This window comes from Carex rostrata, chromosome 8, assembly GCF_964058835.1.
Source record: "Carex rostrata chromosome 8, lpCarRost1.2, whole genome shotgun sequence".
In the NCBI taxonomy this organism is placed as follows: domain Eukaryota; kingdom Viridiplantae; phylum Streptophyta; class Magnoliopsida; order Poales; family Cyperaceae; genus Carex; species Carex rostrata.
In genome coordinates, this window is record NC_135925.1 from 14,318,233 (window position 1) to 14,388,543 (window position 70,311).

Below are 70,311 nucleotides of genomic sequence, written 5' to 3' on the forward strand. Positions count from 1 at the left end.
CATATCAATTTTTTACCTTTGCTCTAATCCTCTTGGCTCTTTTCGCAACATGCCTCTGTGAAAGCTCTCTGCTTTGTTGATCCTGACAATTTTATAGACATAATTTTCAGAAATTCCTTCAACCACGACCTCACAAATATGTCAAACATCAAACTACTCACACTCACACAAATCATTGAATATCATGTAAAATTTACATTTAGACGTAGTAACAAATTACCCGAGCAACAGAGAAAAGACGGAAAGCACGATCTTGACCAGCAGATAATATGTGCCTCCCATTACCGTAGAACCTGGTTCAGAAACGTTAGAAATTTACAGTGAAATACAATTAGTTGAGTAATTCAGACCTGCCTGTATTGAGATCTCACCTTATGCATAGAGGTGGCGCACTATGGCCACTACGAAACCGCAATAGCCTCGCTTCCCCATCAGCATTATCAAATATCCACATCTTTTACAGAAGAAAAAAAATAGTCGTTTGAGACATAAATATCCAAAGTGATAGAATTGCAAGAGACCATGTTTGTATGACTGACTACACCACTAAAATGTAGGAACTTGTACTCATAGAATAAAATCTGAACAAAAAAATTCCAGGAGTCTTTTATAGCTCTCACTACCTATCTATCTAAACTGTTTGGTTTCATAATATTATGAAGGAAAAGAAAATAACACGAATCTAATGTGAATCAAGAATTCTCTTATTCCTTGGGAATATTTCCTGTAAAAGAGAGCGCTACCAAATAAACATTTAGGATATTCTCCTTCACATTTTTATTTTCACAAGGATTGTTTTATTCCATTGGATTTCCTATACTATTTGTGGTTGGCCAAAACAACCTTATGTTTTACTCCCTCAAACACAAATTCTTGTCATTTAATAAAATTCATAATGATCTACTAAGTACTTAAACTCTTTTAACTCCATTTGAGAACTGGGCAATAAGCAAATCCAGAAACCAAGAGGAAACAAGCGCAGATATTTTTCTTACTTTAATTGAGTTATCAGTAGCAGAGCTCAAGAGAACAGGTTCATTCATGAAAAAATGAAGAGAAACAATAGAAGCATCGTGAGCCTCTCTAATGACAGATTGAAGCCTGTTTTTCTCTAGGTTCCAAATACTGATCACACCTGATGAACCACCAGATGCGAGAAGGGGCTCCCCATCTAGCATAAGCACAAAAAAGGAAAAAAAAAAATTACATTATCAATCACTTTGTGTGCTTTTGCAGTTTGTTGGCGGGTTTAGTTTAGTCTCAAATACAAAGATTTGAACAACTACATGAGGAATCACAGAGAAAGGCCATCCTTGTCGTGCCATCAATTGAAAATTTAAGATACTTTACAGAACTTGCAATAGTGCATAGCACTATAGAACCTCACTTAAAGTGCTAGAAGGCTACCATTTGGCACCAGGTTTATGCTTTCCCTTTCTTTTTTTTTCTCTAAGGTATTAGTGATATATCGGTGTTCAAAAGAGCTATACTAAAATAAAAAGATTTAGAAAAGGTATTAAACAGAAGTGAAAAGTTACCAGCATCCAGTATCGTCATACCATTGGCACAGGACATAAACCCTAAACCCTAAACTTGCACTGACCTACTGTAATAAGGGTGAACAATACCTGTTCTAAAAGACAAGGAGCTTACGGCCCCGCGGATGGAATGGGAGAAGGACATCCGTTCCTCGTCAAAACGAAGGTTGTGCAAATGAATCGTGCCGTCAGCGCACCCTACTGCAATAATATCCAGTGCTGGAGAGGCCACACAACAAGTCACAGGTGAATTCCAGCCCTTGAATTCATACAACTTTTGCTTCGAGCTTATGTTCCATAATTGCAAGGGTCCCTCTCGACTACCAATTATTACCTGTTTTAAAAGCAAGACCATAGTTTGAAAAAGTAATTTTAAGTGTGTTGGACACTAGAGATTTTTTTTTAACTAAAAATAGGTTATAATCTGGTCAAGAATCTTGGACAATACATCTTGAATATCTCCAAATCATATTTCTTAGACATCACAGAAGCCAAGTTTACAGTACTAAGTTAACACGATATAGCAAAATGTCACAGCAGGCAAATAGAATGAAGCCTACTTAAACACAAATCATTCACCAATCACAAAGAACTACAAATAAGGAAGTTGAATGTTCCAGTCCAGTAATAGCATCATACATTATCCTAAGCCAGATAAATATTCCCCTCAGTACCCAAGACTAACTTCTACCATTGTTATGTCCAAGGAGAACTCCTTTTGGGGATTATTTGGCTGCCTTGATAACATATAACAATCAGCATTACACAATTGTAATCTGTTAGATTATCCTGGAAGCAATCAGTAACGAAAAAGGTAAAGCAGTTTAAGTACCTTGTTTAAGTAAGTATCAGGATGCACAATACATGTAGGCGCGAACTTATTTTCCAATTTAATGTGTGAAACAGGTTCAAGGTTTAAGCCATCTCCTTTAAATGACCACAAATATATATTTCCTTTGATATCTGAGCTCATAATATGGTCTCCTAGTAGACAGAGAGAACTAATTTTTTCATGGTGCTTGCTCCATGTGGCTACCTGCAATATCATTGCAAAAACAAAAACAAAATTTTTTTTTAAAAAAAAGGAAAAAAAAAATTTCTTATACACCTAAAAACTGATAAATTTTAAACTGTTGTGCTAAGTGTCAATTGTGTAAAAAGAGGAGGGTTCAAATGCCTCCATTTTTTGTGCCTCCATCATGCCTCAATTTTTAAAAACTTAAATAACTCAAAGTTTAAAACTTAAATGTCAAAATAAAACCGTTAGATGTAATCTATGTTATTTTCTCTATATGCCCATAAAAAATTATCACATTTTGATTTAGCTTTTATATGAATCAATAAGTTGAACAATCAACGTCTAGAACTTATCCACATTTGTATACATTTTTACAAGCTCAAGATGACAATCAAAACAAAGTTGAAATGCCATAATTTTTTACATGTGCATAGATAAAATGATATAGTTCATATCCAACGGTTTTATTTTGAATTTTAAGATTTAAATTTTGAGTTATTAAAGTTTTTAAAAATGGAGGCATGATGGAGGCACAAAAAATAGAGGCATTTGAACCTTCCTCGTGTAAAAAATAAGCCTTTCAAGCCTAGTTAATAGGCAAAGACCGTGAAGAGCATCTTCTTGCCTATAGGTTGATTAATTTGTTGCTATGCCCTCCTAAAATCCAGAGACAGTATGTCTAACCCTCCAAGACCCAAATTACCATATATATGCTTGGGATTTGGCATGGTAGTACATAATAAACTTCGGAGGTTACAGAGATTATAACAGAAACATGACCAATATATGACGCAAAAGAGCTTAGCAAAATAACCAAGGAAAATAATATAGCATTTGACCTGTTGGACACGCTTGAAGACTCCAATTTGGGTCCCATATGCAGCAAAGGTATAGTTTTTGAAAGATGCAAGGGCTCGAATCTTCTTAGGCAGTTGAGGTCCTGAAAAAACACACCCTTTTAACCCAAATGAAAACTACCAGTACGAAGGTACGGTATTAGCCTTTTGTGAATAGCAGAAGGATAGAAACAACTACACATTTGGGAACCATTGACAATGAATTAGCCTTATAGTTTGGTTGTGTATCAACTCTCATGAATCTTAGTGTGATTTGATGTTCCCTCATAGGTAATCAAATATGAACTGCTACAAATTTGAAATTAATTGATAAACAGCAAAACGTGCATTAAATTGCATCATATTTCATACAAATGTAGTATAAATGACATTCCAGGTGTCTATGGATCCCAACCCATAATAGAAATGGTAAACAAAGATAAACACTTACCAGCAAGAGCTAAGGTCAGTTTAGCACACTGCAGAAAAGAAAAGAAAAGAAAAGAAAAGAGAAAGAAGGAACCGGTTATATAATTGTCTGGTTGGGGCACCATAAAGTAAAATAAAATAACAAGAAAGAAGAAATTACATCATAGATTTGCCAGGCTTTGCCAATACTGACAGTAACGAAGGTCTCTGTACCGAGGCGCTGCACGGAGAAAGGCACCCCGGCTGTTATGTAGCCTATTGCTCTGTACGGCTCGAAAATCCCCATTAATTCGGGCTTATTACCTTTTTCCCTATTTTATTTTTATAATATTATACAGATAGATATGCTCTCTCTCTTCTCTTCTCTTCTCTTCTCTTCTCTTCTCTTCTCTTCTCTAAGCGATTGACACTTTCTCCGATCAAGAGGGTTTAGCAAGGGTTTTGGCTTTCTTCGTGGTACACGGCGGCGGGACTCCAACACAACTGCACTATTGTAGTGAGAGAAAGAGAGTCTTTGAGATTCGTGATTTGGGGCAGATTGAAATAAATTGATTCTCATCTCATTTTACCAGGTCAGACTCAGACTCAGACTTCAGAGAGCGCGTCAACGGGCCGCCAATCGGGCCGAGTTTGACCTAAAATCCGCTCATTAGCAGGCCTCGTTATCGGGTCGTCAATTAACAATCTTTTTATGGGCCTTTTTCAGATTCGGGAGCAACTGCATAGACAGTACGTCACATGGAGTGCATATGTGGTGTGCGTATTCAAAATCACATAAAAGAAATTTAGATATATACCCATCATAACTTCTTCAATTAGATATTTCTCCATCAAAACTTCAAAATTAGTTATTTTCCCATCTAAATATAACTATATTATAAATATACCCATTATTCAATTAAATCAATTAAAAACACTAATTAATAGTAATAGAGAAATAAAAGGACAATTATACCCTTACATTAAAAACACTGATCATGTATGTTTGATCTTATATGGTCTTTATGCTTGACCTGTATTGAATTTGCAATATAAAATGATTGGTTCTCTATCGAATTTGCAACAAATTTGTTATATTATTTTTGTTTTTAGTATCATTACTTTTTTCTTGTGTCCTTGATGTTGAGAAGCATTCGAGCACCTGCAAAGATATTGACAAATTACATGGTCCTCAAGGTTACTGGTGTTCCAAATATTTAAGAAAATGCAAAATGCTGAAATGAATCTAACTGAGAAATTACAATGTCAGAGACGGTTAGCATGCACCGGTAAAGGTTTTGTTTACTGTGCAATTGAAGGTGCTGGTTCTTTTCTCCCATACGTTCTGTTTTGTTAACTACACATATTCATGCACTTCAAGTGTTCGTAGAAATGTCTAGCTGAAGAAATTAGTCAATTTCCGTGCTTTCCTTCTAGGGAGATGATATGAGTACCCGCACTCTCATCCCCCCATTATCTCCCCAATTTTATTTGTTCAATCTCGTCCACATTTCTCATGATCTATAAGGAATTTTGCGAATCTAAAATCACGAACGTCTTCTACACAATTTTATCTTTCAAATGAGATCCATGATAACATACTTTCGAGCTCGTCATAACACAAGTATTTATACCTCGTCATTTAAGTATTTATACATAGTATTTTCACATATGACACTGCTGACATTTAAAAGTATTAATATCAAGTATTACAAGTATTTATATATATGCACTGAAGTATTTATACCTATGTGGTCAACTATTTTTGTTAGAGAAAGGTTGATGCAGGGACGATTAGGGAAATGTGATGCGGAGATGCGGGGTCCACAATTGGGGATAAATACTTACAAGTATAGGTATAAATACTTGTACGATACGGTATAAATACTTGCACAACGAGGTATAAATACTTGTGTGACGATGAATCCGAAAGTACGTCATCATGGATCTTATTTGAAAGATAAAATTGTGTAGAATACATTCGTGGTTTTAGATTCGCAAAATTTCTCATAGAACGTGAGAAATGTGGAAGATATTGAAAAAAAAAACCCACCTCTAAAAACGTGTATGATTCTTCTCCCCATGTAGTTTAAGTGGTCTCTCCATATAGTTATACATGCAAGTATTAATATCTTAATTTGCAAGCATTAATTTATTATCTTTCAAGTATTTATACTAGTGTTTTGAATAAATTTAATTAAATTAGTTAGTTTATGGGAAGTTAAAATCTGTTTAAGAGATGGGGGTATAATGCGGGTACTGGAGTGTGGGGATTGAAATAATTATTCTTCCTTCTATTGAATCTCTCCCAGATAAAGTTGTCCCCACAAGCCAAGGATAACATCCAGTGGCGGTGGAGCAAGACAGGCAGTTCAAGGTGAAATCGGCATACACTGCTATAAATGATGGACCAAAAATTAACATCTACTGTCAACAGAATATGTGCACTCAATACCCCGCCACGAATGAAGGTGTTTGGCTGGTTATTGTTATTAAATAGAATATTAGTAATCGATAACTTAGCAAAAGGGGTTCATACTTGCCCAATAGATGTATCATGTGCAAAATGGATTTTGAAGAGGTTACCTGTTTTACAAATCAAGTCCTTTCAGAGCAAAACATTTATGTGCAAGTGATTAAGTATACAAGCTACCACAAAGGCAATAGTGCATAATGTTTACGGTACAAAGGAAAGAGCGATATTGCTAACGTCCCAATTCTTCGTTTGGAGGGAGAGATATGGTGAATTTTCTGAGAAGAATCAAAGGTTATGAGGCAACTGGTAGACGAAGTTCTATGCTAGATACAAACTGAAGAAGCTACGTATACAGGCTACAGCAAGCGCAAGGATGGTCACTCCTTAGAATTTTGTTTCTGTTTTATCGTTTTTTTCATATTTTCTTTGTGTCTTTTCTTATTAACATTGTTTGGCTGAACTGTTTCTTCGTTACTGAACCTCTGTAACCCTTGATCCATCAATAAGATGTTTTTAATTAAGGGTATAATTGTCCTTTTATTTCTCTATTACTATTAATTAGTGTTTTTAATTGATTTAATTGAATAATGGGTATATTTATAATATAATCATATTTATATGGGGAAATAACTAATTTTGAAGTTTTGATGGGAAAATATCTAATTGAAGAAGTTATGATGGGTATATATATCTAAATTTCTCAAAAGAAAAAGGATTGCATGGAATTCTGGAGCGCATATGCAGTCTATACGGCTATATTTAAAAACACTGCTTGTTACAGTCTGAAGCAGCACCAACCTCAAAGATGACTGTAGTAGAACTGGTGTATTTTTCTCCCTTCTTTTTGGTCTATGTACTTAGAGAGGTTTAAGTGATGGGCTGGTTAATTCTATTCTAAGGTGTTCTTAAATAGGAGATGAAGCTTGTTTGTTTGACGTGTTTGATCGTGTTTGATCTTGTCTGGTGCTTCTTAGATATCTGCCTTTAAAACATCTAAATTTTGTTCGAAATATAAATATTAATACCACCACCAATGAATACTAAATGCGAACACATGCAGAAAGCAACTATCTTATCTAACTATTGTGCAGAAAACACAAGTAAAGCCATTTTCCGCTGTAAACCCATGGACATCAGAATCAGAATCAGAGTAACATATAGTGTCCAATTTTAAGTAGAACTGGGAAAAAGAGATGCAGACAAACACCAATTTGAAAAATCCTGTGATACTTGGACAATCTAAACCTACGTCAAAAACCAATAATATAACCCCACCTAATTTATAAATAATAAAACAAAAATCATACAGGCAGGGCCGACCTAGCATGGTGCCTTGCACCATTCCTCCCAAGCCCCAACCCCGACCCCAACCCAAGCGGGGCTCCATGGCCCGCTTCAGGTTTCCCCTTCCCTCCTGATTGACTGTGGCCCTTACAGCCATGTCCATTCGTATGACAATGGTGTTGATGCAACTGAGCCTGGTCATCACCGTTGGCGGTGTGGGTCATCTGGATCATGCCAGCAGTTGATTCCTCATCAGAGGCGGGTCCTGCAGTGCGGTGGTCGGGTCCTCGTTCAATGTCCTCATGATAGCCCTTGATGAAGAAATCAGAGCAGTTCTTGCGGATGCCATGGTCGTAGGGGTTCCAGAACTTTCCGCCGGCCCCACGTAGATAGCTATACCGCATTTGGTTTGCCATTTCATTTGTAGTTATATTTCTAGCAATCTGTTCATCAAATGAGCACAAGTTTTATTATTCTGCAGTAGGAAAATCAACAGCCAGGAGCACTCTGGCATAAAAGACCAAATTTTATTAATTTATTGACATATGTAAAGTCAAAGGAACATTAGATCAAGAGAAGTTGATTAGTGCTGTTTGGCTAACACATTTAGGCAGAAGTCACTGACATTATGCATTTATGTGTTCTTTCTATATTGATGATTCTTTTTTTTCCTTTATATTTATTTGTTTATTGGCATTAATAAATGGATTAGTATGTGCATGTTCAGGGGTGGAGACTAGATCTTGTCTTATGGAATCAACAAGGTACAAGAGAAATAAATAATCTTTTAAAAATAAGATTTTCGTGAATAACACAGTAAATGAATATGATATTAATCTGGGAAAATGCTCAAAAATCATTTGGGGGTCAAATTAGAGCTATTTATTAAAAATATCATAAGAAACATGAATCACTTTAAATAAAAATTAAATTTTGCAAAACATGAGGACTCAAATGACCCCCATTCCCATAACAACAGGATTCAATCACTAGTTCAATTGCTTTTTAATGGCAAAATAAAGGGAACAGTCGCATACTTCTCAATTCTCATAAACAATTTACTATATCATTACTGACAAGACCATTTATTGCAAAACCATTTATTACATAAACACACTAGTGACAGAGAAAAATCAAATTAAGAAGAATATGTCTTACCTGGGATGCTTGGACCATAGTTAGAACAGCAACACCAAAAAAGAGAAAAAGATCCATAATCAGGAAGGAAAATGCACCAGGATGGCTACTTGCAGAATAACTCAGCCATGTACCAAATGAACCAGGTGCAGCTGGGTCTTTCACAATCCCTTTGAAATACAGACAATAGCAACATTTGCAAATTAATACATGCTATGGTAAGTGTACAGAACATAATACTTTAAATTCAGATTATGACTTGTATATTACTACAAGGGGCAGTAACAAACCAGGCATTAACTTCTTTTTTTACAAAATTTATTTATGATCATTTTAATATATATATTTTTTTTAACTTCAGGCATTGGGTTATAATATATTTTTATTGTGATTGTTGTTATTATTTTGTTGCCAGTAGTTTTTCATAGACTACTTATTTTTAAAAGCAATGAAACAAATATAAACAAATAAAATAGAATATTTGAAACTCCAAATTAAAATCGAATAAAACAAAATTATAACATAATGTATAATGAATACAGTGGGATACCAAATTTGTGTTCTTTGGATCTCAATGTTTCATTTCATTTAGACCTTTGCTTGGTTTATACCAGTATCAGAACAGCATGAGGATCAGGTATGGCAATTCTAGTTCAAGAACTATTGCAAAGAAGTAAAGAAAAAAGGATCTCAAAAGGAGCTTACTTGTAAGAGCTACTGTGCCAGTAATGATCATGGCAGAAACTTCTAATATGAGAAACATAAAGAACTCCCACTTATTTTTCTGCAATTACAACCAACTAAGATCAGCAAATATATGGGTACAAAAAAGAATTAGACAACTACAACAGCCACAAGTGCCAAATTGAATCAGAGATCGAGGATACAATGAGATACCTTGCCTATACAATTAGAAACCCAAGGGCAGTGATGGTCAAACTGCTCTACACAACGATCACAAGTAGAACAATGCTTTGATCTCACTGGCCTGACAATCTGAGAAATTTATATCATCAGTAAATTCAGAAGAAAATTTACCTCTTCTCATAGAGAGAATGGACAGAGAGAGAGCGAGAGAGAGAGAGAGAGAGAGAGAGAGAACCTTGCATGTGATACATAGCTGGGACCAGTTCCCAGCCAGAAGAGCTGGATTCTCCAGCTCCGTCTTTAGCAAGGGTTCCTAAAGCATGTTTAATTATAATTGGTTAGTTTAAGTTATTGAGCCATATTTAACTCAATGAACTATGAAACTCACATCATCTCTTATGTTTTGTGAATCCCGTGTATTCATCTTAATAAATCCTGGATCTTTCCTGTACGAATGCAACATGAAAGTCAGTACCTACCACAAACACTTCTAGAAAAAAATTATTTAAAGGAGTCAACTGAATACCTACTCATAGCTTGTTGAAAAGCTATCGTTTGTTTGGTGCTGGTATGTAGGTTGACTAATAGTAATTAAAAGGATATTATTTGCTTGTGCAACTTTTACCCAACCAAAATTTCATGGTAACTTTAGTACTTAATAACCACACCATCTGGTTCAGTACTGATCTAAACACTGCTAGTATAATCATAGAATGAAGGTCATAAGCAAATACCTGCTACACTTGTAAAACATGACTAAACCAGCACTGGCCGAAAAAACCCCCAACCAAGCAAATAGCCCAAAGAAAGCCGCTAAATTCAAAGTGTAGAGGCCTTCGCAAACAGAAATCAAAAGGTGAGAACAATCTTATGACAATATATGCTTCATGAATGGATTTGTTCACAAAAAAAGAAAGGAAGTACCTGGGATAACAGAATGCATGTATGTAAATAGCATGCCAAGAATAATTGTCCACAAGAGAGGTGCCAACCCTAGTTTCCCTATCTTCCCTATAGGAGTAACCCCATCACATCTTCTTTCATATACCCTTCTAGCATTATCCTGGAAAGGCATAAAATGTTTTGAATCTTAGCAACTAAGCATAGTTAGCTATATCTTTTTGTTTCTTTTCTTAAAGTGTTAGGTTTCTTAACTCACACAGTTTTTACTTCCAACAGAAAAAAAAACTGTGGAGTTGACAGGAAATTAATTATGTTATGGCTATGGTTCATACTTCATAGTCAAATGTTGTACTAATACAGGTAAGTGTACCTACAAGGAAAAAGGCAACTTGACGGTGGCTCTTATCAGATGCAAGTTGTGCAGGGGTAAAACCAGTATTGTCCTGTATGATCAAATCTTCTTTCTTCCCAGCTTGAACTAGAACGGTACAAGCCTCCAGATTGCCTCTTATAGCAGCCCAATGCAAAGGGGTGCATCCTATTGAAGTGAAATTTGATTAATGATATTTTATCTCCATCTAGATATAATTTATATAAAAAAGAGTTACCCCTAAAACTATTATCAGATATTTGACACTTTGCCCAAGCAAGTCCTGGTTAAGCCTAATTAACTCTTTATTCTTCTATTAACCTCAGCTTTAGTTTCTCAAACAGCCTCGATACTGCTTACTTAGCTTAAACCCTTGATTTTGCAAATATGATAATAATAAAAAACCAGCAAAGCTAATTAAATTAAGGAACGTCACATAGTTAAAACTGGTACAGCCTGAACAAGGCACTTATCTCAATTTCTAACTTTTAAAGCAGATGGAGTTTATACATGGTGTATACCTTCTTTGTCTTGACGAGTCCTATGAGCATCCAGAAATAAAAGAAGACGTATACAATCTCCAAATCCCTTATACGCAGCCCTACAATTTGCAAATTACAAATTATAAATTTTGAAAGCAGAAATCAAACTGAAGCAAGCAATTGTAGCTTCAGGAATAAAGTGACTTCCTGTAGAACCCAGCAGAAGCACAAAAATGCCCCTTACATGTGGAAAAATTAGCATACCCCATTGATCTCTAAAGGCATAAGAAAAATCTTTTTTAACTTCAATCTCCTAAGAAGGAACTGAATCTGAAACAACCCCCCTTGGTTCATACTCATTAATGCATATCCATACACAAGGTTCAGTAGACTGATTAGGGTAATTAGAAAGATGGATATTTCATTTGGCACTCTCTACAGTACAAAGAAAGAAAAGGCGAGGTACCAGTGCAAAGGACTTCTTCCATCATTGTCAGGTACATCAGGGTCTGCATTCCATTTGGCAACTACATGGTACAGATATGCTGTCTGGCCATACTGTGCAGCTACGTGTGTAGTCTGCAAAAAGAAATAAACAAACAACCAAAATGGAGCATGATCAGAACCAAAAAAACATTGTGGTAACTTTCTAGAAGGGAAGAAAGCAATTATCCTACTCATTTAATCAAGAATAAAGAAAAGTGAGAAACGAGAGCAATTTGGGCATCGAATGACAAAGAAGAAAAAGTAGAGAACGAATGTATTTGGGAATCTTGTTATGGTTTCTAGGAATAAGTACTTCCATGAATTGTAGGGATAGTTGGTGGATGAATATTATGAAGTTCTATATAGCCGCCCCTAAAGAAGTTATAAGTTAATTAATTATTTAATGCATAAAGACAAGAGGATAACCTGGTAGCCATATAAATCAGCAGCATCAATTTTAGCCCCTTCTTTAAGAAGAAGCTCGGCAACCTGGATGTGGCCCCGCACTGCACTCCAGTGGAGGGCTGTTTGCCCGGTGTGGTCCACCGCATTCACGTCTCCCCCATGCTGTCCCAAAAAATATCAATGTGTTATTCCATGCTTCTCAAGAAAATGAGTTCCCAGAAAAAACTCATGAGTCTGGAACCAATGGAAGTGTGAAGATAAAGGCCTAGACAAGCATGTTAACAACATCGAGTAGAGTAACTTTTGACAGGAAATGGAATGATCCAACTCATGACCCTTATGAATTGAGCAACTAAGTCTAAGCCACTTGGGTTGCTGGGTTGCTGGGCTAGTGTAATATGAGGCAAAAAGGTTGGAAGTAATTAACAGGGGAGATAGAGATAGTAATTAGGTTGAAATCATAATTAATTGAATTGGTGGAGTGACAAATGTGATTATGCCCTGTGGTGTGTGGGTGTGCGAAACAACTAAGTTACCTCGATTATGTACTGAGCAGCGGCCGTACGATTGTTTAGCGCAGCCCATTGCAGCGCGTGGTAGCCTAACCCGTCTGGTTGGACCACCGATTGACCTTCTCCCTGTACGAGTCGTTGTAGCTTCTCCAAATCGCCATATGCTGCGGCTGTGTACACATCATTCTTCAACGCCTCTTCCTCCGTCGCTCCTCCTCCGACGCCGTCTGAGATGTCAGCGGGTTGAAGGTGAGGTGGTGGTGGTTTGGACTCGTCTACTTCCTCTATTTCCGACGACATAGATGGGTCGGTGCGAGCGAATTGGGAATTGGGAATTGGATGGAGAGAGAGAGATAAGGTGAGAGATCGGAGTAGAAAGGAGAGAGAGAGAGAGATAAGGTGAGAGATCGGAGTAGAAAGGAGAAAGGGCAGCCGATGACTCTCACAAATTCGAGGTTTGACTTGTCGGAGGAACCAATTTTGTTTTGTTTTGTTTTTCAGAAATATAATATAATATAATTGATTAATCTTTGCTCTTGCGTCTCTTGCCCCTTGGTGGCTTGGTCTTGGTCTTGGTAGAATGGTGGCTGCCTTGGTTTACAAACAAATAAATAGATAAATTGATACTATTACAGTATTACTGTTACCATTACGGCATTACCATTACATGATGGTTATGGTTTGATTTGACCAGTGGCAGTGATGTGGCTGCCGCTGCACGCGTTTGGCTTTTGGTCGTGCTATCATAATTATCATTTATTAACCATAATAATCATCCATTGTATTTATTGCTTTCCTCTCAGTTCAACTTATTTACACCGTTCGTTTTTTTATTTTTTATTTATAAAGGAAACTTGGTCAAATAAAATTCGGGGTTTTATTTGCTGAGTCTAAGTCTAACAATGGAATGGAATGGAATGGAATGGAATGGACTCAGTCTCGGCCCTCTCTTGCTTTGCTCTTCTGCCCTTTTTCTTTCCTAATTATGCTCATAACATTTTCACTATAGCTACTAAATAGCTCCCCCTAGATGACAAACTCATGATACTACCGTTTAGTGGACAGTTCCAAGAAGGCACGTGGCGAGAACCCATTCATTCTACATTATCCCGTATTAGCCGCAAAGGACCCAATCTGGTGTGGCCACTTATACTTACAAAAAAGTGGGATACATGCAAGGTGAGACTGCACAACCGGATACAAAAAATCAAAAAGGCTGGAAGGAATCGTTTCTCTCTGCTACTGTTCAATCTGTCGACTAGTGGCCCACTGACTGTAATTCAGGCTGCAAAACAGGCTGCTATTTCAGGCCTGGCATGCGCAGGGGAAAGAAGGACCCAAAACTTGTTTTTTCCTCCCCTCCCAGCTGTAATGGAAGGCTTTACCGAAAACAGGCCAATTACCCAAAGCCCATCTCATAAGAATCCAAAAGCACTCCAAAATAAAAACAAAAATTATCCACAACCCTCTATACTTGGGCCGCCGCCTATAAAAAACTACCACAAATTAACCCTTTCATACCGAACAACACTTTACTCCCCACACACAATCGCATCCCCTGTCAACGAAGTGCAAACCCAACCAAAAACCATGGAGCCAACGGATGAAGAGTTAATCAGGAAGTTTGCCGGGCTACACGCGGGGGAGATTGGTGGCGGCGTTCTGGTCACCATCCCGGCTCAGGCAGCAACATCCAGGAACTGGGAGCTATGTATCTTGGCAAAGGTTTTTACTGACAGAACTGTTTTTGATGCGCAATTCGATAGGCAAATGCGGAAAATATGGAATGCAAGCCCGGGTACCTCTTTTAAGCTGCTAGACCGTGGCCTCTACCTAATTGAGTGTATCAACAAGGAGGAACACAGCCGCATACTCACGGGTGGACCATGGGTCTACCGCCAAGACTTGGTCGTTCTTGGGGAATGCAAGTCGGCGGAGGAGATGAAGGCAACCTCTATCACACATGGAGAGGTGTGGGTGCAATACCACAACATTGCATTGGATTCGTTAACTGAAGAAGGGATTGCAAGGCTGACAGACCCGGTAGGAGTCGCGCTCACTGACCCGGTGGTCGTTACCACTAACTCAAGGCAATTCTTCCGAGTTAAAATCCTTATTCCTATGAATCGGCCCGTCATAGACAAGTTGGTCACTACGCACCCCTCTCTAGGTACGATTGTTGTTCACCTGGTATATGAACGCTTGGGCCGTATATGTTGCTTTTGCGGGCTTGTAGGCCACGAGATGTCAACCTGTGTTGAACGAGCAAGGCTTGCAAAAATTAAAAGCAAGATGACGGGCCCAAAAAGGCCTGAAATGGAAGGAATTTTGAAACCAACCCGTGGGCCGTGGATAATAAATGATGCTCTGGTTCCTTCCTCATCTCAAACTCCCCACAATGCTCCTTCACCAGAACCGACCGCGGGACTCAAGAGGAGGTTCTCCCCATACACTACAGAAACCCGAACAGAGACACCTCCTCTCTGTGTATCATCAAGTACCATCAACGTGGAAGATGCAGATCTCACAGTGGCAGAATTCGGTGATGAAGGTGCACCGATCACCTACAAAAAATCAAGGGCGGCGAGGGAATCGCTGCCCAAGCCAAGATGAGCGTTCTGTCCTGGAACTGTCGAGGGTCCGGAGGTAACTCGACAGTTCCCACGCTCCGGCGCTACCTACGTAGCACTGGAGCTGTTTTAGCTTTTATTTTTGAAACAAAATGTTCGCAAATAAGTGCTCAGAGGAGAATTGCTAATCTCCCTCTACCCAATCATGAGATCGTGCCGTCTCGCGGGAAAGGGGGGGGCCTGTGGTTACTCTGGGCTGACGGAATTTCTGTCTCTGTCATCCAATCTTCGTTTAATTTCATTGCTGCAAAAGTGCAGCTGGGGCAATCAGCTAAACCCTGGGTGTTGTTTGCAGTTTATGGTGACTGTACAGACCGCACCAACAACGTCATCTGGGATGTACTCTCGGATCTTGTCAACAATTCTGGCCTTCCGGTTTGTGCATTAGGTGATTTTAACTGCATAACCGGGGGAAATGAAAAAATGGGTGGTAGTGATACACTCAAAGCTAAAAATAAAAAGTTTCGTGCTTTCTTGCAACAAACGGGTCTGGTGGACCTGGGGTACAGTGGCCCGGCGTACACGTGGGCAAATAACCAGCCGGGCAGATCTTTAATTCTGGAAAGACTGGATAGAGGTGTAGCAATGGCGGATTGGATCAGCTTGTTCCCAAATGCTAAAGTCTTTCATCTGCCCAACTATTCTAGTGACCACCTACCTATTTTGCTCAGAACTGATCCTCAACCGAAAAAGAAGGTCAGAAGCTTTAAAGTTGAGCAGTGGTGGTCTTTGCACCATGACTTCGGGGAGGTCTGTGCTAGGGCAATACAAGTAGAGGGTCAGACATGGGAGGATACATGCAAAAAGTTCAGGAAGGAGGTATACTGTTGGAGTAAAGGGGGAAAAGACCCCAATTGGGAACTGCAGCTGATTGAATCGGAGATGAAGGACCTCATCCTCCTGCCTCAAACTCAAAGTGTCAGAGAAAGAATATCCCACCTACAGTCTCTCTACCAGCAGTACATTGCAGCACAAGAGTTATACTGGCTGCAACGGTCTCGGTTGAATTGGGATCTCATGGGAGATCAAAACACCAAGTTTTTTCAGACAACGGCAATGGTCAGGAGGCGCCGCAATCGTATTGAAGCTATACAAAATGGGAGTGGGGAATGGCTGGTGAAAGAAGGCGAAATCAGAAGGGAGTTTGTCAAGCATTTTAAGAGCATTTATGCGGCACACCCTACAACAATGGCAAACGAAATAGATGCTATTAAGGTGGAAATCGGGGACCAAATTGCAAAAATTCCAAACGAATCGGGTCTGGGTCTAGAGATCGCCCCAACTGTTGAGGAAATCACTTGGGCCGTACAGTCACTCGGCCCATCCAAGTCGCCGGGGCCTGATGGAATTACAGCAGGCCTTGTGCAGCAGCAATGGCCTACTTTCGGCCCAGTTATCATAAAGGAAGTCCAGTCCTTCTTTGATACCGGGGAAATGAAGCCGCATAATGCTCACTCAAATCTGGTCCTTATTCCTAAATCAGAAACCCCAACTAAGGTCACCGATTTTAGGCCTATAAGCGTTTGTAACATTGTTTATAAGGTCATTTCCAAAGTCATTGCCAAGCGGATGCAGCCATTTATGGATGCTATTATCTCTAATGCTCAAACAGCATTCATACCCGGTAGGGAAATTTCAGAAAATGTCCTACTCCTGAGAGAAATAATCCACAGCTTCAAGAAATTGCCCCTGCGAGGTCAGCAGCAATTTGTTCTAAAGGCAGACTTGGCAAAGGCATTTGATCGCCTAAGTTGGGACTTCCTGTTCTCTATTCTTCCTGAATATGGCTTCCCCACAAAGTTTTGCTCTTGGATTGAGGCTTGTGTTAAATCGGCACGATTCACAATCATGTTTAATGGCCATGGAGACGGTTTTTTCCTGCCGACAAGGGGGTTGCGACAAGGGTGTGCCATGTCACCGTATCTATTCATCCTTGCAATGGACCCCCTGGCAAAATTGCTGGAGCAACAAAGAAACTTGGGCATGATCAGAGGTCTCAAGGTATCAAGAACCGCTAACCCAATCACTTGTTCTTTATTTGCAGATGATCTCCTATTGATGGGCAGGTTATCAACTCAGGAAGTAGATGTTTTTATCACAACCATTGAAACCTTCTCGGCTGCATCAGGTCTTGCAATTAACAAATCAAAGTCCAAAGTGTGGTTCTGTCACAACTCCACTGTTGCTAACAAGGAAGAATTTATGAGAAAGATGGGTGTTAGTGAGGCGGCAGAAGATGAGTTGTACCTTGGTTGCCCAATTTCAGTTGCGGGACCCAATTCCTTTGACTACCTGGTTGCAAAATTTGAGAGAAGACTCAACCTCTGGAAGTCAAACATGCTGTCTCATGCAGGCCGATTGGTGTTAATCAAATCTGTCCTAGAAAGCCTCCCAATCTACGCGATGGGAACAATTCTTTTGCCAGGTAAAGTTATCAACAAGCTAACTGCAATTGCGCGGAACTTTTTCTGGGGAGGGAAACATGATAAGAAAAGTATGGCGTATGTGGCATGGGACAAGGTGACTACACCGAAGGGTATGGGGGGTTTGGGTCTGAGGAGTATCCGAGAAATGAACAAGGCCCTTGTCCTAAAATTGGTATGGGCAGGGGTGCTACGGGCAAAATATTACCAAAGGGGAGTTTTCTGGCAGTGTCAGAGGAGAACAAAGTGCTCAAAGACTTGGAAGCAAATAGTTGAACTCAAGCCTTTGCTAATGAACCACATCTGCTGGAAGATAGGCAGTGGTGAGACCATTCCCCTATATGCACAACCATGGCATCCAAACTGGTACAACCTGGTCCCTGCAACGAGACAACAAAGGGAAGCCCGGTTAGCGTCTGTTATCCGACAAACAGACAGGACTTGGGATTTCTCGGCTCTGCAACAGCTACTGGGGTTTAGCCAGGCACTTCTTATTGCTACCTTAGAAGTCATAAGTCCAATTCCAGCCCCAGCAAAGGATCAACTTATCTTTACTTTTGCGAAAGACGGCAAATTCTCAGTTAAAAAAGCCTACCAGCTTCTAAAAGATACTGTGACAACATCAAATGAAAAGCTTTTTTGGGACTGGTTATGGGGAAAGGTGCCGCTGTTACCAAAACTGAAAGTTTTCGTATGGAGAGCGGTTCATGGAGCACTACCGGTGAGGGCGATCCTGGCTGTGAAGATACAAAATGTCAATCCGATGTGTCCTTTGTGTAAAATTGCAGAGGAAACAGTCATGCATACTATGTTCCACTGTGATTTTGCAAGGGGAGCATGGTTGGCTTCTGATTTTGGCTTGCGGTCAAATAACCTACATGGTACTTTCTTACAAACAATGAAGGAAATGGCCGCCCAGTTATCCATGGTAGATATGTGCTCCTTTGTTAGCATGATTTGGGCAATATGGAGACTAAGGAATGAAGCATTGTATGGTGGCAAAACTCAACAACTGGGGACCTGTCAGGCATACCACAGGAAGACTTTTGATTCATGTCGGGTTATCTTGCAATCCAAACAGTTCAGAGGATCAGCACAACAAAATATGGATCAATCGGGTCAGCACGAAAATCAACCTCAGGGAATCTCCTGCTTTGTGGATGGGTCATGGGACACGGGTGGGTTAGCCGGTATTGGAATCTGCTTGATGGAAGAGGATAGGGTCATTGGATGGGTGTCAAAGGCAATTCGGGCTCTTGGGCCTACACAAGCGGAGGCGAGGGCAGTTCTTGAAGGGATAAGAGCTATCAGAGCACTAGAGAACACGAGGGGAACTATATACACTGATTCCCTTGATACTGTGCATGCTCTGTCACAGAAGCAACCTACCATTACAGACTGGAGGTCATATGGAGAAATATGGCAAGCATGGTCGCTAATGAACGGCCCTCAGGATAGCCTCACTATCCAATACTGCAATAGGGATAGTGCGAACATAGTAAGAGCGCATGATTTGGCGAATCAAGCTAGGATGTATCAGTGGGATAGGAAAGGGGACTCGGAACATGTTTTCTCTCTAGAGGAAATAGAGTAGGCCTACGGGTCGTGTAAGAACCAAAAAAAAAAAAAAAAAAATAGCTCCTTTTCATCTCTTCATCCTCGTTTACAAAATTTCTGTACAAATTTGAATCATGTCTCCTATTTTTTTTTTTTATTATTAATATCTACTTTAATACTCATAAATTTTAATGTGTACTGTATTTATAAATTTTTAACGCATCAAAATTTGTACTAATGTATTGTACTAAATACACGTCAAAATTCATTGGTCTGCTGAACAATTTTTCTATAACGACAAATCTCCTTTTCACAATAATAAAACAATTAATGTTTTCAAATTAAGTCATAATGTATAAGTTCAGCAAATTATCCAATAGTCAACTCAAGGAGAACCGATTTTTTTATTTATATCCAAAAAAAATTAAAATTTTAAAAAATAACCAAACGTCAGCTGTTTTTTCAAAACTACCCAAATTGAATTTTTTTTTTCCGGTTTTAGCACCTTTTAGCACCAATTACTGGAATTTTTTTTTCCAGAATTTCATATCTAAAACCGGAAAAAAAATTCCGGTATCCAATTTCGAAATTTCTTTTTCTGGTTTTTAGTCCCAAAACCGAAATTTGTTTTTCCGGAAATGAGATTTCTCTTTTTTTTTATATATATAGACTCATTTACATATATACATATACATATATTATATATGCATTTGGCTACGGTGCTATGGGTTGCATAGAGGGCTATGGTGCTACGGCTCAATATTTGAGTTTTCAAAATCCTAACGGTCGATCCGAACCGTTCATCTTGTTCTTCATATTAATATGTGTTTGGAGACCAAATTTTACATTTTTTGAAAAATTTTTACTATTTTTTTAGATTTATTGAATATTGCTGTTTTTTATGGTCCAGATTTGTCTGAAAAACAACGATTTTCAATCAATCTGAAAAAATAGTAAAAAAATTCCAAAAAATGTAAAATTTGGTCTCCAAACACATATTAATACGAAGAACAAGATGAACGGTTCGGATCAACCGTTAGAATTTTGAAAACTCAAATATTGAGCCGTAGCACCGTAGCCCTCTACACAACCCATCGCACCGTAGCCAAATCCATTATATATACATATACATATACATATACATATATTATATTATATATACATATATTATACAAAAATGAGTTTATAAAAAAAAATTCAAACGACGTTTATAAACAAAATACCAATCGTTGTATGCCTACCGTTGAACGAAAACTTAAACTGAATTTTTGAGGCACTAAACGACATTTTTTTGAAATTCCCAGAGAATTTTTCCTCGAGCGATATTTAGATTTGTCTCGTCCCCCCCTTTCCGAAAAGTGATCATACGCCCAAATCCGACTTTTCTAACCAAAGTTATGGATGTTTAAAGTTTTTTCCGAAAGCTGAACTTTGGAAATTCATAACTAACTATAGAAAAATCCAAATAAATTGAAATTTATATCAATTCTATGTATTTTTGAATGCTCTACATACTGGTATAATCACTTTTGTAGTTTGGTCCTTGTATCAATACAGATGTGATGATTTACCAGCAGAGGTCAAATTTGATATACATATAAATTTTTTATTTATATCTAAAGAATTTTTTTTTAAAAAAAATAACCAAACATGGACTGGAATTTCAAAAGTACCCAAACCGGCAAAAAAATTTCCGATCTTAACACCAATTATCGGAAAAATTTAGTGCCTCAAAAATTCAGTTTAAGTTTTCGTTCAACGGTAAGCATACAACGATCGGTATTTTGTTTATAAACGTCGTTTAGATTTTTTTTATAAACTCATTTTTTATAATATATGTATATGTATATATAATATAATATATGTATATGTATATATAATATAATACATGTATATATATGTATATATAATAGAGATGGGTTACGGTGAGTTGCAAAGTAAAACACGTTTATACTTCACGTAATATCTTCATTTTCAAAGTCCAAATGACCGATCTAAACTGTTCATCTTGTTCTCCATATTAATATGTGCTTGGAGACCAAATTTTATATTTTTTAGAATTTTTTTACTATTTATTAAGCCACTTTGAAAATCTGAAAATCCAGATGAACAGTAAAAAACAGTAAAAATTTTTGGACCACTGAATAAATAATAAAAAAAGTTCCAAAGAAATCTGGATCGGCGATTTTCAAAGTGGCTTAATAAATAGTAAAAAAATTCAAAAAAATATAAAATTTGGTCACCAAGCACATTTCAAATCGCAAAATATGAGTGTAAAGTAAAATAGTCACTTTACTTCGCAACTCACCATAGCCCATCTCATATATAATATATGTATATGTATATATGTAAATGAGTTTATTAAAAAAAAATCATTTTTGATTTTTGTTTTGTTTTTGGGACTAAAAACCGGAATTGGATACCGAAATTTTTTTTTTCCGATAATTGGTGCTAAAACCGGAATTTTTTTTTCCGGTTTGGGTAGTTTTGGAAAAACATCAACTGTTTGGTTATTTTTTGGATATAAATAAAAATATCGACAAGGAGAATGACTTACTCATGGGTGGATCTAAGAGTTAGTCAGAGACTGCTTAATTACCCTATAATTTTAATATTTTAATTATATATATAAAAATTTAATTAATTTTTTATATAGTCCAATCTTGTTCATAAAATATCAAATATTTAGTGATTAGATTACTATTTTTGTAATAGTGAAAATTCAAATTTGAATTTTGCTCACCACATATTGTGAACTTTAAACACACCCCCCCCCCCACCCCCCCCTCCTTGAAGATTTCTATTCTACCCCTGGACTTACTATATATTGAGTTATTTCAGCTATTATAATAATTAAGATATTTTTAATTGCTATTAAAAGTGAAAAAAAGATTAAGTCGACGTAAATTATTCTTGTTTGATTAAAATTTGTTATTTCAGCCATGTTTTAAATTATTTTTGTTTGAATTTACGTTTAGAATTTCACAATATGTTTTTCCAAAACAAAAAAAAAACTTGAGAATATGTAGAATTTCACATTAAATGCGAAACAAATTATGTTGACCCGCACTGCATCACTTCCCTATTCGGTTCATATACTATCTCAGAGTCATCGCCACACAAGATCCATAAAGGAAAGTTCGGATAAAGTACATAGAGTAATCGTGGATTAAGAAGAGTGAAGTAGATAGCAGCGGTAATTGGCTGGGTGATGGAGTGATGGGAATTTAGCAGCCAAGTCTTTATTTGATGGAATGGGTTTAATTTAAGGAGTATGATAATTGTACCTCTAACAAAATTTTCGAGCGCGTCCCTCCCAAGTAGTTTAACAGAAAAAACTTTCAATGTTATATAACTTTCATTTTCAGCGCTAATATTCAAACATTTAAAATTATGTTTATAACATTTTACAATGCTACTCGCAAGCATTTAAACCTCTATCTGCAAGCATTAAAATTCTAAATCTGTATAGTTTTAACTTGTAACTACTTTTGTTTTCAAGCTAAATACAGAAAGATTCCTTTCACCCACTTTTTTTTCTCTGATCATTCTCATCCATTTTCTCGACGATGCATGATTAATTTTGGAAATCTAAAAGTATGAATGATTTTTACTCGATTTTCTCTTTCAAATGAGATTCATGAAGAATAATTTTTGAGTTATATTTGTATCATAATTTTTTTCACCACTTTAAATCTCTGTGACTTTCAAAATTTTTTTTATTTTGCTTCAAAATAATTTAAACCTTTGTTTACAAGCATATAAACTTCACGCACAAGCATACAAACCTCATTAATAACACTTTAAATCTCTAGAATAAAACATATAAACCTCATGTACAAAAAATTTAAACCTCAACAATAACACTTCAAAGCATATAAACCTCAACAATAACACTGCATTTACAAAGTTCATTTACAAAGCATGTAAACCTCATGTACAAAGCCTTAAAAATTGTAATAGTTGTAGACGGAGATTTAAAAACCTGAAAATCAAAAGTGCTCATGAGTTTTACTTTAAAAAAAAACAAATAACTTTAAAATTACTCAAAAGTATTTCTTCAAGGATCTTATTTGAAAGATAAAATCGAATAGAAAATGTTCGTATTTTTAGATTTGTAAAATTCATCAAGGATCATTGGAAAAATAAATTATAATGATCAGAGAAAAATAAAAAGGAGTGAGTGAAAATAATATTTCCTTTTTTGGTTTGAAGACAAAAGTAGTTGAGAATTAAAATTATCTAGAAATGCTTTCTGATAGATTTTTATATGCTTTTGAGTAACATTTTAAAATGTTATAAATATAACTTTAAATGTTTGGATATTAGCGCTGTAAATTAAAGTTATACAATATTTGAAGGTTTTTATGTTAAACTACTTGAAAAACGTGCTCGGGTATGATGACTCTAGTATGAGAACATTTCTCTTAATTTAGTGCACTATTCAATTAAATGCAACAATATAATCAACTATATATAATATAATATAATATAATAAAGTATTAAAAGTACCGGATATTGAGCTTAAGCCAATCTTATCAAACCATACCTCGATCGCTTAATTTGTTGCATAAATCAATCAATGCTTGCTATATATAGATAGAAAACAGGTCGTATAATAACTGGGACGGCCCGTTTCATATTATAAGAGAAGAATTGAACCTAATCCGCTAACAAAACGGGCCGTCTAATAACTGGGCCCACAGTTTGATAACACTATCTTCTGACTCTCCCGTTGCCGACGCCGACCCCGACCAGAGTTCTTTTTCTTTCTGCTGCCTCCACATCGTGTTAGAGAGAGAGAGAGAGAGAGAGAGAGAGCGAGATGTTCTTCCACATCGTGTTAGAGAGAAAGATACAGCTCCACCCGCGTTACTTCGGGCCCCACCTCCGCGAGAAGCTCGTCTCCAAGCTCATGAAGGAGGTCGAAGGCACCTGCAGGTTTACCCCCCCTTAGGCCCTTACCCTACTTACGCTCTTATATAATCATCATTCCACATTTTTCTCTCCAATCCTCAACAATCGCCATTCTATTCACACTCCTAAACCCTAATTTTTCTCTGCTTCTAAATCATCACAGATAATAATAATAATAATAATAATAATAATAATAGCTACTTGCAATGGTTTTCCAACTGGTCCTATGCTACTAAACCTTCACCAAAGATACAGGAATAAATTTATTACCTCAATTAGATGCATTTTTTTCATTTCTTAATATTGTAGTTTCCTGTTTCCCTATGCAGTGGGAGGCATGGATTTGTCGTGGCTATTACTGGTGTAGAGGATATAGGTAAAGGGCTTATAAGGGAAGGTACCGGTTTTGTCACCTTCCCAGTTAAGTACCAATGTGTGGTGTTTCGTCCCTTCAAGGGAGAGATTCTAGAGGCTGTTGTCACCATGGTTAACAAGGTTCATCCTTTCTCACTCTCTCTCTCTATCTCTCCATTTTGTATACCCCACGCCCTCCTCTTAATTCTGTTAAAGGCAATTTGATACTTGCTGAATGTGTTTATATATATATATATTTTTTTTTGGATTGTCAGATGGGCTTCTTTGCGGAGGCTGGTCCCGTTCAAATTTTTGTTTCAAATCATGTAAGTGTGTTTCTACCAAGAGCTATGTTGTCTCTTTGTACCTTGTCTTCACTGGCACTATTACTTCTATGGTCATATCTGGTGCCAGAATGCACCGACGAAACCCTTTTTAGCTATTTTTTATGGAAATGTACTGATCACCTGAACCTGCTTCTTAGTAGAATCTCTTTAGTACATAAAACTGTGCCACTGCATGTGTTATTTCAGCATTATTTTCTTGTTTCAGTATAACTGGAGTTATATTAACAAAGGAATATGCTGTACAATTATATTATATTTTTAAGAGGCTCGAGGACAATATGGGACACTGATATATCAAGATAAATTTGTGCCTTCATGAAACATTCTTACCTAATTTATCAGCCCCCCATTGCTTTCTGCAGTTAATTCCAGATGATATGGAGTACCAAGCAGGGGACATGCCGAACTACACAACGTCTGATGGATCAGTAAGTTTACTTTTTATTACATTAGTTGCTTTTTTTTTTTTTAATGTGTGTGCATGTGTGTGTGTTTGTGTATTTATATTTTGGTCACTTAATTAATTTGCATTGACATGGTCCAGGTCAAAATTCAGAAGGACAGCGAGGTTCGCTTGAAAATCATGGGCACCCGTGTTGATGCCACTGAAATTGTGCGTTTTTATGTTACTTTCTGGCACCAAACTTGTACTCTACCAACAGTCTTGAGGGATACACCTCTTTTTGGTCAGATTTAAATCACGTGAACCATAGAAACAGAGCCAGCAACAAAAATAAATTAATATATATAATTATATATATATATTTTTTTGAGAATGAGCAATTCTGAGTTAACACAATTAGGATGTCTGGCCTGATGCATCCTCTATTTTTCAGAGATGGTATCCTGTTAATTTTTATTCTTTGGGTGCAGTTTTGCATTGGCACAATAAAGGATGACTTCTTGGGAGTAATTAGCGACCCTGGTGCTGCCTCATAGACCCTCTTTAAATGTCTCATTAATTTTGTAAATTTTATGTTTAAGGCCCAAGGACATTTTCTTAAATATGTTTTTAAACCACCTAGCATGAGCTGATGAACAATTAGATACTTGTTCTGTAATGAGCTGATAAACTATTAGATATCTGATCTCGAAAGTTAAAAGTTGTCAGTGAGAATAAATATTGCAAAGCTATGTTACTGCTTGCCTATGGTTAATTTAACTGTTGACTCTTTGCAAAGGAATGGAACTAATCTAGCTTTGTTTAGATAACAATGGTAACTTTCTGTTTACTTTTGTATGTGTGATTAAAAATATCTTTCTTTTCTTTTCTTTTTTTGAAAACTTGGAAGCGACTTCCAGGGATATGTATTAGCAAATTAAAAAAACGTGTGCCATACCTCTTGAATTGTCTCTGCAGGCGCCATGATTTTATATTGGATACCTTTCTCCAAACTGCTGTTACAAACAGGAGATGCAAAGTTGTTTCTCTCACATAATGCACATAATAAATACACATCTAGCAGATTGAAGGGTTTTGCAAGCCATGCACGCTGCCTAGTCTCAATGGATTACTACTCCACGGATCAAACCAAAACGAAATGGTTTCACCATTGCCTACCATCCACTTGATACACATGTTGAACAGGTGTTTGTTTGATTGTATACAATTGTCTCCAAAAAAACTTATCCAGAGAGCAACCATATGTCCAGTCCTTGATTCGAATTGATTGATTTCCCCTCCTAGGTTTATACACAGTTACTAATAGCAATGTGTTAATATATAAACTGTATCAGCTATCAGCTTTTATTAAATGAAGTCAGCCAAGAACAAGAATAGTTTTTGCTTTGATAATGAACAATGACACGTCAATTAGTGTTTAGGGTGTTAATTTGTCCACATCGTCACACAAACAACATATTACAATTTCCAAGATAACTGTACTTTTCATTCTCCTTCGCTTGGGGATAATGTTCTTCTTGCTAAAAGGTGCTGATATGTCTGATTTTTTTTTTACATTGCGTCGTGGATATTCATGAATTTCTTTATAAGCTGGTACCAGTTCATGTTGGTATTTTTGCAGTTGACTTTGAACACATCATGTACTATTATACAGAGACGTTCACCTCAAGACATTCATTTTGTTTCAGAAGCTTAAAAATTAAAACATTGACATTCAGATTTGAAAAAGGAACACTTACCACTTTGAGGCTGGCGCGTGGTGTACCTAGTATTATAATGCATAAACAGCTAGTGCTGACATATGAAAATGAAATGTTGCCCTCATTTACCCATGTGTAATTACTTATAACTAAGAATGCATTGGTTTGAGTTGTACTCATCTTCTACACTACATCTAAAACAAAATGTTTTTTTTTTTTTTCATTTTCATACATAGTCGCAAGCCTTTGATATGGATGACGGCACATCTCATGAGGAATCAACCAATGATTTCACTGCAACTATAACTATGGTGAAAACCCTACTATATTAGATGCAGAGATATGAAAGTCACTGATCAATTTGTTTATGGACAGTGCACAGCTCAGAAAACAACTTAATTCTGTCACCATTCATTTTCCTTTTTCTTTTTCTTTTTCTTTTTTCTAAGGAGAGAAACAGAACTGGAGATGCCATGGGTATATATACATGAGCAAAAAAGAAGAATGCAAGTAAAAGCAGCAATTGGAGTAATGAGTAATCATAAAAACAATAACACTTGAGCGATTTTCTATTTGACTGACACGCATCCCTTAGCATTACACATACTAGCTAGTTACATAACATAACTTAGATCATTCCTCACAAAAATTAAACATTAATGGTCCTCTACGCTAACTAAAACATAAAGATGAGAAATAAAAACAATAAGCCAATTAACTTCATTTTGGCACAGGAAGTAAACTCTCAACATAGGCAAAACAATTCTTGATTTGACAAGTCGAATCCAAATAACCATACTTCATGCCGATGTTGCCGCCATTTCTTGACATATCACAACAGATGAGAGTGCTCTTGGAAATGACAAAGAAGACTCTGTTCATTATAATTGAAAACGGCGCTAGAAGCCAGACACTGCCATTGGCTTGCAGATCAACCTCATACCTCATGTTCCACACACCCCCTGCATCACGTGTCCAAATTTTTATTCTTCCATATTGTATACCATTACCATCCTCCCTTTCAAAACTAACACCACAAAGTTCGCCATGCCATTTTGTAACACCGACTAGCTTTGCATATTCTATAGGTGGACGTAAGAAATTGACCTTCTCTTCCCTAAGATCGAAGGAGATGATAGCCTCCGAGAAGTAAGGCCAATAGATGGTATCCTCAACATTGACACCAGAATTAGAAGGGATGTCACTTATCTTCTCAACTTGTCTCCACGAGCTATTGGCGCCTAATGTGTACATATTAACAGAGCAGAGCATGCTAGGATGTTCCTGATGAAAGAGCATTACCTTATATTCGTTCGTAGCAGAGTGGAAGAAAAAGTCTGTGTACATCTTTTCATTTTCATTTTCATTCGATCCATATCCCGTGATATAAGTTGGCTTTGGCAGATATACCACTTCTCGGGTGATGGGGTTGAACACGGTTATCTCGCCTTTCGCTTCAGTACAGAGAAGGCCATTGCAGGATCCTGCGAAATGCCCATCGTTGCCCAAAACTCGAGGCATCCAAATTTTGCGCCGTTGCGACTCCACATCAACAGGAATGGAATTTTCACAGAAAATGGTAGTACGAAGCCTCCCCTTGACTACGAGGAGTCGCAACGGTCCATTTGTCGCGTTGTTTAGCTTAAAATGGTCTTTCTTGAACTGGGGTTCTTGCATGATGGCCCACCAGTTCTTGCACACCAATTGGTATCTGAGTAGGGAAGTTGCTGGAACACGCATCAGGATCTTTTTAATGGCATCATTTTTGAGTTGTTGGGCTGTATGTGTATGGAGGGGTTCCTCTTGATTTGCCATTAAGGTGGAATGAGAATGAGAATGAGAATGAGCTGAAGGGGGTTCCTCTTGATGTTCTCTGCTGCTAGAGAAGAGAAGAGAAGAATTAAAAAAGGTGTATTTCTCTCTGCTCTTTTGTTTTCTTGATTATCTTTCTTTGATTCTGTACTGGTACTGATGAAGGAGAAAGAGGAAGACACAATCGAGAAAATTTACCCAACTTATTGCAAGCGAGCGGTACTAATTAGTACTAATTAACTAACGGTTATTATGATAAGTGATAACAGTGTTAATAGAAATAATGGGCCCGTAGAGTTCTTTTAAAAGAGGTATTAGTAAGCTAAGCTAGTTGTGTTAGACATTGGTTGAGCAAATTCTTTTTTTTGAATTGTATTTGTTTGGTATCTGAGCTCATTCTGATTTTGATAACATTGCAAGTATCTAGATATATAGTAAACCATTTTAACAAAACACATCAGAAATCATAATTACTACAATAACTCGCTTAAAATTAAGGACCCTGATAACAATCCCCGCAGGTCTATCCCCGCAGGTCTATCCCCGCAAAAAACCCCGCACAAACTGCCAAAAATATCATGGGGAGACCGCTCAATAATTAATACTCCGCAGAAACTGTTAGTATTTAACTTGAAGCATCAAAATATTTATCCTCGATTTTCAAAGTATTAATCCCTATGCAATGATCTCTATTTATGAAAGAATAAATCAATTCATTAATTGTCCCCGCACAAAATTTCCTTTTTTTTTGAATCATCCCCGCACAACTGGGGACCATTAAACATGGGGGGACCACTCAATCATTAATGAACGTTTAAAAAACTGTTAGTATTTAACTTGAAGCATCAAAGTATTTATCCTCGATTTTCAAAGTATTAATCTCTATACAATGATCTCTATTTATGAAAGAATAAATCAATCCATTAATTGTCCCCGCACAAATTTTTTTTTTTTTTGAATCGTCCCCGCACAATTGGATACCATTAAATAAACAATCCCCTCATCCAATGATAAATACTCTGAGACATAATGATAAATATTTTATGTTACATGGGTAAATACTTTACATTATATGGATAAATACTTTATGTTACATGGATAAATATTTCTCATGCATACTTGCAACTTTCAGTAAAACATCAATGATAAATACTTTATGCTACATAGATAAATACTTTGTATTGCATAGATGAATACTTCTCAGATATAATTGCAACTTACAGTAAAACATCAATGATAAATACTCTCAGACATAATGATAAATACTCTATGTTACATGGATAAATACTCTATATTACAAGGATAAATACTTCTCAGAAATAATGATAAATATTTTTTTGAACATCAATTAACAGATAAGCATTATTAACGGAAATTGTTTTTAGATAACAGTATAATTAATGCAGAGATTGTTTTTAAAGGAATAATTAATGCAAGAATTGATATTAGAAGAAGGCATAATTAATGCGGGGATGAGAGTGGGGGGTTTCTTATAATTAGTGGGGGGATAAAAGGAAACTTTTAGGAAAATTAGTGGAGGGATATATGGCAGTTAAGAAAGAGAGAGTGCGGGGAAAATAGGGGGATGAGAGTGGGGGGTTTGTTATAATTATTCTAAAATTAAAACACATTAATTTTTTACCACTACAGTTTTCACAACAAAACCTGCTGCAATAAAAGTCTAGAGACCAAATTGTTTTACTTTTTTTGTATTTCAAGGACCAAGTCAATTGCATTTATAGTTTCCATTTACATATTTGATACAATATTTTGTTGAGTTTCTATCATAATTAAGATATTTAAAATAGGAGTAAATTAGATATGAAGAGAAAAATTTCTTTCTACGCTCAATAATCTAGCTATTGTTCTCAAAATAACGCCGCCCAATATATATATGATCTGTCTCTGAATAAACGATTAACACAATTTACTACAACTAAGCATTAAATAGCATGATGCCATATATAGCTCGCATCCTAAACATATATAGTAAAGAAATTAAATTGTTGCTTTTACAATGTTAACTTCTCTTTAAATTAAAGGATCCTGATAATAATCCCGTACCTTAATTTATCTTCGCAATTAACCACTCAATCAATAATAAAATGCTAGTGTTTCACTTGAAGCATCAAAGTATTTATGTTGAATTTGCAAGTATTAATCCCTATGCAATGATCTCTATTTATTTATCCTCGCACAACATTTCTTTTTTTCTTTGTAACGTATGAAATATTAAGTATTCATATCTAAATAATAAAAACTATACTTCTACTTACTGAAGTATTAATATCTAACAAATACATATGAGGTATTCATATCTAAGACAGTGTGAAGTATTCATATCTAATCAATGAAGTATTCGTATCTACATAATGTAAATATGAAGTATTCATAGTAACAAATACATATGAGGTATTCATATCTAACATGGGAAGTATTCATACCTAACAAATGTATATATAAAGTATTCATATCTAATAAATGTAAATATGAAGTATTCATATCTAAATAATGAAGTATTAATATCTACATAATGTATATGAAGTATTCATATCTAACATATGAAGTATTAATATCTAATTAATGTTAATATAAATTATTAATATCTAACTAATGAAATATTCATATGTAGGCAGTGTGAAGTATTCATATCTAACCAATGAAGTATTCATATCTACATATTGTAGAAAATTTCTAAGTCTTTCTAGTTGCTCCTATTCTTCACCGGTGGGTTCCAATGCCAGCCCTTGTTATATATAGGAGCCCTGCCAGTGGTGTTTGCAGAGTGAGGGGACCGGAGGCTAATCTTCCACTGGACCTCGACCGTAAACTCCCTCCACCTAATCAAGCTTGTTACGTACGTGCACCCATGTCCTACGTACTCCCTTGCAAATTAATTAAGGTATATATTGAAAAACAACACCCCAAGAAATTAGTACTTAATTATATATGTGTCACAGTCCCGATCGACAACCCCAACAAATTTCAATTTTTTTGTCTGACCCAACAGGCCTAGGGACGCTTATATGAAGCTTGGAGATGAGAGTTGGACTTAATTGGGAGGATAATTACGACACATATATGTTATAATTAAGGATATCGCTCTATGTACGTACATCAAGGGAAGAAAGGTTAAGTTTGGAAAATCACACACCGGAGCAAGTAGTATTGATTGAATTTAAACTTAGAGTCGGCGTCTTGAGTAGGCATATTAAAAGCTTAATTAGGTTCTGATGCTTTGTTTTTTGGTGCCAATTGTTTCTATGCAATGCTTTGATAGCTGTACATTGGGTTCTTATTCACTTGGGGATGCTTTAGATTGATCTCTTGAATAACTCAGATAATAGAATCAATGTTCTTCTTGCTGAGGTGCTATAATTAATGTTTTTAATTGCGTTGTGGATATTCATGGGTTTCTAGTTTCTACATAAGCTGGTACCAGTGCATATCCGTATTTTTGCAGCTGATTTTGAACACGTCGTCCATTATTAGAGACAAGTTCACCTCAAGACATTTATTTTGTTTCAGAAGCTTAAAAATTAAAGCATTGACGTTCAGATCTGAAAAAGGAACATTACCACTTTAGGCTGGCACGTTTGTGTACCTAGTATTATACTGTACAAAAAGCGCTGACATATGAAACTGAAATGTTTCTGTCATTTATCTGTGTAATTACTTAAAAAATAATGGACAGGTTGTGGGAATCATTATTTGAGTTGTACTTGTCTTTCTACACTATATCTTAAAAAAAATGCCTTTTGTCATTTTCACGCACAGTCGCAAGCATCTGATGTGGATGATGGTACTCCTGACGGTGAAAATACTAACAACACATCCAATAACAAATCAACCAATAATTTCACTGCAACTCTGCTAATTTAGATGCAGAGATATGAAAAACACTTATCAATTTGTTTATCAACAGTGCACAGATTAGAAAACATCTAAATTCTGTCACTGAGATGAGCTCTAGTTCCGTTGTTAAGTGTCCAAAATGATGAGATATTTGTGAATTAAGGTAAAAAACCGTCATTAGAAGGTTTTATCATCTCCGAGTCACCAGTTAGGGAGACGCATTTCATGGTAGATTGACACTTCACATGCGTAGGTATATACCGACGCATATGTTGGTTTTAATGATTGATAGACTGTTGCTTTCCTGGCTTCCAATTCCTCTTTATATGATGTACTTTTGCCATTAGGATTCTGTAGACAACATAATTATACCTAGGTAATGTTTCAATTTTCAATTGAAGCTTATCAGGACTATCATTAGACAATTTTAACAAGGCAACATTCATCACGCCTTTTCTAATTTTTCTAAGGAGAGAAACTGAACTTGAAATGGCATGGGTACTATTGTTTTTGTAAACTGAGGAGAAAAATAATAAGTATTTGATCTGATCATTTTACAATTCTAAGATCCTATTTATATTACAAAGCATATAGCTGTTGGCTCATTTATTGTTCTCTACTTTTGGTGCATTGTACCGTTGGATATTATTTTATAAGAGGCCTATTGCACTTTACATAAATGACCTTGATCTATGACAAAATCTAATCCGAGATCATATTTCAACAGGTACATGAGCAAGAAAGAAGACATTCAAGTAAAAGCAGAAATTGGAGTAATCATAAAATAATAACACTTCAGCAATTTTCTATTTTACTGACACACATCCCTTAATTAGCAGTAGACATACTAGATATATAACTCAGTTCATCCCACACAAAAAAATTTAATAATAATGGTCCTCTACGCTAACTAAAACATAAATGATGAGAAATAATAACAATAAGACTACTTCATTATAGGCACAGGAAGTAAACTCTCAACATAAGCAAAACAATTCTTGATCTCACAAATCGAACCGAAACAAGTATACTTCACACTGAAGTCGCCGCGTTCTCCTGAAATATCACGACAGATGAGACTGTTCTCGGAATTGACAAAGAAGACCCTGTTCATTTTAATTGAATACGGTGCTAGAAGCCAGTCACCGCCATATTGCAGCTGAATCTCATAACTTGGGGCAATCGGAACCTCTACCGAGTTACCATGTATCCAAAATTCTAGTCTTCTATGATCCATTTGAAAACAAACATACCAAAGTTTGCCATGCCATTTTGTAAGGCCGAGTAACATTCGATTGTTTATAGGAAAATATATGAAATTGATGTTCTCTTCGGTGAGATTGAAGAAGATCATACCATTATATCCGGGTGAGAAGGAAGGCCAATAGACAGTATCCTCAACATTGACACCACTAGCAGAAGGGAAGATACCTATATTGCCGATTTGTCTCCACGAGCTATTAGCGCCTAATGTGTATATATGAACAGCACAAAGTTGCATGATACAATTCTGATAAAAGAGTATGACCTTATATTCGCCCGTAGCAGAGTGGAATAAAAAGTCTGTGTACATCGTTTCATATTCATAATTCAATCCATCAGATCCCTGGATAAAAGTTGGTTTTGGAAGATATACGACTTCTCTGGTGATGGGGTTGAACACGGTTATCTCGCCTTTCACTTCAGTACAGAGAAGGCCGTTGCAGGATCCTCCAAAATGCCCATCATTGCCTAAATCTCGAGGAATCCAAATTTCGCGGTTTTGTGAATCCACTTCAGCAACAAAGGTTTTATCACAAATGACGCCAGAATTAATTACCCAACTCTTGAGTACAAGGAGTCGCAACGGCTCATTTGTTGTGTTGTTTAGCTCAAAATGCTCTTTCTTGAAGCGGGGTTCTTGGATCATGTCCCTCCAGTTCTTGCACACTAGTTGGAATCTGAGTAGGGAACTTGCTGGTACATGTATCAGGATCTGTTCAATGACATCATTGTGTAGATAGAGGGGTTCCTCTTGATTTGCCATTAATTAATTAAGGTAGAATGAGTGGAAGGTGTTTGATCAATTCTCTGCTGGTAGATCGAGAATACCTTTTAGTTTAATTTCACGGAGGAAAAGGTGTATATCTCTACACTCTTTAGGTTTCTTGATTATCTTTGATTCCGTATTGAAGGAGAAAGAGGAAGACACACTCTGGTGATTAGTAAGTGGGTGTTCTTTGTTTCTCGACTCAAAAGAGTACAAATACAAATTAAATTAAAGGTGCTAATTAATAAATAAGCTACCACAGTTTGATTATGACTAACGGTCCTTCTAACGGTGTTAGTCCGTACAACCTATTAAGTTAACAAGGCTGCTTAATTAATGATGGATGCAATAATTAATAATTAAATGAATATTTTGTAATTAATTGTTGAATATATAGTAACGGTGCATGCATGTTATTGTTACCACAGTTTGATTATAATTAACGTTTCCTGCAAATAAAAAAATAATTTGATTATAACGGGCCTACGTACTAACAGTGTTAGCAGTACAACAAGGCCAAGGCCTGTCAAGATTGAATAATTAATGGGCATCAAGATGCGTGCAAACAACTTAATGTTGAAATTGAATAATAGATGTGGTTAAAATTTTGTTAATGTTAAGTTTTTTTGAGTTAATTTCTATGATGTCTCATGTCTATGCTTTTCCCTTTCTTTTCTTTTTTTTCTGTGGCTACACCACACCACATTATAATTAAGGGCTGAGAATTAATGTAGCTAGCTTGTGAAGAGATAATTAATATGACTCACCAGTCCAGTCAATGAACTTACGACTCATTGCAAGTACCTAATTAGTAAACCATTTTAACAAAACACATCAGAAATCATAATTACCAGAATACCTTGCTGTTTTTAACAACAAATAAAAAGTGCAGAGCCCAAATTGTTTTATTTTTTTTTTTGTATTCCAAAGACCAAGTCAAACAATCAGGTCCATTTTCCTTATCAACTAACGCAATGCTTTATTATCATAATCATAACAACTTATCCAGCAACAGAAAAAATTCTCCGCTCTTTGTCCAAATTAGCAGATGAACAGGTAGGGTAGGTCCACAATATCAACTAACGCAACAACTGTTAAAAAAAACTCACGACTTTTACTGAACAACTCATTTAAATAACTATGCAAAAAAAAATAAAATAAAACATATGGTGCTCTTTGGTTACTTCTCTACAAGTACTTGAAGAGGATACCACCATGTGTAGCGAAAAAGGGAGCAAAGACGAGAGATTCTACAGCCATGAGCTTGATTAGGATATTGAGAGAGGGACCCGATGTGTCCTTTAGGGGGTCACCAATGGTGTCACCAATCACAGCAGCCTTGTGGGGGTCAGAACCCTTGGGGCCAAGTGTCCTGGCATGTTCTGACGCTCCAGCCTGAACAAGTAGAAAAAATTGCAAAACAATATAATTTGTAGCAATAAACATAGTGGACAATAGTTATTTATTTAATTTTTTCTAAATTTTGAAGAAAAGAACAAATGTGGTCATTGTCAAGCAAAATTTACCTCGATGTACTTCTTTGCATTATCCCAAGCACCACCAGTGTTGGATGCAGAAATAGCAACCTGACATAGACAAGCATAAAACAGATGTAAAAAACCACAGCTCACCAAAAAACTGAAATCCAATGAATACAAGAGCTAACATGCATGAGAGACGAACACAGACCTGAACTCCTGAAACAAGTGATCCTGCCAGCACACCAGACAAAGTCTCAACACCAAAAAAGAAACCAACAATAAGCGGAGTGAGAATAACCAATGCACCAGGAGGCATCATCTCCTTGATTGATGCATCAGTTGAAATCTTAACACAAGTTGCATAGTCAGGTTTGGCAGTTCCTTCCATGAGACCAGGGATTGTGTTGAATTGACGGCGAACCTCTTCAACCATCTCCAACGCAGCTCTGCCAACACTCTTCATTGTCATGGCAGAGAACCAATATGGAAGCATGGCACCGACAATTAAGCCAATGAACACCTTAGGGGTTAAGACATCTACAGTTGTGATTGCGGCACGGCTCACGAAGGCTCCAAAGAGGGCAAGGGAGACGAGTGCAGCTGAGCCAATAGCAAAACCCTGGAAGGGCAATTTGATGAATTGCCAAGTAGACAACATAAAATGCTTTTATTTATGTGTGTACCATCTTTAAATGTTTAGCTGCTGGCACATAGGATGATAGTATGTGTTCCTTATAGCAAATAGCACAAGTTGGTTAACGTATTGGTATGAGCCGGCGTCATTGCACTTAAATAATACCTGAACTATATATATGGTACTTATTTTTTATTTATTTTTTCTTCTTCTTTGTTCAGACTTAATCTTAAAGCTTAAATTCAAATCAAGAAATGTGATTAAAAATACAATATCCAAGAAAAGATAAGCTTAAATCATTAATACCTTGCCAATGGCAGCTGTTGTGTTTCCAGCAGAATCAAGTGCATCAGTCCTCTCTCTAATCCTATGGCTCATGCCAGCCATTTCAGCAATACCACCTGCATTGTCACTGATAGGGCCATATGCATCAATGGCCAAACCAGTGGCAATTGTACTGAGCATGCCAAGAGCAGAAACTGCAATACCATACATTGCTGCCAAGCTGAAGCTGACAAATATGCTCACAGCAATGGCAAAGATTGGGATGATGACAGATTTGTAGCCTAGAGCAAGACCAAATATAACATTAGTGGCCGCACCAGTGCGGCAGGAGTCAGCAACATCTTGCACCGGGCTGCAACAGGGAGGAAATGTCAAAATTGACAGAACTAAAATATGGCAAAATCAGTAGCGAAAAACAGCAAGTAATGTAGAGTGACAAGAGTGGATTTAGGTAGCAGCTTATTTAGAGGTCAAATTGGTACTCTATTTACGTTGCTTAATGGAGTGCTTAACAGAAGATCCTCTTAAATTATAAATTGATGCAGTATTCTGTATTGTTCAGTGACATTACAGAAAGATGAAGAGGACTTGGAGCATTTTTAGGCTATGCTTAATATCTTAATCTAGGAAGAAAAATAAATTAGCAAAAAAATTCTGTTCTATTTGTAATTCCATAAGCATATTATACAAGCTAACTTCAGTAAAAATTAGGATCATACATATATCATTACCTGTATGCATTGCTTGTGTAATACTCGGTAATGAAACCGATGACTAGACCAGCCCAGAGACCTACAGCCACACAGAAGAACAACTCCCTACAAAATTTATTATGTACATAATATGAGAAGACTATAGAGAACATTGCAAAAAACCAGGCTGTAATTAAGCCAGAGCTTACACTGACAAGTGATATGTCAAGCATGGATACACATTACAATTGTAAGGAAAATTTTAACTCAAGAAGCCAAAGACATACCAGTTTTTCACAGTCTTCTGCACACCAAAATTGAAGATGGTGAAGCTTGATGGGAGAGCAACCCAACTAACAATAGCAATTCCAACAGTCATGAGAACTGTTGATATAATCAACTGATTCTTTAGCCCAGGCTCGATTGACTCGACCTCTTTAATCTCAAAAAAGTCAGTCGCGAAAAGTGTGGTTATCAAGCAGACGATGATGCCCATGGAGCTGATGAGAAGTGGGAACATCATGCCAGTGAGGTCATGGTCAATACCAAAAGAAGAGATTGAGGCAACAACCAATGCTGCACAGGAGGATTCCGCATAGGAGCCAAAGAGGTCAGAGCCCATGCCGGCTATGTCTCCAACATTGTCACCAACATTGTCAGCAATGACCTGGTATCAGAAACATTCATCATAGCAGAAATTTAGTAAACGATATCAAGGGTTCTCATATCGGACAAACTTATTTTCAGTAAATCACATAAAACTATGAGATGAACCGGTGCCAATATGGCATCGACCTTCCCAATACATACCACAATATTGTAATAACAGTTCTAACTGGTAAAAGTATGGGTACACAATATGGTAGTTATTTATAATAAAGTAAAAGGAACAAAGAGAAACTTACAGCTGGGTTTCTGGGATCATCTTCTGGTATGTTCCTCTCAACCTTCCCAACCAAGTCAGCACCGACATCTGCAGCCTTGGTGTAAATCCCTCCACCAACTCTTCCAAACAAAGCCATCGACGACCCACCGAGACCATAACCAGTAATTGCCTCAAACAGCCCCTCCCAGTCATCCCCATAGTAAATCTTAAATAGATTAATTGCAATGTAAAGCACCAAGAGACCGTTAGCGGCCAACAAAAAGCCCATGACAGCTCCAGAACGGAAGGCAACAATGAAGGCCTTGCCAACCCCCTTACGTGCCTCGAGAGTTGTGCGGGCATTTGCATATGTGGCAATCTTCATGCCAAGAAAGCCAGAGATCAAGGAGGTGACTGCTCCTAGTAAAAATGAGATTGTGCTGAAGATAGCAGTTGCAAGAGCTGGCTTGCAGTACTTGTCTTTGTTGTATGTGCAAGGTTGGGGCTTAGTGCTAAAGCCCTCAACAGAACCAAGGAAGAGAAAGATCACGACAGCAAAGACTCCCATGAACATTGTGACATATTTGTACTCGGTGAAAAGGAATGAGGTTGCTCCTGTATAGAAAGATCAAAATTAAGGAATTTATTAGATTTTTTTTTTATAGAAATTGAGAAAGTAAATCAGGTCGAATCCAGGTGTCTGAGTGATAGATGCACTAAAAAGGTTATAGTATGAAATATCAATTACTCTTAACTATCAGCTGATTTTAGTGTGCTTAATTTAAATTTATTTTGTTTGTACAAGTTCCATGCAGCAGTGTTCTACACATACTATAACAGTGTTGTGCCTTGTAAGTAGTCTCACTCTCAAAAGGTTATTGCAGTAATCCCCACCCCTCCTCCAAAATTTATTTTCTGTTGATGGTTATACACAGAAAACAATGACAAAGAAAGGGGTGCGAAGTTTTTGTTTTTTTTAGGGGTTAATTTGCTTTTTATGTTTTAAGAGGATTTAATCACATTTTGACTTGCCATAATAATAAACAAGAGTAACATTCCTTGGGCTTCAAGAGAATTTGTTACCAGAGGAATAAGAAAGAGACAGAGGGTGTAAAGGTAAATATGTTTTTATAGGTAAGAAAATAACAAAAGAAGCTTGTGGAGCATCTCTTATAATCAGAAAAGGCCAATGTATGGACCACAAGCTAGAAAGCAACTTAATATATCTCTTTATCACTTCTAGGTTGAGACAGTCTTTTGCTGTGGACCCATGACTAACATTTTATCTCTGACCACCCAATAAATATCTTCATTCAAGGCTTATCGCAAGCTAGTTACAAAATTTGAGGGGAAGAAGTCAATTTGGGCCCCTTAGGTGAAATATGTATACAATTAATGATGTTATAATTTAGCAGTGTTTATTATTTACAAATTTGCCAAATATATATATATATATATATAGAGTAAAGCTAGCGTGTGACATGCTCACCAAGAAAGTTTGGTGAGCATAACTCCAAAAGTATATCGGATCGACGTCAAATGTCAAATCCAAACCGTTGAAATCCATGTACTTCATGAGTGATGAATATACATGCAAAATTTTGAAAGTTTCGAATTTATTTGCTACACGGTCAAGTGGTCAAAGAAATAATAAAAATTGAATATATAAAATAACTTATAATAAAATGTTCATTTCTTTGACCACTTGACCGTGTAGCAAATAAACTTGAAACTTTCAAAATTTTGCATGTATATGCATCACTCATGAAGTACATGGATTTCAATGGTTTGGATTTGACATTTAACGTCGATCCGATATACTTTTGAAGTTATGCTCACCAAACTTTCTTGGTGAGCATGTCACACGCTAGCTTTACTCTATATATATATATATATATATAGAGTTAGGCTGGGGTGCTATGGATAGCATAGTGGCCTCTATGCTACGGCTCAATATTTGAGTTTTCAAAATCCAAACGGTCGATCCGAACCGTTCATCTTATTCTCCATATTAATATCTGCTTGGAGACCAAATTTACATTTTTCTGAATTTTTTTACTATTTATTAAGTATTTTACAAAATTGTTGATCCAACGGTGGCTGCACAAAACAGTAAAACCGTTGGATTAGCGATTTTCAAAGTGGCTTAATAAATAGTAAAAAAATTCAGAAAATTATAAAATTTGGTCTCCAAGCAGATATTAATATGGAGAATAAGATGAACGGTTCGGATCAACCGTTTGGATTTTGAAAACTCGAATATTGAGCCGTAGCATAGAGGCCACTATGCTATCCATAGCACCCCAGCCTAACTCTCTCTCTATATATATATATATATTTAAAGTTAAAGAGAAATTCAGTTTATTTCTTTGAGAAAGTTGGAAGCAGTTGAAAGCTTGTTTTGTAAGGTTAAATTTTTGGATTAAGAAGAGAAAGATGTTAGGTTGAATTAAGACTTGATGTAAGTAATATATATTCTAAAATCAGGTGGCATGAAGCATGAAACATTTTTCTGTAACGAAGTGGAAAGAAAATGAATGAAATGTAAGGCCCAGTCCTTAGTTCTTAGTCCTACCAAACATATTAAATAATCAGAAATGCCTGGCTGAAGGGCATAAATAAGAGAACACAACACACAGATGACAGATCTATTCTCCCTCTCCCTCTCCCTCTCCCTCTCCAACGGGTTTAGGGTAGGGTAGGGTAGTCCAAAAATAATATAATTAATTATAAACAAGACGAGGTTTGAGACTTGCGCCCACACACAGTCATGAACCTATGAAATGAAATTAACAAATGAAAAAGCCAAATTGAAACAAATTTTGATTTATAAGGATCGTGATCTATCACCATGGAATAATATTTATTCAAAAAACACATAAGCCCTGCCCATGAAACAAGAGACAAAAGGCAAACACAGATTTTGGTTTATAACGACTGCGATCTTCCCCCTCCCTTCTCACACGCACGCACTCCCCCCTTCATCTGTGGCGATTGTTTTAGCATCAAAAGGAGAAAAAAAAAAAACATTACCTTCAGAAATGGCGTTCTGGATCTCAGCGCACTTGGCGACGACATTGTGATCGTTGAGCCCCTCCTCTTCTTCGATGAGGTAATCGGTAGGGCCACCGTTTTTCCCAGTGACCTCCTCCGGCGACATCTTGATCTTGGAGACAAACACATATTGCAAGAGCGCGAAAGCCATCCCCACTACAGCCGCTAATGGCACCAGAATCTCCGTTGCCAGGTCTGGTAATATAGTCGAACCCATGCTGACTGCTGAGCCTGAGGAGGTTTTGCTATTTATTGTTTTTGTTTTTTCCTTATCCTTACCCTTGGATGGTAAGAAAGAAAAGAGAGAAAACGATGAACGATGGGAAATTGGAATGAAATAGAGAGAGAGAGGGAGAGAATTTATATAGAGAGAGAAAAAAAGGATGATAAATGAAGACGACACTCGACAGTCGACAGTTTTTTTTTTTTTTTTTTTTTTTTTTGCTTTCCAATAGTCGACAGTGATGAATGAATGAGGTTGCTTTGCTACTCCCCCGGTCAGGGCCTCAGGGGAGAGACGTGGCACTCTCTCTCTCTCTCTACTCAATTTTTTCTACGACTCTCCACTTCATATCCTAATTCGCACTCTGTCTGTACTAAATCTAAATACACGGTGCTGCGCTGCCCAAGTAGAATGACGTAGAAATGAGATGTGGAACAGTCAATCAATCGAGACTCGAGAGGTGCTTATCTCATCTCCAATCCAGATTCCAGGGGCGATGCCTGGAACTGGAACTGAAATTTAGTTGTTTTGTTTGGGGTCCTAATCCTTGTCTAAAAACCAGCCTTTGTTTTGTTTTGTTTGTATTAAAAACTAAAAAGGGATTATCATCATCTATTTTGTTGTTTATCCGGTTTCTCTCTCTTCAGTTCACAACACCGTCTCTTGTCCAACAGATTAATTTTGCTTTTCACTTATTAAATACTATTTAACTATTTATAGAATTTTTAAATGCTTATTGGATCATTTTTTTTTTTTTTTACCTTCACTGCTTATGATTAGATGCATGCACATTTCATTTAGTTGAAGCAACTTTGCATCTTTTTTGTCAACTTGTAGTTGTCAATTAATAATTTAGTTTTTAGTATGAATGATTTTTGTAGTGTAATTGTAGTAATTGTATAATTATTTAGTTTGCATGTAGTAAAAGTCAATTGTTGAGTGATTTAATTTTTTTAGTGTAATTTAGGTTTTTGTAGTGTAATTATTAATTGTAGAATTACTTAGTTTGCATGTAAAGTAATTTAGCTTTTGGCATGTAGTATAAATCAATTGTTGAATGATTTATTTTGTTTAGTGTAATTTAGGTTTTTGTAGTGTAATTATTAATTGTAGAATTTTTTAGTTTGCATATATGTAGAGTAATTTAGCTTTTTGCATGTAGTACAAATCAATTGTTGAATGATTTTTTTTTTTTAGTGTAATTTAAGTTTATGTAGTGTAATTATTAATTGTAGATTTTTTTTAGTTTGCATGTAGAGTAATTTAGCCTTTTGCATGTAGTATAAATCAATTGTTGAATGATTTATTTTATTTAGTGTAATTATTAATTGTATAATTTTTTTAGTTTACATGTAGAATAATTTAGCTTTTTTTGCATGTAGTATAAATCAATTGTTGAATGATTTATTTATTTTAGTGTAATTTAAGTTTATGTAGTGTAACTATTGTAGAATTATTTGGCTTGCAAATAATTTAACTCTTTACATATAGTATTAATCAATTGTTGAATGATTTAATTTTTTTTAGTGTAATTTAGATTTTTGTAGTGTAATTATAGAATAATGTAGAGTAATATAATGAATGTTAATATTTAATTGGGTTTGCATGTCATGCATGTCAATAGTTAATTAGATTTGCATGTTAATATTTTTTTTGGAGGAAGAAGAAGGGTATTTTAAAAAAAAAAAAATACATGGGACCGAAATGCCAATTCGATCCCAGGTGAAAAAACATTGGACCGAAATGGCATCTTGATCCCATGTATTACACCAATGGCCATACTGTTTCCCATGAAAATATGTGAAATTAGTGGGGACCGAATTGTTATTTCGGTCCCAAAAAAAATACGGAACCAAAATGCCATTTCGGTCCTTGTAGTTTTTGTAAAAAAAAAATAATTATGTTGGTTTGATAAAAATAATTTTTCTAATTATGATTTATAAAAAAAAAAATTCACAAAACTTTGCGCCTCCTCCCCCCTCATCGGTGTAAGCTTAAATGTATATGACTAGTTTATTTTTTAGTGCAATTTAAGGTAAGTAAAAATATTGTCAACGATATATTCACATGCGTTGGGGAACATATTTATAAATGTACATGATAAATTAGTTCCAAGTAAAATTGCGAGCATATATCCCGAAAATCCGTTGCAAGAAATATAATATAATATAATATTCATTTTTTTTTCTCGTTATGAGCGTCGGAGGCTGTCTATATACTCTATCTAGGTAGAATTAGAATATATCTCAGTAATATCACTTCTTTTTATTTTATTACAACTTGTCAAATGCACATTGACAGATTAAAAATTAAAAATTAATTATGGCAAATCAGAAATGATAGCCTCAAATTGAGTGAGGCTACGGTACTATTCGTACTTATTTAGTATATATTGATCCGTACTGCGAATTTATGTTTTTATTTTTAAAGTTTAAAAATTATATCTGAATTGTTCAATATGTTCCTGCATAGCAAAATTCTACATTTTTTAGAATTTTACTGTTTATTAGATTAGGTTGAAATTATTATTTTCAAATGATCCAAAATTTTTATATCAAGCAATATTCTACCAATATAAAAGAAATGGTAAATAAAATACAACTATACAAATGTAAAACTTGATATTAACGTACATTTGCATATAAGAATCATATTAAACAGTTTGAATCAACTATTTGAACTTCAAAAATAAAGATATAAGTTCATAATACAGACTGATGTGCACTATGTTTAGTGTCATAGCCTCACTTAAATTTGCATGAACAGGAAGAGCAAATGTGTGCTAAGTTATTTCGATGCCAAACTGGTAATTTTCCCATTACATATATTGAATTACTTTGAAAATAATCTTCTATACCAAAGTGGTAAATATTTATTGATAAGAGCAACACTTTATCCCTAGGAGGCAGCGTTTGATTTTATTGAATATTGTGCTCACTACATTGCCTCTTTACATGCTATATTAATTGTTATCTATATATAGAGCTCCAATATATATATGTAGTGAGACAAATAGATAAGACAAGTAGTGTCACCTATCTACTCCCTCTTACTCAACATATCTTTAGTTAGAACTCTTTTTTGTCTTACCAACCATAAAAATATTTTTATCTTCAAAGAGATTGTAGCCTTTCAAATACTTTGAAATGAGTTATTTGGAACCCCTCCAAATTCTAAAAATTGGTATAAAGTCTTAACAGTAAAGTTGCCATATTGGATCCACCTCCATAGTATTTGATCCAAACTAGAATTCAACCTAACAGTAGATAACCAAGTAACTAAAGCAACCCATTCCAACAAATAGGTACCTATTAATTGGTGAGACAATTGAATATTTAACCTGTTATTAGAAAATGCAACAACTACAACAATATTCCTATTATACACTATCTCAAACAGATTAGGGAAGTCAACACATAACAATGAATCACCACACCATCTATCTAACCAAAATCTAACATTATTACCATTACCTAGCTGCCATGAGGAACTAACATGAACTATAGATCTAGTTTTTAATATATCATTCTATAAAGTAGACTTTATCCGTCTATCACCAGTATGAGAGTATTTCTAAAAAATAATGTCCTTCTGATGAGTATTTTGGATATATGGAATTGTGCTTGTATTATACTCTTTTTGCCTTTAAATTTATTATCCTTAATACTCAAAGAAAGGTTTGTTGCAAGCGCATAACCAATCAATGTAGTACTTAGGGTGTCGAACCACAGAGAGTATGGTAAATACTTAGTTTAAACTTTAACAATTAATTTTAGAAAATAAAAGAAAGTAAAGTGCAAATAAAGTAAATTAGGGGGGGTTGGGTTTGTTCTATGATCCTAGACTTGGGTTCAATACCTGGAAGAAAGGAGTTTTAAACAATAAATTAAAGTAAAATAAAGAAAAGAAAGGTTGGGTTGTTTTCAAGTTTAGGAGATCTAGGGGTATTCGGTTTACAATTCCTTGATAATTCTATCTATTCGGTATTGTTTAAATTCATGTATGATTTGATGAGGTTTCTAACCTAATATGTCATTAAGGATCACTTTCGTGAATTAATAATGTGCCTAATTAATTCAGACTTCACAGTTACGTCCTTCACCCTAGCTACCTAGACCATAAGCTCTTGTTAGTCTCTCTCTCCTAAAATATTGGTACTTCACAATTACGTCCTTCATACCAATATCCGATTCAATTTGAGATGCCCTAATTAGGGATTGATTTCACAGTTACGTCCTTCACCAAGTCTCTAACCTTAATTTATGTAGTTCCGACTTAGATTACAAATTGGTTAGATCCTAATCCAAACCTAGGGTATTTGTGTTCATAATTTGGTACTCTCATCTCATCCTAACTACTTTGGTTCTTTCGAATCTAAAGTGGAACTACATCAATTTCAAGTACTAACTATGTAATCAACACAAATAATAAATCTCAAAAATTAACAATCAAATCCCATAAACACAATCATAATAAAAATAAATATCCGAATAAAATAGAATTAAACAAGTTCATGCATTGACCTAAAACCCCTAGAGAGAGATCTACTCCCTCTTGGAGAGATCCATTATAAAAATTGGCAAAAATAATAAGAAATAGAATAAAGAAATGATTACACCTTTATCAAATTAAAAACCTTAATCTTGCCGAAACCTTGGAAAGATCTTCTCCTTCTCCTTCCTAGAAAAGCCTCTGGAACTTCGAAAATTGCTGCAGATTTATCGTTGTATTTTATGGAAATAGACATGCACCAAGGGTGAGAGAGAGATGAGAGTTGTATGTTGAATGAGAATGAACACCCTCTTTTATAGCCAAGGGCTATGCCCAATTAAGAGGCTAGAAAGTGGAGTTAGTGGGTGCTATCTTGGATTGTTTTCCAGATTGTCTTGTCCATATTTGGCTGTCAAAACACATCCTTGGTGCGCCAGAAATAGAAAAACTATCAAACTGTGTAATTCTGGCTATCTACGGGTCTAGTGCGCCCGCAGTAGTGGTGAGTGCTGATGGATGACTTGCACTGGCTCCAACTTTCCTTATTTAACTTGTTGAAAATTCTGCGTAAATCACTTGAGTGCGTCCGCACTGGATATGAGTGCGGATGGATCACCTGCACTGTGAATTTTTTATGTTGTTATGAAGTTTCTAAAATCGGCTTAAGTGTTTAGTGCGGATGGATGACTTGTTGGGTTTCGGGGTAACCAAAACTCATTTAGGCTTAAGTTGCGGAATGACCGTAGAACAAAAATTTCTACGGCCAATTTAAGCTCAGGATTAAACGGGGTATGTCAGGAAACTTTCCAAGGCTGTCCACCTTCAGTATTCCTTTGACATCAAAACCCAATTTAATCCTTTTTACAGATCTACTCCATGATTGATTTCTAAAATTTTAATCTACTTACCAATTAAATAGATTAATATAACATATTTATACCTTGTTTCCAAATCACAGTTGGAATGCAGACCAGCGAGTAGAGCTACATCACGGGAATGATTCTCCTCTGAGCATCAGATGTCTGATGCCTCTATCGGTTATCCACCAAGACTAACCGGAGAGCGGTTTATTTCTTTTGTCAGAAATACTATAAACCGCGGTATTATGTAAAAACACTATTCGCGGGGAAAAGATGAAAACCCGTAAACACGAATTTTCAGCTACTCAGTTTCACAAATAAGCAAAACTGACATACCGCGAAATTTGGGAAAACACTATTCATCAATCCCATAAATATACTTCACAACAACCCGCAAGATTATACGTCAACTACGTATAACTTTCTTTTCTCAACCAAAACACTATTTGGGAGAGAAACCGAGAAAGAGAGAAAATACCGATTCGTTTCGACACAAAACGATACAAGTGAATTAGTATTTTATTCTCTCCATGCACCCCTCTATTTATAGCCTCTAAAATGATGTGAAAAGACCAAAATACCCCTATGACAAGGCATGCCACCTAGGGGGTGAGGTGTCATGTGGATAGGATTGATGACGTGTCATCTGGATAGGATCGATGACGTGTCATCTGGATAGGATCGATGACGTGTCATCTGGATAGGATCGATGACGTGTCATCTGGATAGGATCGATGACGTGTCATCTGGATAGGATCAATGACGTGTCATGCGGATAAGGACGAATCTGAAAAGACCCGAATGCCCTCGACCCGAATACAAATAATATTCGTATAATTATTCTAAACAATTATATTTTTTGCGGTTGTTGTTTCGGTAATTTATACAACGTGTCCTGCACATTTATAAATTAATCGGTTAACTTTTGTACAACGTAACGTGTACGTTTATAAATTAACCTTTGTTTTTGCTTTGTCATTCGTATGACATTTATATATTAATTATAACAAGTATAATTAATTATAACCATCTTACTATTGATCATAACCAATTTATAATCAATCACAATAAGATTCTCCGATTAACTCCTATATGGTGTGACCTAATAGGATCTGTGTTATGTTGGTAAATAAAATTAAAACTGTTGTATTTTCCACAACCTAAAACCTTCAAGCCTTAACAAAGTGCTTCTTGGTGCTCTTTTATCTTTTTCTTGTATTTCAAAATAGTGGATGTTATCTCTGTTAAAAAACAAAGAGAGAGAGAGAGAGAGAGAGAGAGATTGGGTTTATATAAAAACCAATGCACATTTTCATAACGGGTCAGTACCTTTTCATAACGGGTCAGATTTTGGATTCAGATTTCCCATAACGAGCATACCATTTAATAAATCCAACACTTGTAACAAACCTGTCATTTGAGCTCTTCCCAAAATTTTATTTAACACATCAGCAATAAGGTTCAACATTAAAGGTGAAAGGGGATCTCCTTGGCATAATCCCCTCTTACAATGAAAATAATCACCTAACTCCCCATTTAAATTGATACAAGATTTATCACTATTTAGGGGAAGGGAAATCCAAGAAATAAATTTATCACCAAAACCTCGTATTTTAAGACCTCCAACAAGAAATCCCAATGGACCCTATCGTAGGCCTTTTGAAAATCTAATTTGAATAAAACTCCCTTCTCTTTATTTACTCTAACTGTATGTAATACCTCATTGGCCACCACAATATTATCCATTATTAATTAATCTACCTTTAATGAAAGCAGTTTGAGAAGAATCAATTAGAGAATCCATATATAAAGAAGAGTAAAGCTAGGGTGTGACGTGCTCGCCAAGAAAGTTTAGTGAGCATAACTCCAAAAGTATATCGGATCGACGTCAAATGCCGAATCCAAACCGTTGAAATCCATGTACTTCATGAGTGATGCATATACATACAAAATTTTGAAAGTTTCGAGTTTATTTGCTACACGGTCAAGTGGTCAAAGAAATGAACATTTTATAAGTTAATTTATAAGTTATTTTATATATTCAATTTTTATTATTTCTTTGACCACTTAACCGTGTAGCAAATAAACTCAAAACTTTCAAAATTTTGTATGTATATGCTGTTAGTGTAATAATCTAGAAGTCAATAATATGATAATTGATTATATATAAAGCTTTGTTCATGAATTGGATGATTAATATCATTTTGTTGCCTTGAGTATTATTGTATTTATGAATCATTTCGAGTTCATGACTGGAATTGTGAAACTTCATAATATAGATGATATATACTCTAAAAAAGTTACTGACCAAGGTAATTAGCAGGAACACTAATTACCACGATAAGGTTAGTATGTGGATTAAATGATGGTCAAGTTTTACATACCATAGACAAGGAGTTGTCATTTTAATCACATAGATATATGTTCCAGGAACATGATATCTGACAGACCCCGAATGAAACATTATACGGAATTGCGTTCGTGTCATTAATGCTTTCATTCAGTGTTAAGTTCTAAAGTATGAGGTATTCATCTTTCCTACTAAGAAATGTATATGTGTGATTGTTATCAAACGCTGTCGGTAAAATGCAGTTATAACGGTAGCTCTTCGGTATACATGGCTTAGCTGAGGTAGTGATGGTTTACCAAAAGTACTATTGTCCCTCGTATCTCTATACGAGCTATAGCATCACTGGGCCCCTTGATAGAGTAAGATTATCAGCGCGCGGTATGATTACAAGAGTAATCATATTTGATAATCTGCTCAAGATCAATAAAAGATTAAGTTTACAAGGATGACACATACCTACCTTGAAACTAATATGATAGCTATGTGACAAAAGAACTGACATAAGTAAATTGTTTACTGGATCGTGATATTGTACTGTACAGTATCATCTATGTAATTGGATGGTCATGATGCGTTTTGCCAGATGCCTCTCATGATTATAGAACTTAAAACAGTTTTAATTCTATTTACCAACATAACACAGATCCTATCAGGTCACACCATATATAGTTAATCGGAGAATCTTATTGTGATTGATTATAAATTGGTTATGATCAATAGTAAGATGGTTATAATTAATTATACTGGTTATAATTAATATATAAATGTCATACGGATGACAAAGCAAAAACACTGGTTAATTTATAAACGTGCCGGACACGTATAAAAGTTACCGAAACAACAACCGCAAGAAATATAATTGTTCAGAATAGTTATATAGATGTTAATTGAATTCGGGCCAAGGGCATTTTGGTCTTTTCACATGTCATCCTTATCCACATGACACGTCGTCGATCTTATCCACATGACACGTCATCGATCTTATCCACATGACACGTCATCGATCTTATCCACATGACACGTCATCATCCTTATCCATTCAATGACATATCTTGTAAATAGGCATATGTTGAGGGGTATTTCGGTCTTTTGCGAACCTCCTCAAAAGCCTATAAATAGAGGGGTACATGTAAAGAGAAAAACCACTAATTCACTCGTATCGTTTCGTGTCGAAACGAATCGGTATTTTCTCTCTTTCTCGGTTTCTCTCCCAAATAGTGTTTCGGTTGAGAAAAGAAAGTTATACGTAGTTGACGTATAATCTTGCGGGTTGTTGTGAAGTATATTTACGGGATCGATGAATAGTGTTTTCCCGAATTTCACGGTATGTCAGTTTTTCTTATTTGTGAAACTGAGTAACCGAAAATTCGTGTTTACGGGTTTTCGTCTTTTCCCTGTGAATAGTATTTTTGCAGAATTCCGCAGTTTATAGTATTTCTGGCAAAAGAAATAAATCGCTCTCTGGTTAGTCCTGGTGGATAACCTATAGAGGCACCATACGTTTGGTGCTTCGAGGAGAATCATTCCCGTGATGTAGCTCTACTCGCTCGGTCTGCATTCCAACTGTGATTGGGAAACAAGGTATAAATATGTTATATTAATCTATTTAATTGGTAAGTAGATTAAAGTTTTAGAAATCAATCATGGAGTAGATCTGTAAAAGGATTAAATTGGGTTTTGATGCCAAATGAATACTAAAGGTGGACCGCCTTGAAAAGTTTCCTGACATACCCCGTTTAATCCTTGGCTTAAGTTAGAAGTAAAATTTTTGTTTTACGTTCTTTCCGCAGCTTAAGCCTAAACGGGTTTTGGTTACCCCGAAACCCAACATATGCATCACTCATGAAGTACATGGATTTTAACGGTTTGGATTCGGCATTTGACATCGATCCGATATACTTTTGGAGTTATGCTCACCAAACTTTCTTGGCGAGCACGTCACACCCTAGCTTTACTCTATAAAGAAAGTGTATCGGTTAAACATTTAGTAATTATTTTCTGAAATTACCATTGGTTAAATAAGAAGTAGTGTGCAAAAGAAAAGTCCATTTGGATATGGGCGTTATAAATTTAGAAGAAATGAATTTGGTTTTTCTTGATAAATGGTGATCTAAATTAGGGATAACAGTTTTAATAGTCTATGAAAGCAATATTGGTTTATGCAAAACACAAAGATATATAAAACACACACACATATATATATTTCTTTTTTGGAGAACTCTTGTTGGGTTGAAAAATGTGGCGGTTGAAGATAATATCTCCATTCTTATATTATGCACGTAGTTGTCCTGATTCACCATTGGCTCATATTGAAAGATGAACTTTCAAATTGAATATCAGCCCTTCAATCACATAATCTGTCTTCTTTTGATTAAATACATCTATTTTATGTGTAGAAGTCTAAATTTAATTAAAAACAAACTCGCCACAAGAACTGCTGCGTGGTTTGTCACAATTAAAGTTGAATGAATCTCTAGCGATATGTTTTCTTGTTTCTCTTTAAACTATCTCCAATTCCTACAATTAAATTATTTCCTTATTTCTTTGTTTCCTCCATTTCATTTCTCACCTTCCTCCATAGTTTTGACAATAAAAATAAAAACTATCATATCTTTCCTATTTTGTTTAAGACTACTGTATCTTTGTGAATAGATAAATAACAGATCTTGTGCTGATGGAAACAATCATATCTTTCCAATTTGAATATATATGTAGAGAAAATCCTTATTTGAATCATTTAATCATATCTTTCTCAATTTTGTTTATTTACATATTCTCATCTAAATCGTTTAATAACCTGTCTTACTTGTGGAGAAAATTAGATATTAAATTGCAATAATACTTCAAGAATTTTTTATATTATATTTGATCTTTTTTCTTCATTTGTTGTTGTTTCTTTTATTGTTATTTATTATTTGGATATCTTTTTTTTCTCATTTGTGTCTTTTATTTTCATTTGAATATATTTTTTCTTAATTTTGTGTCAATGTCAAACAAAAAAGTCTCTTTATATTCTATTTAATCTTATAATATGTTTCCGTTGCAACTCACGGGCACGATACTAATCATGCATAATACAAGTGGGGAATGGTTCAGAGACTAATTTTTGGCATGATAAATGGTCAGGTGTATCTTTGTGTGTGTTGTTTTCCAATTTGCTTCAAATCTGCCATGAACATAATATATATAATAGTTTAAAATTAATGTAGGGGATGGACAAAATTGGAAGGTAAATTTATAAGGAAAGGATAGCACAACAAGGTCAATTTAAAGGAAAGGAAAATTGTGAGAAAATACCAACTCCTTAATTAATTATATCGGGTTGGCAGGGGCGAATGATAAATGCGTATATTAATTGTGGTTAGTTTGAATCATTGAACCACTTGTTCTTGCATTGTCCATATAATATAATAAACAGACAATTTAATTTGGAATTGGATTGCACGGCATAATGGTTGTGCTTTGAATTCAATCAATTCAAAGCATATATATGGCAAGTTATTATTCAGCAGAAAGATGCAGTGCATGTTATGATTTTTGGAGCAGTGATGTAGAATTAATATCTCTAGAAGTGGAGGGTCTTTAGGTGCAAAAAAATCTTGGGGCTAAATTAATTATCTGCCAACTCAAAGAGTTAATTAATTCCTGTCTGAAAATCGTGTTGTCATTAATTTTTAAAACTGTTCATTACCTGTTCCTGTTGTGCTTGTCATCTTAGCGCTTCTTACATGTATCAGAATTAATTAATTAATTAATTAATTAATTAATATTCGAAATTAATCTCTGCTAGCATATGCTTGCATGCATGTTGCAAACCATTCTGAAACAATATATATATATGAGAATTAATAGTTAGAGGAAGCTAAGATGACACGCAATTATCGATCATGTGCTAATTAATAATTGACAAAACCATATATATTCATTGAATATTAATTATATGATTTAGTAGCTAGCTAGCTAGGTTGTTGTACAATATATATATATATATAATAAATTAATAATTGAAGGGAAGATCTAATCTCAGGCTGTCCTGTCATCCACAAAAATTGGATCTGGATCCAGCTTAAGCCTTAAGAGTAGTATAACTGTATAACTTATTTCTTAATTAATTGTAAAATGTTGTTCGGCCCCTGCGTGCGAAACTTATCATTTCACAATCCCAAGTACACGTACACCATCTTTAAAATTAAATGAATTCAACCTTTGATAGAGCTAGCCAGCAAGATACACAATTACACATGGCATTGACAATTTGACATAGCGTAACTAGCGTAATTATTTAGTTCAATTGTGCATGATTGAATGTGACTAGTTACATATATATGGTGGGCCCAACCAACCTCAAAGCAAAGGTATCTTGCACCAGCACTTGTGTGCTAGCTTCTGATTCCTTTTAATAATGGCCCAAAAAAGATACAGGAATAAATTCGGATGACATTATAATAAAATATAAAAATAATAATATGTGGAAATAAATGCGAGTAGGTCAGTAGGATGTAGGAATCTTAACAAGGAAAAAGAAAAAAAAGGGTGGGTGGGTTCATAGCCATAGCCATTGCCATTGCCATTGGTTGTATGAATTTGAAGAAACCAAGGCCATATGAAAAGCGGGGTGTGGATAAGAGGGGATAACAAATTTCGGTGGTTATCTCAGATTATGGAGAATACAATCCGGTTATTCTCCACCCCATATTTCTTCATTCTGTGCTCATAGTCTCATACCTACAGAGTACAGACTACAGACACCCTCTCTGTCATAGTGTCATGCATTCATTCTTAATTCTTAATTCTTAATTCTTAATTCTTAATTCTTAATTCTTAATTCTCGTATCATCACATACTGGCATACTGCTACGGCCTACGGCTTTCCATGGAAATATTCGCTATTTTATTAAATCATCAGTAACAACATAAATAAACCAAGGGGCAACAAGGGAAAATAAATATTAAGGCGCAAAAATTGTATGCAAGGACCAAGAAGAAACACAAAAGAGCTTTGCCTAGAGTTTCATATTAAACAACTATGGTGCTGATGTAAATTTCACAAGTACATCCAACGTACATCAAAAACTAGAAACTAACTCCTACCAGGAACCAAACTTGAAAGAGAAGGGATGCCTTGTTGCCTCATCTGCTCTTGCGCTTGCCTCATTTCTTCTGGATCTGTCAAAACAGAAAGAACAAGTTACCTGTCTGTACCAGTAAACAACAATAATTCAAAACAACTGTACCAGTAATGAAACCCTAACTAATGATAGATAAATAAAAGGAAAAAAAGGCATAAGAAACTGTAAGGGTAGAGAATCCATTCAATGACCGACAACCAGTACATGCTGGCAAGGTAAGGCAATCCAATAATACAATTTTCACCCATGTAAGATACACCTTCAAGTGTGCACATGTTTGCAAATTGCAGACGGTATTTGCCATTACTTGCAAATACATTGAAATTTCTCAATTCTTTGCACTTTGCAACTAATACCCAACTTCCTAAAATTCTACGTACAATACCCACCGTAAGTTTTAGTGGTAGCTATGAAACATTAGATGTTGACAATTTTGTTCTTCATCAAATACTTCAGCAGCAATTTAGTCAACTTTGATTAACTTAAGTTTTCTTTAAATGGCGGGATAAATGTTCTCTTCATGTAAACAAGAACCAAAAGAAGGCAATTCAGAGTCCTTATCAAAAGAAAAGGATGAATTGATGATAAAATTATAAATTAAAAATATAAAGTTTAACATGACGTACCAACACCTTCCATCATTTTGGGAAATACAAACATAACAAGAACCATAAAACCGATCATGAGGCCCATCGGGCTTTTCACAAGTGACATTACTGAGAAGGGCTCCCTTATCTGAAATATCAATTCAAAAAGGAAAGAAAGAAAGAAATTGTCATGCAATCAGGCTTTAAGACAAAATATTACCATTCCACTTCTGCACCATTCAAGTCTGGTTTAATGCAGGAAAAAACACCATCATACAATTAAAGATCCAGACTTAAGTACTGCTATGTAAGACTGAAATTACAGCATTCCATATTGTTGGCCCAGTTAGTATTTTGTGTTCTTCTAAGAGAAGATTTCCAAAATTACCCATGAAAAGTTTTGTACGTTAATCGGTATCCAAGCTTTAAGACCATTTCAGACTAAAGAAGATTTGGATCAAGTAAATAAAATGAAATAAAAGTATTGCTGTATCCACCATTTCAGACTAAAGAAGATTCGGATCAACCCCTAAAATGAAAATAAAAGTAATGTCATATCCACCAGTTAGAAAAAGGCTGTACAGTGTGTATCAACTTGAATTGCAAACATTGGTAATTGGTATAACTAAGCAGTATAAAAAGCACACAATTTTGTTAATTTCTCTTGCTGGTTGAAGCTTATTTCTGCTTCAAAATCTCGGCTTGAAACAGAGTACTGGTAACATGCACTAATTTGCACATACACTCCGAACAATTCTTATAATGCTAAAAAAAAAAAAAAATCATAATTACCTCATAATATTGTTCCTCTTTCATAGGCTCTAATACAAGCTCATTGAGCGTTCTCCTATTCTCTGTCAAAGCTGCCTGAATTTTACCAGGGTTTCTTGCACTTATATCAACACGCACCTAATTTAAGGAGTTGAAAAACCATGGAAGCGAACAAACATCAATATTAATGATCATGCTTTAGAAGAATGCAAGGTACAATACCGTTATATGTCTATTTGAAGCTTCTAAATGGCGGTGATAAAGCAGGGCAGTTTGGCATGATATTTTCAAATTAGTTACACTGAAAGAACAGCGCCGGGCTGTTTATTTGGCATGATTGTTATTGTATTGTTCTTATAATTGATATTTCTATTTGTGGAATTAATATTACATATTAGCATTGTATTTGAAAATATGTATATAAATCATGTTTGTAAAAACATGCTGATGTTGTGGTTTTGGTCGACCACTTTAGCACTGCTACACTTCTGACAGCTAAGACAAATAAATGTTATTTTAAATCTTGCTCTATTTCTTTAATTTGTTACACCAATTCCAAGGAATAACCTAGTTGTATCAACCTCCACTCTCCACTACCTTGATTCGACTACAAAGTTAGTTCTGGTACCAGTATACATAAATAGACACATGTTTTAAGGATACAAAATTCAATCAACTTTCTAATCTGACAGCTAAAACTATTTAGAGCAAATGTGTGGTTGATTTGAAACTGTCGGAGTAGGCCTCATTTGATTGTATATATCCTTAATACTCCTTATTTGTTCACACTCGACAGACACATCATGTGCAAGATTATCAGTGGAAGGAATTATTTTATAATAGTCTTGGCAGTATTCGTACTCAGGACAGCTCCAATAGCATGTTAACCATTTGCTCTTAAATTTTAGGACTTCAGAGAATTCAGTCATTTGATTTATTTATATGCTTAACGGATACCCAGGGAAAGTTATGTACCGGGGAGAAGAAATAGCCCATAGAAGAAACTTCAATCAAGTGGGTTCCAGCAGGCACATCATGACTACATTTTGAATATGTTAAGGAGAGTATACATAATAAATAAAACAACAGTCAAAAGGCAAATGGATATTATATCAAAAGGGATATACTATATTGAAAAAGGAATCTCCAAAAAAAAAAGAAAAAGATCTTATAGAAGTGAAAAAAAGGTTGAACCCTTTGGAGTGCAAAATTGTCCCCTATTATTTCATTTTTCAATATTAAGGTTTTTCAATAGAAGTTGCTGCTCAACAAAATCAAGCTTGCTGGTGGTAGCTTTGATAGTGACACATGCAAAAGTAGCTCGTCAAAAGAGTTTAAAAAATTGAATATTTTATGCTAAACTAGTGAAAAAAAGGATACAATGAGAAGTAACCATCTGGCCTGACAAATGTAACCTTTTGACCGCCATTAAGGATCACTTTAGTTTCTGACGATTTTGGAGAAATGCCAAATCCTTTTGTTGCAATACCTGCCATTTATGTGCAGATTAGAACTACGGCTGTATATTGTTTCTAACAAACAGATATTAACTATATACCAACAATACAATTTGGGTGAATTAATAATGGTGAAGGAGTCAGTTAAGTCTTCATTCATGAATAATTCTTTTGAGTAGAAACGAAATGAAAGAATTAAATTGAAAGGATCCAACCAGTACTTGAAAGTACAAACAAATCCAGTAGAGGGTAACCACTACTGAAGCAGACATATAATTTGAAGGCTATTCTCCTAAAAACTTTGGCCATAACTGTTACATGAGGAAGGTGATTAAGCAAAATTCTGCCATAAATTACTAGCATAGTGCGTGCTTATTATATACTGAGCAATGAATTAAAATAAATTTGGGGATGTGAATGGAATTGTACTTACTATCTAGTTTGACGCGACCAGCAACGGTGTATCCGTCTCCAGACCTAAAAAAAAAAAATTAGATCAGGGCTGAAAGAGGGTAAAAAGTAGGTCTCTTGGCATTAAAAGAAAAGAAAGGCAGTAGTAGTACTAGTACCCACCCATGTGTAGCAGCTAAGATGGGATTAATGAGGCAAGAAAATAAGATGAGAAGAAAAAGTGAACCGATCAACGCACTGGATCTCTCCATTCCTAATGCTATGCTGACGAGAAGAGAAGAGAAGAGAAGAGAAGAGGTATGAGAATGAGAATGAGAATGAGATCGATCGAGATGAGTAGTATTTATTTATTTATTTCTTCTCTCCGTTTATTGAAGCAGGCCGCCTCCGCCTTTAGGAGTTGTTCTTTGGAAAAATCGGCCCATATACGGATTAATTAAACCAAGCAATTAGAATAAGAATACATTCCACCTTCGGCCGGATCTAATCGAACGGTCTGGATCTAAAACCAAACCAAACCAAACCAAACCAAATATTGTTTTACTTTTACCTGGTCCTCAGATGATATTATGATAATGATAGTAGGGCCGGCCTACGGGGCCCACCAAAGTTAAACTAAACCCAACCCGGTGGAAGAGGAGTTATTATTCCTATTCCTACATCTATTCTACATGGAGACGCAACTATTCCTATTTCCTTCACAGTTGAGTTCACAGGTAGCCAGGTAATAGTAATACCTACCCCTCCTTAATTAATTATCTCGTTCGCCGAGAGAGGAGAAATCATATCATTTCTCCTCCTCTCCTCCTCTCCTCCTCTCTCGCTGTCAGACTCAGACTCAGACTCAGAACTAACGGTATCATCTTTTTTTCTTTCCAATTTCCTCTGTGAGCCTTTTCCTTTCTCTTCTATGTTTTTCATCTTTCGAGGGAATACATGAAATCCCCCTGGCCCTGAGTAATTCATTCTCTCCCAATCCCATGACATCCATACATGCTAGCATCTACAGTCTCATCAATTATTTATTCTATCAATTTCTGGATGCCGATAACTGAGGTTTCACTGAATACCATCATTTAATCGATATCCATGTTTCTTGCGACAAGTAGGTTCAACTTTCTCTAAGAACCCAAATCCTCTTTTTTAAAATTACTGCACCAATTCTTTTCTTCCTTGTACTTGTACAAGCTGGAACCTGCAGCATGTTTCCTAAACAATGAGATTTTTCTTTCACAAAAAGGAACATGATTTGCTTCTCTATGTATAATCAAAGTACAAAACTTGGTTTCTAAGAAATTGATTGCCTAACTTTGCTTTCAAGGATGGTAGGATTTTATGTAAACTTTTACTTTGCTATATCTCACTGCTTTTTGTCTGTCTTTGTTTCACATACTTACATAGTTTGTGTTAATATATTAAAACTATATATATATATATTTTTTTTTTTTTTTTGAAATCCTAAAAGTATATAATTTCCAGTAGTTGCTTATTGGGTACTCAAATGGAAAACAATAAATCTCGTAGGTTGGGTTACTTGTGATAACTTATGTTTCTTCCTCTCTCTTTCCAGGGGCTAAAATTGGGGATTTTATCAACACATTATGGGTCAACTAAGGTTGTTGCTCATACTTCCACTTATCCTTGACTGCTTTGTCCAAATTGCTCTTGGTGGGGAAACAAGCTCTTTTGTGAGATCTCAATGGCCATCTACCGACATCCCTTTGGATAACGAAGCTTTTGTTGTACCAGATGGTTACAATGCCCCACAACAGGTACCACTTTTGGAATTTAGAAAAGATCTGATAGTTTTCATTGCATGTTTTGTTATCAAATCCAGGCATTACACTTGGAATCTCATAATTTAATAGTTGATACTAGTAAGAGTCTGGTTTGGTGCTTGCATGAAGGTGGTGTTGCACCAAGCCACCAACCAAACTTAGTGGATTATTGCCCGCTTGTTATGTTTCTTTTTCTTAATTGGGGGATTATTTTGGGGATCAAATTTTGGGATTCTGGCTATATAACGCCATTATCATCATGGTATTGTACTAATTCACTACCATGGTGGGGTCTCATCCCACCCGGGATTATTGAAAACTTACATAATTTTCTTTTTTTCTGTGACAGGTTCATATTACACAAGGTGATTATGATGGAAAGGCTGTTATTATATCATGGGTAACTACTGCTGAGCCTGGTAGTAATGAAGTACTGTACGGTACAGAGAAGAATGTATATAATCTGAAAGCACAAGGGGATGTCAGAAATTATACATTTTTCGACTATAAGTCTGGATACATTCATCACTGCCTTGTCAGTGACCTTGAGGTGAGTTTGCTTTGAGTGTCCATTTAATTTGTTTGATATTAATATACTGGATAAGTTCCATTTGTCTCCTGCATAAAGCATCAGTGTAGCAGCATAAGACGAGAAATATTGTTTGTGCTCTCTAAAATAGTACGTACATATTTCCTTGATTTTAGCGTAGCAGCTTCTGATACTTTGAGAGCACGAATTTTTGTGTGGGTATTTTAAAGATTTCCTCGTGCTTCTCCTTTTTATATTTATCGCAAGCTGGCACAGAAAACAGAAAAAATTCTAGGAGGGTATGTCTGTTGTAATCTTAAGTAATCTGCTTATCAATTGCAATTGCAGTACAACACCAAATACTACTACAAGATTGGACAGAGTGACTCAGCTCGTGAATTTTGGTTCCAAACACCTCCAGAAATAGATCCTGATGCACCTTATAAGTTCGGCATTATAGGTTTTCCTCTCTCTCTGCCTCTCATTGTGACACTGATAATACAATGTATCAAGGATGGCTAGTACCAGTATTTACTGACCCGTGCAGAATCTCTGCATGCTACCTACTAATTTGACCACCAGTTAAGGTGATATTTTGTTTGTCAATAAAAGACAAAGTTTGTGTTATATGGCTTTTGAATATTGCTTAGTCTTATTTGGGATAATTGAACCTTGATTGAATTTTAGGATTTTTGATTGGGGTAGTCATACTGGTAAAATAGTAGTGGTACTTTTCCTGGATAATTTGAGGATAATTGTGGTTGAATGGGATCAAAATGAGCTAAGTTAGATATGATTGAATCTCAGGGGGTTCATCAGTTTTTATTCTCCTGTTTAATTTTGGAAACCATGGTGCTAAATTTGTCAATTGACGACGAATTGGTTAGACTGTGCTTCTTATGGTGCTCGGTTTTGCTCTTGGAAATTTCAAATTTCAGGTGATTTGGGCCAGACATACAATTCCCTCTCTACCTTCCAGCACTATATGCAATCAGGAGGCCAAACTGTCTTATTTGTGGGAGATCTATCATATGCAGACAATTATGAACATAATGATGGTATTAGGTGGGACACGTGGGCCCGCTTTGTTGAGCCCAGTGTTGCATACCAGCCATGGATATGGACAGCTGGTAACCACGAAATAGAGTATCGACCTGATCTGGTAATATCTGTTGCCTTTTCAATCCAATGATCATGTTAACAAATATGATCCCCTTAATTCTTGATAACCTCCTGAAAGCTATACATAAATTTAACTCGTAGTTGGCTAAACACTTTTCCTAGGGCATTGGATACAAATAAGGGTAGTACACATCCTTAAATGCAGTTAAATTAATAGAACTTCCTTTTTTCTTTGATAATTTGTGACATTTGCTCAGTAACAATTTTTGCAGGGAGAGGTGTTGACAATGAAGCCATATCTACATAGATATGCAACACCATATATGGCCTCAAAGAGCAGTTCTCCCCTTTGGTATGCTGTCAGACGTGCATCAGCTCATATCATTGTTCTGTCCAGTTATTCTCCTTTTGGTAATATAATTATCCATTTATTTTCCTCTTTTTATTTTATTTTTTGCTCTCTCTCCTCTCTCTCTCTCTCTCTCTCTCTCTCTCTCTCTCTCTCTCTCTCTCTCTCTCTTTTTTGGGAAAAACTTGACAGTGGCTTTCAAGGCTGTATTAAAATAAATAGTTTATTACATCAATCAATTCCAACAAATGAAAATCATAGGAGTTAATCTAGAGATACACAGCATGAATAAAACTAAAAACAAGAACACCCCTGCATGGCACTGTGTTTCCTGCCAAACTCCTATGTCCATTCATGCGTTATTGTAACTCCTACGTCTCCCGAGAAATATTTACTACACAGCTCTCCTTCTTGCGCTATTCTTTCTGCTAGAACCCGTGCCGGCACAACACTCCCTCCAAACACCAAAGCATTCCTTTGCTTCCAAATCAACCAACATGAACAAAAGAATAGCGTAGCCCTTTTTATTTTCCCCTCCATTTTCATACACCAATGAGGCCCCTCCCAGACTTCTAGTACCAACAATCTTGGTTTCATGATACAACAGCTCGATAAAGATGATAGTCTCCACCATACCTCAACAGCTTAGGGGCAGAGAAAGAAAAGGTTGGACAGCAGACTCCACCGGGCAACTCGGCAGACTCTTCTCTCTCTCTCTCTCTTATTTTTCTCTTTTCAATCATCTGTGAGGGAAATTTCATGCATGCCTGTGCAAACATCAAGATATTATATGAAAATTGACAGTGCCATTAGGAAATCTAAGAGATCTCCTATATCTTTTTTTGCACCACTTTTCTTTAGATTATACTGAAAGTACCTAACTCTACATTTGAGAATAAGCATGGTAAGAGGGCGATTTATGAATTTTTTAAAAATTGGGAGGTGAAGCTGTACGGGAAAAAAAAAATTCTAGTACTTGCAAACTTGACTTTGAAGATGGATTGTCAACTGACAACTTGTTTATGTAATCACTGAAAATTAACTATTTTTCTAATGCAGCATGTTACTTTATATTGCAGTAAATTTTCTAATCTATGTTCATTTGATTTCTTTTTTTGACCATTTTTATATCAGTGAAGTACACGCCCCAGTGGATATGGCTGAAGAATGAATTAAAAAAAGTAGACAGAGAGAAAACTCCTTGGCTTATTGTGCTAATGCATGCACCTATCTATAACAGTAATGATGCACATTACATGGAAGGCGAAAGCATGAGAGCAGCTTTTGAGCGTTGGTTTGTTAAGTACAGGGTTGATATAATCTTTGCGGGTCATGTTCATGCTTATGAGAGATCTGTAAGTTCTTTGTTTGAATTTTAAAATAACCAGTGAGGCCCAGTACAATAAGCCTGAATTACAAACCAACCTTAGTACCTTTTTCCTTGGTGCGAGTTTAACAAAATTTGCCTTTAGAAGCTGCAAATTTTGCAAATTTTTTTCCCTCAAGTAAGTCTTCAACCTTACTGAGGCATCTTCTTCAATTGCACCTCAAACTAGCACAACACTCAAATAACCCTTCAAGCAAGCTTTCAGTTGTTAAACAAACTTGAAAGTTCCCCTTATGCACCATTTTCTTAAGTGAGCCTCAATCAATACGCAATTGTGCATCTTTTCCTCAGCAAGTGTCACCAAATTTTTGAAATTATGTTCAATGTTGCAAGTTCTCATTTTAACCAAGTTAATTTGTGATTACACCTCGATTGTTCTGGATTCCCTTAATTAAGTTACACTTAAACCCAATATTGACTTGATTAATCATCGTGCAAATTTTCCTGAATTATCTTATTATTGCCTCAATAATTCATGGGTTGTCCAAGCTTTGCCATAACAAGCTTCAATTTGACCCAATTTTTTTGCTATACGTACCCTCTAGTGCGCTATCTTTTCTTTATTATGTTCAAATAAATCCAATGCCTCCATAAAAACTCAGTTTTGCATTTTCCAGAGTTTGTATGTAATTTTTAAGTAGCAAATTGGAGTCAGTTAACACTCACAATTGCCACCTATTGAGTCAAACTTGCACTTAATTAACCCTGAACTCTAATTTTCTTAATGAAGCACGGATGGAGCTCAAATGGTCCTGTTTGTGCAATCCATTGTAAAATAAGGCCAAATACAGAATTAATAACCTAAAATAATTAAGACCAACCAATAGCGAAACTGGTTTTACTTCCTGCATAGATTTCTTGCTTATATTTGATTTAAATTGTCGAAATGACAATTTTATCCCCTTGTTGCAGTACCGCATCTCTAATATAAACTACAACATAACATCTGGGAACCGATATCCCGTGCCTGACAAGTCTGCCCCGGTCTATATCACTGTTGGAGATGGAGGCAACCAAGAAGGGCTTGCTTCTAGGTAAGGCTAATATATAACTATATTACCCATATAATTCCCACAAGGAATTACAGTTCTGACAATAGTTGCATAATTTGTTAAACCTAATTGGTAGGTTCCTCGACCCGCAACCTGACTATTCTGCATTCAGAGAAGCAAGTTATGGGCACTCTACTTTGGAATTGAAGAACAGAACTCATGCATTTTACCAGTGGAACAGAAATGATGATGGGAAGCATGTACCAACTGATTTTGTGGTTTTTCAGAACCAGTACTGGTCAGTGGAATATCCAATATTTTTTATTCTTCCTTGGTTATATTTCAAGAACAAGTACATGACATTGCTTTGCAAAAGAAAAATAGCACGTGCCTCCGTAAATCATAAGAATATCACCTTTATGCTCCACCCACCCGCACTTATCCTTTCAGTCTGTAAATTTATTGTAAAACACCCAACCTGCCCCTCTTGTCTCTCTCTCTCTCTCTCTCTCTCTCTCTCTCTCTCTCTCATTCATGTAGAGAGAAACAGTATGCATGCATGTTTGTTTCATAGGGGGCATTTTCGGGTTGCACATTAATGTGACCCCTAGAAAGAAGCTATAGTAGGTGGTAATTTCTTATTCTCTCTAAAGCCCCTCAAATATTATATTTTATTTTATTATTTTTGTCTCAGGGGAAGCAACACGAGAAGGAGAAGGCTAAAAAAGAAGCATCATAGTTGGAGGCAGAGTTTGTTTGCCTCGTTTGAAGATATGTTGGTTTAGTCTAGTGGTGCTGTTTCAGCCGTTTACTACTGTGGGACGGGGAGGTGGGCCGTGGGGGGAGGGAGAGGGAGAGGGAGCATGTTATAAACTGAAATATAATAAAGGAAGAATTTTCTTTCCCTTCTCTTCTCTTCTCTTCTCTTCTCTTCTCTATGCTTCTAATAGTAGCGTTGTAATATTCAATTGTGGTGGTAGGCGTAGCTGGCAAGCTGGTAGCATATGGATATGGCCCAGTAATAAGAATAAGCATTTAATTCATATCTCTAATCAAATCAATATATATAATAATTAATCAGAGAGCATATGGTAGTGGTACCAACCAAATCATGAAACAGAATTTAAATTATTTTTTAAATGCATAAATTTAAATTATTTTTGAGGATAGCCGTGCTTTCAATATTTCCCTTATATAATTATTACGAAAGTTAGGAGATTGGATTCTCTTCACAGTTCACACTAATAAATCAATACGAAAGTTTTCTTTTCGATGGACCAATGGATGAATCACACGTATTTCATTTATTTTTCTATTTTGTTTGCGTTGAGGTGGCATGGAGTGTTTTCTTTTCGATGGACCAATGGATGAATCACACGTATTTCATTTATTTTTCTATTTTGTTTGCGTTGAGGTGGCATGGAGTGCCGTTTACGCTGTCCCTTGCATCTTTCTTTATTTCCTTTTCATCTATAATGACAACAATGTGTCTTCTGTACTTTTTTTCTTTAATAAATCAATCTGCTAATGGACACACTTTTAATTTAATTCGTAGAACGAATCAAACTTTGTGGACCCAATTGGAATTCTTTTATTGTATATACTTTGTAAAAATAATAATAATAATAATTCAACTCTACCGTCATTATGGTAAATTACGCTTATGGTAATAATTCAATGATGAGAAGGAGAAGGAGAAGGAGAAGGAGGGGGGCAACAGGCAACTGAAAGATTCATTGGTTGTCTTGTCGTATCAAAATCAAAATCAAAATCAAAATGCCCATCAATTATTTAGAAGCCCAAGAAAAATATAGGCAAGCAGACAAATGAAGTTATCTCAAACCAAACGATACAAAAAGCATTATCCTCGGACATATTCCCCTCCACCCAAATGTTACTCTCAAATATCTCAAAAAAAAAAAATAATAAAAATTGTTTATCCCAAGTTCATAACCCCCTCCTGTTCTAGTTTCTCTCCATTGGTCACACTTTATAGCTCCCAATCCCATGCGCAATATATATAGTTTATTATTTATTTATTGCCAGCCTTTATAATACATATATATTAATGCACCAAACCGCATTTTACTACATAACTAATACTTACTATTAAAATGAATAAAATTTAATTGTACATTTATCAATTCCCTTTTTCTAACACCATCATGTGCCTAAGACGAGTACACGACACATCAATACATCATGCATGTAGTTTCTAGCACAAGGAAAAAATAAATATTCAATTAAAGGAAGGAGGACTTGACCCTCGTTCCTGTCCTGTCTCAAAAAAGGAATAAATAAATAAATAAATAAATAAATGGAGAGTCTGTTTTGTTTGTGTTGAAGTGAAAAGGAGAGAAAAAGAAGCACGTAGATTGTTGATTGTTGGGTTGGCACCTTTCGCTCGCTCGCTCTATCTTCTATTTCTTTCTCGAATCGATCCTAAATTCCCAACTCCCAACTCCTAACTCTTACTACGGAGGGTGAGGAACAGCTCACAGCTCACAGCTCACAGTCACAGCAAGTAAAACTTTGAGATCGATCTCTTCTCTTCTCTTCTCTTCTCTTCTCTTCTTGAGAGACAAGAGAGACGAGAGATAGAAAAGAGAGAAAAGAGAGAAACAAGAGAGAGAGATGGCGGGTAACGATTGGGTGAACAGCTACCTGGAGGCGATATTGGATGTCGGCAAAGAAGGCGGGGGGATTGATGCGAGGGAGAAAAAGAAAGAGAAAGCTTCACTCCTCCTCCGAGAGCGAGGCAGGTTCAGCCCTGCCAGATACTTCGTTGAAGAGGTTATATCTGGCTTTGATGAGACTGATCTCTACAAGACATGGCTTCGCGTATATATGCTATCTTATTCCTATCATTTTCATTCTCATTTTCATTTTCATTTTCATTCTCATTTTCATTTTCATATCCATTCAACCCTACCTAATACCTATACTCTACCACCTCATTCTTTTTTCATAGGCTGCCGCAATGCGAAGCCCACAAGAAAGGAACACAAGGCTCGAGAATATGTGCTGGCGAATTTGGAATCTCGCTCGAAAGAAGAAAGAGGTCACTAATACAATACTCTTCTTTTCATTCTTTTGCCACACATACAACAACTAACCAATTATCACCAATCACTCAGATTGAAGGCGAGGAGCTGCTACAGCATTCAAAGCGCCGCATGGAAATCGAGAGGGGTCGCCGAGAAGCTACCGCTGATATGTCAGAAGATTTATCAGAGGGAGAGAAAGGGGACGCACCCGCTGCTGACCTTTCCACATATGGTGAAGGCAGTTCACGAGCTGGCAGAATGGCGCGTATCAGCTCAATTGATGCTATAGATGCCTGGGCTAACCAGCATAAGGATAAAAAATTATACATCGTTCTAATAAGGTACGCGTCAATAACAATTTCTACGGCAAAGTTAATTATTTTTAACACAGTAGGGAAACTTAAGAAAGAAAAAAAGAAATAGAAACGGAGACTGGTAGCCTGGTAGCTTACCTGCTAATATGTTTCCATGAATAAAATATCTAATGATAGAAATTGATTGTTATGGACAGCATTCATGGTTTGATACGAGGAGAAAACATGGAGCTCGGTCGTGATTCTGACACTGGTGGCCAGGTAACTTCTTAAACATAACATTAAATGACATACATTTTTATTTTATTTTTAAGTATAATATTAAACAAGTCAGATAACACCATGATTGTTTAACAAACTCCATTTTGTCATCGTTTTTATCTTACCAGGTCAAATATGCGGTGGAGCTCGCTAGGGCTCTAGGTGCGACACCAGGCGTGTACCGGGTTGATCTGCTTACCCGCCAGATCTCTGCTCCAGATGTTGATTGGAGCTATGGTGAACCAACTGAGATGCTGACTCAGGGGGATGATGCCATGAATGAGACAGGAGAAAGTGCAGGTGCATACATCATACGTATACCCTTTGGACCTAGAGATAAATACATACCCAAAGAGCGTCTCTGGCCGCACATCCAAGAGTTCGTTGATGGGGCACTAAACCACATAATGCAGGTAAGAATATTTTTATTGCTTTTTGGTATCTCTCTTTTGGTCGGACTAGGGAAATGTTTGAGTAATGCATATCTTAAAACCTCCCGGGCACCATGATGCAGTTATGTGTACCTTTTGCCCAAGTTATTAATTTGGTATATAGGCTTCCCAAACTGCATCAATGTTTACAACATAGTTTAGTTAATATCCCAAATGGCTCCTTATCTTCGCACCTTTACAGTGTAGTTAGTTGGACCATCACCAATTGATGCAAACGGGACTCTACAGGGTGGCTAGGGCTAGGTCAGTGCAAGACATGGGTAGGGAACGATAGCAAAAAGAGAAAAAGATAATGAAAAAACTACCTAAAATCAAATTCGGAAATAGACAATATAAAGTAAAACAAATTACACTAGATAATTTTCCTTAAAGAACTTTACCAATTATACCCCTTAATCTATTACCTCATAAAAAAAGCTAATTTTTCTAAAACAATCTTAGTTCACATGTATTGTTTTAAATCATATGAAAACTGATCAGAATCCAACCATACTTGGACTTAAATGCAGCCTATTAATTAACAACTATGGCTAGATTAAATTTGGACTCATACACCAAATTTCTATTCATCACCATTCAAAGCTTCTGAATTGCAGTGACATTGCAAACTTTCTCAAATGTTGGAATCAGTTTGCGAAATGTCAATTTAACTATCATTTACCTTAAAAAATTACAGATGTCTAGGGTTTTGGGAGAACAGATCGGTGATGGTGGGCCTGTCTGGCCAGTAGTTATACATGGCCACTATGCTGATGCTGGCGACTCAGCTGCTCTTCTCTCAGGTGCATTGAATGTACCTATGGTATTCACCGGCCACTCACTTGGACGAGACAAGCTCGAACAGCTTCTAAGACAAGGAAGGCAATCAAGGGAAGAGATTAATTCTATGTACAAAATTATGCGAAGAATTGAAGCTGAGGAGTTAGCTCTGGATGCATCAGAAATAATTATCACATCAACAAAGCAAGAGGTTGAGGAGCAGTGGAACTTGTATGATGGTTTTGATGTAGTTCTGGCTAAGAAATTGAGGGCCAGGATTAAGCGCGGTGTTAGCTGCTATGGCCGATACATGCCTCGCATGGTGGTAAGTACTACTGGTTGACCATATAGTTTGCCCCTTTTTTTGTTTCTTCTGGGTGTTGTTATACTAATTTGATTAGGATGAGGAACCTTGCAATTCTGGGTTGAGCACTTGTGGAGTTCCATAAAATAGAGGCTTAGTTGCCTATAGACCCACACTGTGTCAATCATTGTTCTTATCTGTGGCACTGGCAGCCTATCTTACCCAGATGTAGCAAAACAGCTAGCACACCCATATCAGATGCTTATCTGATATGATACATTTGTATGATAAATACATGACATGCGGCCTGGCATATTAAACCATTAATATATGACTTTTTATTGCTACGGTCCAAGATACGGTCAATGTGTATTTTACCCCCAGAGTACCACAAAGAACAAGTCTTAAGCAATCCCCACTACAAGAGAGACTAGGAGATTCATTCCAAGCAGAGCCATTCTTTTCTTACATAGAGGTAAGAAGTGGTCCGGAGAAAAAACATTCATTGTGGGACTAAAGAGCCACGGGTCATTATCGTATCTATTTCCAAATACAGTAGTTTTATGTATTGCTCGTGGAACTTTTTTAAAAACCTAGTTAAATACTATTTTTCCCTTGCAAGTTTTATCAGGTTGCTGAATGTTTCTTCCTTCCCCAATTGCTCCTTATCATCATGTATAATTGGAAATTCTTTATACATTTTTTAAATTCTGCTTAGGTGCTTCTTAGTTTCTAAATAATAATATTTTAAATATAACAAGCCCACATATTCGTATTTTCTTAAAAAGTGAATATTTTTGTTTATGTAAGAAAGTAATAAAATAATCTGATCATTAAACGTAAAAAATCTAATTTTTTTGAAAAAAAAAATGCATATTTCCAGGTATCAAAGCAGATATGCTACTTGTATCCTGTATACACGCAACATAGGTAGCGGTACTGGAACACTACATGATATAGTTGATGCTGCGAAAATGA

At 36.0% G+C, this 70,311-nt stretch overlaps 9 protein-coding genes across 11 annotated transcripts in view; 3 read left to right on the top strand and 6 right to left on the bottom strand.

The window, feature by feature from the left end:
- The window catches only part of LOC144557871 (transducin family protein / WD-40 repeat family protein), a 9,492-nt gene extending 5,273 nt beyond the window's left edge, over positions 1-4,219 (bottom strand). For 2 of the 3 annotated variants that reach the window (XM_078306499.1, XM_078306498.1), the window contains exons 1-9: positions 3,982-4,219; positions 3,844-3,871; positions 3,396-3,496; positions 2,371-2,574; positions 1,629-1,872; positions 996-1,171; positions 372-454; positions 221-293; positions 17-82 (exon numbers count right to left, since the gene is read on the bottom strand). In XM_078306499.1, the coding sequence (XP_078162625.1) occupies positions 17-82; positions 221-293; positions 372-454; positions 996-1,171; positions 1,629-1,872; positions 2,371-2,574; positions 3,396-3,496; positions 3,844-3,871; positions 3,982-4,107 (1,101 nt within the window). In that variant the 5' untranslated portion in view covers positions 4,108-4,219. The remainder of the gene's footprint in view (positions 1-16; positions 83-220; positions 294-371; positions 455-995; positions 1,172-1,628; positions 1,873-2,370; positions 2,575-3,395; positions 3,497-3,843; positions 3,872-3,981) is intronic. The other variant, XM_078306497.1, reaches the window with a different exon arrangement.
- A 3,204-nt stretch (positions 4,220-7,423) lies between these two features.
- Positions 7,424-13,222, bottom strand: TIP1 (Ankyrin repeat family protein with DHHC zinc finger domain-containing protein). Its single transcript, XM_078306538.1, has 13 exons — positions 12,747-13,222; positions 12,232-12,372; positions 11,786-11,898; positions 11,359-11,438; positions 10,842-11,005; positions 10,489-10,627; positions 10,299-10,398; positions 9,953-10,010; positions 9,800-9,877; positions 9,595-9,693; positions 9,403-9,481; positions 8,719-8,867; positions 7,424-8,003 (listed from the first exon to the last, which is right to left on the bottom strand). The coding sequence occupies exons 1-13, from the start codon at positions 13,020-13,022 to the stop codon at positions 7,578-7,580; spliced, it is 1,902 nt and encodes a 633-aa protein (XP_078162664.1). The 5' UTR covers positions 13,023-13,222; the 3' UTR covers positions 7,424-7,577.
- A 10,871-nt stretch (positions 13,223-24,093) lies between these two features.
- Positions 24,094-26,053, top strand: LOC144558108 (DNA-directed RNA polymerase II subunit RPB7). The gene is made up of 6 exons (XM_078306837.1): positions 24,094-24,273; positions 24,579-24,744; positions 24,879-24,929; positions 25,313-25,378; positions 25,495-25,563; positions 25,824-26,053. Exons 1-6 carry the CDS (start codon positions 24,158-24,160, stop codon positions 25,887-25,889), a joined length of 534 nt encoding a protein of 177 aa, XP_078162963.1. The 5' UTR covers positions 24,094-24,157; the 3' UTR covers positions 25,890-26,053.
- A 1,706-nt stretch (positions 26,054-27,759) lies between these two features.
- Positions 27,760-28,868, bottom strand: LOC144558567 (putative F-box protein At3g17480). Its single transcript, XM_078307409.1, has one exon. The coding sequence runs from the start codon at positions 28,866-28,868 to the stop codon at positions 27,774-27,776; it is 1,095 nt and encodes a 364-aa protein (XP_078163535.1). The 3' UTR covers positions 27,760-27,773.
- A 4,798-nt stretch (positions 28,869-33,666) lies between these two features.
- Positions 33,667-34,746, bottom strand: LOC144558568 (putative F-box/LRR-repeat/kelch-repeat protein At1g11620). The gene has a single exon (XM_078307410.1). It carries the CDS (start codon positions 34,744-34,746, stop codon positions 33,667-33,669), a length of 1,080 nt encoding a protein of 359 aa, XP_078163536.1.
- Positions 34,747-35,722: 976 nt separating this feature from the next.
- Positions 35,723-42,234, bottom strand: LOC144557872 (pyrophosphate-energized vacuolar membrane proton pump-like). Its single transcript, XM_078306500.1, has 8 exons — positions 41,740-42,234; positions 38,747-39,321; positions 38,129-38,508; positions 37,881-37,967; positions 37,171-37,501; positions 36,439-36,849; positions 36,276-36,335; positions 35,723-36,144 (listed from the first exon to the last, which is right to left on the bottom strand). Exons 1-8 carry the CDS (start codon positions 41,975-41,977, stop codon positions 35,938-35,940), a joined length of 2,289 nt encoding a protein of 762 aa, XP_078162626.1. The 5' UTR covers positions 41,978-42,234; the 3' UTR covers positions 35,723-35,937.
- A 12,368-nt stretch (positions 42,235-54,602) lies between these two features.
- Positions 54,603-58,356, bottom strand: LOC144557874 (ER membrane protein complex subunit 7 homolog). The gene is made up of 7 exons (XM_078306502.1): positions 58,202-58,356; positions 58,062-58,105; positions 57,552-57,660; positions 57,147-57,210; positions 56,193-56,309; positions 55,440-55,548; positions 54,603-54,850 (listed from the first exon to the last, which is right to left on the bottom strand). The coding sequence occupies exons 1-7, from the start codon at positions 58,288-58,290 to the stop codon at positions 54,765-54,767; spliced, it is 618 nt and encodes a 205-aa protein (XP_078162628.1). The 5' UTR covers positions 58,291-58,356; the 3' UTR covers positions 54,603-54,764.
- A 419-nt stretch (positions 58,357-58,775) lies between these two features.
- Positions 58,776-65,104, top strand: PAP26 (purple acid phosphatase 26). The gene is made up of 10 exons (XM_078306501.1): positions 58,776-58,895; positions 59,610-59,811; positions 60,167-60,367; positions 60,695-60,806; positions 61,285-61,508; positions 61,741-61,879; positions 62,952-63,172; positions 64,117-64,238; positions 64,333-64,494; positions 64,891-65,104. Exons 2-10 carry the CDS (start codon positions 59,641-59,643, stop codon positions 64,979-64,981), a joined length of 1,443 nt encoding a protein of 480 aa, XP_078162627.1. The 5' UTR covers positions 58,776-58,895; positions 59,610-59,640; the 3' UTR covers positions 64,982-65,104.
- A 1,579-nt stretch (positions 65,105-66,683) lies between these two features.
- The window catches only part of LOC144557870 (putative sucrose-phosphate synthase 4), a 9,112-nt gene continuing 5,484 nt past the window's right edge, over positions 66,684-70,311 (top strand). The window contains exons 1-6 of the mRNA XM_078306496.1: positions 66,684-67,037; positions 67,168-67,257; positions 67,334-67,584; positions 67,755-67,818; positions 67,947-68,231; positions 68,947-69,354. Coding sequence (XP_078162622.1) covers positions 66,831-67,037; positions 67,168-67,257; positions 67,334-67,584; positions 67,755-67,818; positions 67,947-68,231; positions 68,947-69,354 — 1,305 coding nt within the window. The 5' untranslated portion in view covers positions 66,684-66,830. The remainder of the gene's footprint in view (positions 67,038-67,167; positions 67,258-67,333; positions 67,585-67,754; positions 67,819-67,946; positions 68,232-68,946; positions 69,355-70,311) is intronic.

Excerpts from the sequence above, each read along its gene's own strand:
- TIP1 (XM_078306538.1), bottom strand. The coding sequence starts at position 13,022 with ATGTCGTCGGAAATAGAGGAAGTAGACGAGTCCAAACCACCACCACCT. Across the intron at positions 11,439-11,785 it reads GGAAGAAGTCCTTTGCACTG|GGCTGCGTATAAGGGATTTG; the intron begins GTACCTCGCCTT and ends TGCAAATTGTAG. Across the intron at positions 9,694-9,799 it reads AGCTATGTATCACATGCAAG|ATTGTCAGGCCAGTGAGATC; the intron begins GTTCTCTCTCTC and ends TAAATTTCTCAG.
- LOC144558108 (XM_078306837.1), top strand. The coding sequence starts at position 24,158 with ATGTTCTTCCACATCGTGTTAGAGAGAAAGATACAGCTCCACCCGCGT. Across the intron at positions 24,274-24,578 it reads GAGGTCGAAGGCACCTGCAG|TGGGAGGCATGGATTTGTCG; the intron begins GTTTACCCCCCC and ends TTCCCTATGCAG. Across the intron at positions 25,564-25,823 it reads GTGTTGATGCCACTGAAATT|TTTTGCATTGGCACAATAAA; the intron begins GTGCGTTTTTAT and ends CTTTGGGTGCAG.
- LOC144558567 (XM_078307409.1), bottom strand. The coding sequence starts at position 28,868 with ATGGCAAATCAAGAGGAACCCCTCCATACACATACAGCCCAACAACTC.
- LOC144558568 (XM_078307410.1), bottom strand. The coding sequence starts at position 34,746 with ATGGCAAATCAAGAGGAACCCCTCTATCTACACAATGATGTCATTGAA.
- LOC144557872 (XM_078306500.1), bottom strand. The coding sequence starts at position 41,977 with ATGGGTTCGACTATATTACCAGACCTGGCAACGGAGATTCTGGTGCCA. Across the intron at positions 37,968-38,128 it reads CAGAAGACTGTGAAAAACTG|GGAGTTGTTCTTCTGTGTGG; the intron begins GTATGTCTTTGG and ends TAAATTTTGTAG. Across the intron at positions 37,502-37,880 it reads TACACAAGCAATGCATACAG|CCCGGTGCAAGATGTTGCTG; the intron begins GTAATGATATAT and ends TCCCTGTTGCAG.
- LOC144557874 (XM_078306502.1), bottom strand. The coding sequence starts at position 58,290 with ATGGAGAGATCCAGTGCGTTGATCGGTTCACTTTTTCTTCTCATCTTA. Across the intron at positions 57,661-58,061 it reads TGGTCGCGTCAAACTAGATA|GTATTGCAACAAAAGGATTT; the intron begins GTAAGTACAATT and ends CATAAATGGCAG. Across the intron at positions 57,211-57,551 it reads CCAGATGGTTACTTCTCATT|TCATGATGTGCCTGCTGGAA; the intron begins GTATCCTTTTTT and ends TTCAAAATGTAG.
- PAP26 (XM_078306501.1), top strand. The coding sequence starts at position 59,641 with ATGGGTCAACTAAGGTTGTTGCTCATACTTCCACTTATCCTTGACTGC. Across the intron at positions 63,173-64,116 it reads TTCATGCTTATGAGAGATCT|TACCGCATCTCTAATATAAA; the intron begins GTAAGTTCTTTG and ends CCCTTGTTGCAG. Across the intron at positions 64,495-64,890 it reads GTTTTTCAGAACCAGTACTG|GGGAAGCAACACGAGAAGGA; the intron begins GTCAGTGGAATA and ends TTTTTGTCTCAG.